Below are 57,647 nucleotides of genomic sequence, written 5' to 3' on the forward strand. Positions count from 1 at the left end.
GACTAGAGCTCTTGCAAGAAGGGTTGGTACTGTCAGATTTAAAGTATATTATAAATAAATCATCAAAATATGGCAGTTTTCCGACAACGTCTGTGCCCCTTTCTTCAACCCTATCTCCAGATTCACATTGTGGGATCATGCACAGAATCCTGAAGCTGCTTCGTGAGGAGCGCATTTGGAGCCATAGCGTGGCTTTCGGGAGCAAGCAGACGAAAACAAGCGCAGCCGTGCCCGGGTGGCGGCAAAAGTGAAAGCAGCTGCAGCATCCCGCAAGTTGCTCGTAAACGCAAGCCCTAGGCCTTTTCACACGAATTCCAAGAGGCTGTTTTCCTAGAGCAGCACATACGCGCTGCGCTAGGCTCGACCTAAAAATGAAAAAAACAAATTTCACCCTAAATTGAATATTGACTTTGTCAATGTGTTTTAGCCTTTTTCTACTGCAGAGAAGCTGCTGTGCAGCAGGACTAAAAGTTAGGAAAAAAGTGCTATGATGCGTCCATGCCCTACAATTTTGTTTTATGGCAGGAAGAGGGAACAAGCAAGAATGAGAGAATAGGGGAGGAGCCAAGATGGCGTCCAGGTCGGACGTGTAGTCCCTCGGCTCCGAGGACCATCTCCTCCTTTGTAACTATCCTGCCGGTGATCCTGCACCAAGGCGGCACATTGCGGAAGCTGATGTCTTCCGACGACCTGCGGCGAAATCCTGAGGCTTGCGCTTCCTTGCAAGTGGGTGAAACGTCCGGCTGCAGTTTGCGGCCCGCAGCAGCCCTGAGGCCGGGACCTCAAGTGGATGTCGAGACCGGCTGCCAGGCGAACAACATCGGGCTTCAGCGACTGTGGGGAACCGCTCGGAACTTTTTACCGAGAAACGGCCGAACTTGCAACATGCGCCCCACTGGACTGCAGGTACAGAGCCAAGCGTGCCTGGCGATTTGACTGTGGAAATCGTACGATTGCAGGAGCCCGGACTGTTGGCTGCCAAGAAACTGCTTGCGCACTTTCCCGCCAACGGCCGGAGGTTCCCGAATTTTCCGCCCCTTCGACATCGAACAGGGCGGCATCTTTAAGGGACAATGCTTATGGCCACATCTCGGTTCTGCCGGCCGTTCCTTTACTACACAGAGATCTGATGCCCCATTGTGCGCAGCCTGGCCCGACTCGGAGTGTCTCTACCGAAGACTGCGGAGGGCATAATGGAGTGCAGCCTTGAGGAGTCTGGGACACAGTGTGGTCGCGGACGTGTGGAGCAGGGGGACATGTTTGGAAGGGAACGTGGAAGTGATCAGGGCTATGGCGATTTATTGGCGGCTGTTGTCTCCCTTCATCACGATATGGTGTACTCTGTTCGAACCCTGGCCAGCAAGGTGGACGATATAGTGTGTGCACTGGGGCGCTTGAAAACGGCTGACTCGCAGGTTCACAGGAACTTTCCTTGCTCCACGTCTGCTGCAACAAGATGGCTGCCTCATGCGACAGTGACGGCTTTGAGACCCCAAGCCCTGAAACGATTCTCGCTGCAGATGGTGTTTGCCCGGGATGACGTGCAAACCGAGGATTGCAATCGCGACGGGAGTGTTCTCCCCACGTCATGCTCCCCATTCCCCGGGGTCCGCTCCAGAAGGGGCTAGACACTGAGACTTTCTTCCCTGGCCCGGTTACGCTCTATAACATGAGGATGGTGTACTTTGTGCCCAGCCTGGGATCACTGGATCTGCTTGTACCTGATACGGTTGAGTGCTTGAATCAAATTGACTCTTTTGGACTACCGTTCACGTCCTCCTGGGTTACCTTGGTAAGCAGTGGCGGAAAAGAGAAAACTGGACAGGGATGAACGCTTCTTATCACAGACTGGCAGTTTCTTCGTTGCTGACTGCGACAGATGGGTGGCGTGCTGATATCTTTGATTGCGCGGTGTGCCGACTTCGTGCTTTTAAATTGTTTTGCTAGTAATGCTTTATGTCACCGGACTTTATACCTTGTGCTAATATCGGACTTACGGGAGGATGAAGCCGGGGGACGGGTGGTGGGCTCCTCCCCGCTTCTCATTACTTTATTGTAGTTATAGATTAGGACCCTTTTCTTACTCTCTATATTTCGGGACTCCTTTTTGTGGGGCGACAGGCACACTGCTAGGGGGGGGGGGGGGGGGGGGGGGTAGGCCGTAGCCAGCTGCAGGGGTGCAGGGTGGGGGGTGGGAGGGTTTTCTTTGTTTATTTCGTTTTTGTTCTATGGGCCTTCTATTCTTTTTCTTTTTCTTCTCGGTTTAGACGTTTTTCTTTATTGTGGCAAGTCGTGGTTCTGGCAATTTTAGTGCATTGTATACTTGTCTCTCCTGATCCTATAAGGCCGGAACCAATGTGTTGTTCTACGATATCCTGATACCGTTTATCCTTCAGAACTAAAATTTGAAAATTAGACCTCAGTACCTCTGTAATAGATCCTTCGCGCATCGCCTTACTGATATGTACTGCATTTGTGAGCCTTCGAGCTTTGTGTTGGGATGTATGTACAACTTCCTATAAGTAAAGGTCTTCCAAAAATAAAAAAAAATAAAAAAAGAATGAGAGAATAGGGTGAGGGAAAGCAACAACATGGGACAGGGTAGAAGGGAAATCGACATACAAAAACATGCACTCTTAGTGAGTGATGCAAGTAAAAGAAAGGTTGTAGCCCAGGCCAGAAACCACCAGCATCGGAAGGACACTTCCATAGAAAGGAGCAGTACTTGGGCCATGCTCCTGGGGAGGGAGAAAAAAAACGAAGAGAAAGTGAATCTGGCATCCGCTGACCGAACAGGAGGCATCAAGTAAGAGTGACAAGGAGCCCAACCAATGGCAAGCCATAGGCTTACTTGGGCTTTCTTTAGGTTAACAATATACCTCTCAAGCAACAGTGCTTGTGTGGTCTCAGGTGAGATCTAAAAATGTAACCACTGAATAGAATTTTAATATAACAGGACGGATCTTCCTAATAGCAAGGTGTACTTGAGAAATCCTTTTTAGTTTTAATCACATCACAGGAAGGTGCAATTGAATTTTAAATGTTGTAACCTTAGTTTAACACTTCATAGTTAGGTTTTTACTCGCAGAACCTACCCCGAATGAATAGATCATGAAGTTTGATTATTGATTAAATCACTCTCCGTTGAGATTGGTCTACTCCCAAGGTAAATGTTTATTGTGCAGAGTAGCATTTCAACACATCATTCTTTTCCCACTTCAGTTAGGACCCAGCCACATGCATACCAGTCTTGACCCAGCTCCAAAAAAACAGTCCAGCCCGAACTGGTAGACCAGTCCAAAGATGGTTTGGAAAGATAGCCAGAGCAAATGCCACTGGTTAGAATTACTGCAAGCATTTCTCCCATCACCTTTAGTGTGTATGATGTACCAGCCTGAGTGGCAAGGGCATGCCCAGACATGGGCTCCGTACACACTGTGCCACTGGAACCAAGCTACACCTGACTGACAAGCCCTATTCAGGTGTAAAATCTACCTTGGGTTACTTGTACTCAGATTCAGGGAGTACGTAGACAGGCAGTTTGGGTTTGACGGTTCCTACTGGAGCAGGGTAAAGACTGATTGCATACTTAAAGTAACAAACATCTTGGGCAAAAGAACGACGCGCTGGAATGCTACCCTAACCGATTACCAATGGTTAGAGGTATTGCAAGCAGTCCTCTCAACATCGTTTGTGTGTTTGATAAAACGCACTGCTACTTCGATTCAAAGGCATACAAAAATCTCCCTTATTTCAATAGTTCCATTTTGCATTTCATGGCCAGCCCACCTTTTTCATTCTAGGATAAAGCACATATAAGTGAATATATTTGCAATATGAAACTAGATGTTTCCCAAATCAGTTAACATAAGGAAGTCCAATTCACGCTTTATGGGCAGTGTAGTTTACCACCACTCTATTCTACTGTGATAAAATTACCCACTTCTGTAAAAGTAGTTTTTATTCACAAAAGGAAATATTACACCCACGTCTAAAACATTTTTGTACAATTTGAAATACCAAAATCGAGTGTCTTCCCATTCGTAAGCAAAATATTTAAACTAAACCATATCATCATATAAAAAGTAATTTGGACTCTTGCAGAAAAAAAAAGGGGAGTGGGGAATCGAAAAAGAAAAACCTTTTGTTTGAAACGTAGAGCAAACATACAACGAAATGCTGTGTTTTCATTACAGTAAGATAATTCCACACAGTGAACAAATCTCAATTAAACACTGTCAACACTGTGGAAAGTGTCCTTCTGCATGTACATGGAAACTGCATCGATTTCAGCATGTGCGATCTAGAATCACAGCAATCCTGTGGCCTTAAGAGTCTCTTAGAGCGGGTCTGTTCCTTAACAGTCTCTTAGAAATGTCTAAAATCAACACCATCATCCTCAGACGCCGTAGTCAGCTGGAATTAAAAAGCAAGCTTCTTCATCAGTAGATAAACACGGGAATCCACCTCAAAACCATGAAGATTGTTGGCATCACCCTGCAGCCTCATCAGCAGCCCACCGTAGGAAACATACGCGGATCTAGAAAAAGAAAAATACAAGATAAGATTGCGAAAAGGAGCCATTCTTTAATAGAACATCAAATTACTTCTCCATCTAGGCAGTGAAAGAAAGCTCACTAATCCTCAAAATGAATAGAAGTATTAAATACAGGATAAGATTGCCTTACTCTGGCCGATTTAGTTCTGCATGCCAATTAATAATACAGGTCTATGCGGTTAGTGGTTTTTTATCCTACACGGACACACGTCTTTGTGGAATTGTTTTGGTTCACATTTTAAGATAAATTTTAATTGTCTGTTCTTCCAGAAATGCCTCACTGTGAGTGGGTGGATCCCAAAACTTGAGAGTAAACATTTACAGCCACTGACCCCATTTAAAGCAAATTATTCCGTTTAGGATCAAACTGCTTTGGAAGTTTTCCTGAATTCTTTTCTTTTCCTCCACAATCTCTGAAGGACTGGTGAGCATCAGGTGCATTTTTATACAACAAATCAGTCACTGTTAAAGGCAATTTCAGTTATGTTTTTAGCAGTCTGACCATCTTGCACCATGCCCTCATGCTCACAATATTTATTTTCCCCTACGTAAAAGCAGAGATGCTCAGTTTGGTAATTTTTTTATCTGTAGGTTTTAAATCCAAAGTCTTTTCCTCCCAAACACCACCCTTCACTTCAAATTATTATGAAGGCCACACCTTATAAGCGCTACCTTCTTTGTTGACGAGAACATTTCTTCATCAAATTATAAAGATAACTCCATGGAGCCCAAATCTTGCAAAGGAGGAGACCTCCACGCTTCTATGGGGTATTTGAACCAAGTATGATATATGAATCAGACACACAAACTGAAAGCAAAGCGTTTTCTGTATTTATCTTACCAAGTAAAGATCCATACATTAGGGCTTGTTTTTAGGGTTTTCATGTTGTCAATCATAGCAGCCAACCCAATATCTAGACAAGCTAACACAATAGGGAAAGATTAAAGAGGGCAGAGATTTTCCTAAATAGCCGCAAATGTGCAAGTGTTTCTAATATGATGCTAATGCCTCCTTTAAATGTTGCTGCTCATGGTGCTAAAACAAACAAACATCCAAGTTCGAGTGCACACTTCTCAGATAAATATATGTGGAAATATACAGGAGGAAATTTCAATTCTCACTAAAAAACAAAACAGACGTGGTAAGATTAGCAAAAACCAGGAGGCATAAATATGATGTAGGATCAGGGGAACAACTTGACAAGACAAAATAAAAAATATTTCTGCAAAGCTTGCTCTTAAGACCTGGATAACTACAAAAAAAGTCTACATAGGACATTAATATGATAGAAGATAACTTGCTTGAAATAGCTTAAAAAGTGATGGGTCAAAAACTGTATTTGTCCATAGAAAACTTATCTGAGAATATGTTGTCCTCTATACAGGAGCGAAGTATGAACATTTGTAACGAAGGAAACAAAAGGCTAGTGTTATGCAGGGTGATCAGATAGAATCAGCCAGCCCACAAACACCATTTCTAAGGAGCACAGAGAAGGCTCCAATAACCTGTCAGGAGGTCTACAGGGAAATAATTTTAGAGACACAAAGGAAAAAGGCGCCATTACTGAAGCATTAGGACTGTTCACCAAGTTTTGATTGTGAGAAATGAAGCTGAAGTCACACCTAGTAGAAAACGTTGAGACATCTTTAGAAAATTTCGAAAGGTTCATGAAATTACACGTTTTACTCAAGGCCACGAAGAATTTGAGAGTACTGATATATTTGTGGCTATCCTTTAAGGAGATGGTTCACGTACACCAATGCAGTGACCAAATAATAACAGATCAACTTATTGTACAATATTATGGTAAGCCCTTTAATGATGGATTGCAGGTGAGAAGGGACCATGTATCACCAAGTCAACAGACTAACCGAAGTAGTGTATGCCTGACTTAGAAAGGTAAGAGGGAATTGTGAAGGGGTTAAGTGTGAGAAACAAATTAAAGAATAAAGCTGTGGAGTGGTGAAATTTGAAAGAGAGCACAACCATTTATAACAAGACAAATGGAAGCATTACCCCCAGCATTACTGATGCTGCAGTACCATGTATTTAGCTGATTTCAGAGGTTGTCTGTCTCGCTGGCAGCCACTGTTGTCCAACTGGAATGTTTTGTGAGTTGATGCTAATATCTATAATCTGTATTTCAATTCAGGACATGTTAGGCTTATGTCAGCAGACCAGGTGAGTTTATGGTGTTGTCTACAAGGATACTTAACACTATTATCATGTCCACATTTTGTGGGGCTCTTTAACACATGTATGTAGGTTAATGCTTGGATTGGATGTATGACGTTACAACGCATGATTTTACCACGCATGCCTTTACAACGCGGTTTTTACAACGCATGCCTTTACAACGCATAGTGCTTTGGGGCGCTGAATAGTGAATAGTTTAATTTAATATTCCAACTCCAGTCCCTGTGGATAGTAGGGAAGGTGTTGGATAGTAAATTAAACCTATTCCCTATCCTAGAGCGCCCCCCAGCGCAATGCGTTGTAATGGTTTGCATTGTAAAAGTAGCGTCGTAAAGGCACTGCGTGGTAAAAGTTGCGTTGTAAAGGATGTTTCCCCTTGTGATATGCAATCTTGGGATACTAGACTTCCACAGTATCTTTACAGAACAAAACTTATAACATGGAACAAATTTCAGTCTAATATTTACTATCATTAAACTCGCCCTTCTCGCACATTTACAATTGCAGAGAAATACTTTATAACCTGCTGACGTGAACAAGTTCTTAAGTTCATGAGCGCATGGCTCCAAAGCAAATATTTTAAGCAGTTGAAGCTTCTTGGAATATTAATGGCAACTTAGTTTTATTCTGCAGGGGCAGGCAGGACCAATGGCCTGGAACTCTCCCATCCTTAGTAAATATCCTAACGCTGATGTCACACACCATCTTAGTACATCATAGCATGGGTGGTTGCTAGTAAAAACAAGCACTGACAGAGCCAATGGGTCTAGCCAGTTTATAAGTCAAAGTACTTGTTTACTGATTGGCAAGTTAGCGTGTGTGTTGTAGTGTTGCTGGGTAAATGTTAGAATGAGGCAACATTTAGAAGGATCAGTGAGTGCACGGGAGAAGATAACATTATTCATTTCCTGTGTATATGCACAAAACTTAAAGTTGAAAGAAAAGCTATACTTAAGAGGCATTTCAACTCCTGGGGAATACGGACCTGTAGATAAGCATTGATAAGATGCCTTCATGCAGAGGACATAGCACTGAATTCAGCTTTTTAAAGTTTTTATTATTAGTAAAAAGGGCATTAGATCAGTACAATTAATTTGCGAAGTCACATTACGGACCTCAGCTTTTGGAAATTTAATAATAGTAAGGCGGCAAGTTAAATCTACAAGATTACTTTGAGATCAATGCGAGATGTAATATAGGATGTATATAAAAGGAAAAGTTGTACTTGAAATTTGCTATATTTAACCCTAAAGATGAAATTGATCATTTTAGTAATATTTACGTTTTATTAACAGTTTTAAATCAAATTTGTATTAGTTATATATTTTTTAGTTATATAGGAATTACTGTTAGCATATGGTGAGGTTTTAATTAATCAAACAATAAAAAGAAATTGAATTGATTAAGTGCACTGATAAGTGGAGGAGTAATTAATGCTGACAGGTTACAGCAATCTAATTGGCTGAGGTGGCAGACAGAGGTAGAGATAATGCGGTGGCAGACAGAGGTAGAGATAATGCTATCGCAACAACCTGTATACCTGATATATCAAGGAAGAGGTGGTGTAGTTGGAAGCGCTCCAATGAGGGTGCTGTTAGGTGTTTAAGAGGGGGATTCCATGATCACTGCTGAAAGAACAGTTTCTGAGAGTGATGTAGGTGTGAAAACAGAAAATCCCCTTTGAAGTCAATGGAGGCATTCTATTTTTCCCAGGGGGAAAATGACTGAAAAGAGGGAGAGACCTGCCAAATGAAGGACAGTTAACAGGCATTAACCTAATAATAGGTCATATCAGTCAAAGACATAGGGTTGGTGTAAAACAGATTATGCAGTACATCTGCCTGGATATCTTTGAAGAGAACAGTTATATGAAAAATATAGAAAATATGTTGCCCTGCCCTTAACAGTGGGTTGTCTGGCTATAAAATAGAAAACTAATATTAACGATGCTGAACATACAAAGGAAATGCTAACAACATCAATGCAATCCCAAACTACGAAGCATCCACTTTAAACTCCATAAAAGGTGCTGTAATTTTTAGGTTTCGCTGGGGGACGGAGCCGTTAGGCTCCGCCTCCAGAGAAATCTGTAGTTTCTAGTATGGGTGACTTTAACACGCCCCTCTGCTTCATTGGCTAGCTCCATAAATGGAGGCTAGCCATTGGAACAGAGAGGCGTCCGTCAATGCCGGACCAGACACGGGGGCGTTCCCGAGATTCTTTGGCTTTGGCGACGTCACGCGACGCCGGGAACGCCCCCGAGTCTGTTCCGGCATTGCCGGCACCTCCCGTGCTGCTCGGGACGGGTCTCCTTATTATGCCCAGGTCTGCAGGTGAGTGACCTTCCCCCTCCCTCCCTTTCTCCCCCTCCCTCCCTCCCTTACTGCTCGATCCCCGCCCGGGGGTTTCTTCAGCCGGCCGGCCAATCCTAGCGCGGCCGGCCGGAAGTGCCCGCCCCCCCGCCGCCCGGGGGAAGAAGGAAGACGGCAGCCCACAAGAAGTATGGCGGCCAGGCTCAGCCATCGGGACTCCATGGGAGGGGGAGAAGCCGCGCCTCCTCCCGGGCTCCTCCAGCAGCATTGGCGGCGGCTCGGGGTGCGTGCTTGAGTTGCTGCCATCCGAGAGCGGAGGAGGGAAGCCCGACTCGCCCAGCATGAGCCACGAGCCCTGTGGGAGGCACTAGGACCCAGGGCCGCATGAAGGACAACAGGTAACCATTATTTTTCAGGACATTCCCCCGAGCCGCAGCCGGTCCCGATGCCGTTGTAACACGGCCTCCGCTCTCCCCCTCCCCTCCCACAGCAGATCCCCGCCTCCCCCTCCCCTCCCACAGCAGATCCCCGCCTCCCGAGCCGGCCGAAAGTGCCAGAATGCAACCGGAGGGTGCGCGCTGAGTCCGCGGTAAATATGCTCCTTAGAATGCGGCTGCCAGTACCACTAAAACAGCAGGCAATCTGGCAGATGATACCGACTCTTCCTATCTTTAATGCTTACTTGTCTTGCTTCGCCTCACTTCATATATCAGTACGGCACTTGCTTCTCTGACACTGTGCTTCATGTTTTGGACAGCACGTTGCAAACAATGCTTGTTTATTTTGTCGGAGTTCATTGACCTTTCTCGTCTTCCTCAGAGGGAACACCGCCCCTGCTGCAGTGGTTCACCTCACTCCTTCGGCACGTTCTTTTCCCATACCGTTTGTCATTGCGCCGGGGCCCGTCGACTTCTCGTTGCTCCAAGAAGTCCAGGTGAGTGCTCTGCCTTTTGATTACCCTTTCCCGCCCCCCTCTCCCCGTGTGTCCGTTCCCGCCCCCCCCTCTCCCGCTGTTGGTGTGCCCGTTCCCGCCCCCCCTCCCGCGGTCTGTGTCTCCGGCCCCTTGTAAATGCTTGTTTATGTTTACGCTCATGCAGAGCGTCCCTTTTGCCTGCTTCCAGACTCCGGCTCTCGTTACTACGAGACTCCACTTCCTATACTGACACCCCACTTTTTAGAACAGTTGCCGCTCTAGTGGTTTCTGAGGGTTGTTTTTTATCACTTCCGCCTGGCATTTTCAGTGTCCATTACCCGGGACACGAGACGCCAGACTAGACTACAGACACACAGCTACGAGAGCCCAGGTAAGTGTTGGGTTCCGTGGGATGGCCGCCCGAGGATTAACCTCAGCCGTGAGGAGAGTTATTGATTTCCCTCCGTTTTACCCACGTCTTGTCTTAGGTCTCCATAGCTTTGGACTTATCCGTCCTATGACCACAAGTCTTCAATCCTACTATTTGTTCTACATACGGTCCATGATCGGTTTAGATTACCCACCGGCCCTGCGGTGAGTATTGAACCTCGATAAATACGGGCATTTGCGTATTTTGTGCCGCACTGTCTTATCCTTTCACAGAATTTTCAGGATCCCTTCACTTAATCGACAGGTATGAAGGGTAACACCCCCTTTCATGTTATTCACGACGCAAGTCTAACCCACATGTTCTGTCTGATTTTTCTGGCTCACTCCTCTCCTTCATTTCAGTCTGTGGCTCTACTCTTTCCTCAAATACTTGTTTGCGGTGCTGATATATGAAACATGGATTGTGCATGGGTAGCTGGTCATTGTGAGGTACCATTTTCTGTTTATACATTTCACTCTTGCATTACGCTCTGAATATCCATTCAGGTTACTTTTGGATTACATGTTTAGAACTCTAGCAATTCCCACACTTGTGTTTGCCAGCATGCTGTTTCAATTTCCAGCACTTCCACATTTATTTTGTTTTTAAGACCTCATCCAAACCTTTTGATAGACAAAATTTTCATCTTTACTTAAACCGTACCAGGCCCATGTGTGTAGCAAGCATATTTGTCTTTCATGTAATGCCCTTTTGTGTTTTTTCTGCATGTCGAACAATGTCACTTGGAAATGGCCTAGTCGGCGCAGGCTTCATCCACCATTATAACTGCATACATGATTTTGATTTCTTGTATATGTGTGGTTTCCCTCCAGACTTTGGCAAACACGTTTTGATAACATTCATAAAGGGTTCTTTATGGCTGAGAGAGAGACAGTAATTTCCTGTTTGTTCTTCGGGCCTCCCCCTTGTGTTTTTCACTTTCGCACAGCTACCCTGCTTGAGGATTACTTGCTCCCCAAAGGCTGCTTCCTGTCGCGTGGATCAAAGTTGCGCACCCGCCCAAAATGCCCACGGTTCCCCCTGAAAACGAAGCATGCAGTGTTTGCTGGCCCGGTGATTGTGCCACTTTGAATGCTGATAGCAATCAGTATGAACTTTCCTATTGCTGATGTAATGATGATGAATGCCGTGACACTGCTGCTTCAGACAGCTCTTCCCTGAGGATGCAAAGAACGTGTTAACACTCACTTCGATTGATGTTTTTCACCTGCTCCTTTCCAAATGTGTCTATCACATGTGCTCCTTGCCCTCTCTCTCCTGTCTTCTCTCACACTCTTGGCTTCACTCTCCATCTACCTCCCCATTTTCTCCTCACTCTCTATCCTTCTCTCTTTATCTTTCCTTTTTGCACACTCTCTCGCTCCTGCCCTCCTTCCTGCTTTCTTCTTCTTTCCTGTCTTCCCTATCCCTTCTCTCACTCTATTCCATCTGCCCTCCTTCTTGCTTTCTCTCTCTTCTGCCTTCTTACTCTCTCCTGCCCTCCGTTTCCAGCTCTCTCTTCTGCTCTCTCTCACCTTCTTGTCCTCCATCCCTCTCTTGTTCTCTCTCCTTTCTGTTTCAATCTCTCTTCCTTTTGCCCTCCCTCTACATCTCACATTCCTGCCTTTCACTCTCCATCTACCTCCCCATTTTCTCCTCACTCTCTATCCTGCACTCCTTAGCTTTTCTTTTCACTCTCTCGCTTCTGCCCTCCTTCCTGCTCTCTTCTTCTTTCGTGTCCTCCCTATCCCTTCTGCCTTCTCTCACTCTATTCCTATTTCTATTTCTATTTAAAATTATTTGTACAGCGCACGTACACCTGCGGTTTCTTGGCGCTAGTAACTGAGAGAGGTCAGAGGAGAAGTCCCGGGCTAGACAAAAGAAGAGGGACTGGGGAATTATTTAAAGGATTTATCGAAAAGATATGTCTTGAGTTGTTTTCGAAATAACAGATATGAGGTGGAGGCTCTGAGATCTGCAGGCAGGGAGTTCCAAAGCGTCGGGGCGAGGGTCGCAAACTTCGAGCCTCCCCATTTCTTTCTTCGGAACCGTGGGACAGTGAGAAGGGATTGAGAAGATGACCTAAGTTCCCTAGATGGAACATAGGGAATGATCTCTGAGGAGATGAAAGCTGGCGCCGTGCCCAGTCGTGCTTGGAAGGTGATAGATGCAAGCTTAAACTGGACACGGGCCCAGACGGGAAGCCAATGTAAAGCTTTCAAGAGAGGAGTGGTATGAGAGGATTTAGGGAGTTTGAACACCAGGCGTGCCGCCTGGTTCTGGATCTGCTGCAAACGCCGAAGACTATATGCAGGGATACCTGCATATAGGGCGTTGCCATAATCCAGGCGGGATACGACCATGGCAAGGGTGATAAGTTTTAGTGCATCAAAGGAAAAGAAACGGGACACCTTACGAATGGTGCGAAGAGCCAAGAAGGAAGAGGAAACCACAGAACTCACCTGGGAGTGAAGGGTAAGTTGTGAGTTGAGCTTGATGCCAAGGGTTTTAACCGAGGTGGAGGGAACGGGTGGGGCACCAAGAGAAGGGGGCCAGAAAATGGGGGACCAGGGGCTGGATGAACCACCCGTCAACACCAGCTCGGTCTTATCTGGGTTGAGCTTAAGATGGTTGTGGTTCATCCAGTCTCGGATATGCATCATGACGGTTTGAAAGTTGGAGATGGAGTCGGGGGAGGAGGAAAGGTTAAACACAAGCTGGAGGTCATCCGCATAATTGAATACGGTGACCTCCATTTGTTGCAATGAAAAGATAAGAGGGGAGATGTAAAGATTGAATAAGAGGGGGGAGAGGGAGGAACCTTGGGGAACCCCGCACTGAACGTCACGGAAGTCTGCGGTGAAGTCACCCAGGCGAACAGCCTGGGTGCGGTCCCTCAGGAAGGAGGATAACCAAACCAGCACGGTACCCCCGATCCCCGCCGCCCTGACACGGGAAAGTAAGATGGAATGATCCACCGTGTCAAAGGCGGCTGAGAGGTCGAGGAGAACCAGGGCCTGAGGTTGGTTGGTGTCCATTCCCTCCCTGAGGTTATCAAGGACCGAAAGCACAACAGACTCCGTGGAGTGTGCGGGGCGGAACCCTCTTCCCTCCTTCTTGCTCTCTTCTACCATCCCTCTCTTTTCTGCCTTCTTACTCCCTCCTGCCCTCCCTTTCCACCTCTCTCTTCTGCTCTTTCACCTTCTTGTCCTCCCTCTCTCTCGTTCTCTCTCCTTCCTGTCCTCTCCTCCTCTAGCCATCCTTCTCCTACCTGCCCTCCCTCTCCTTTCTGCCCTCTCTCACACACTCCTACCTTCCCTCCTGCCCTCCCACTCCTTCTTGCCCTCCCTCTCCTTTCTGCCTCTTTTCCTTCCTGCCCCCTCTTCCTTTTGACCTCTCTTCCTTCTTCCTTCTTACTCCTGCTCTCCTTAACTTCTATATCTATCACTTCTTCTCTTGCACTCAGTCTCCATCTCTCTCCTTCTTGCCCTCTCTCTCCTGTCTTCTCTCACACTCCTGGCTTCACTAACATGCTTTAGGAAATAAAGTGTATTCTAATTCACTGTGCATCTGTAACTAATTGCATTATAAATGCAATCCATATTTCTGTGTAAAGTAAAACACATCAACGTTTTACACATAATTCAAAGAAGTTAGAAAAGACCATTTGTCAAAAGCAATACCAAAAGCTCAAACTTTAACAAAGGCGAAACCATTGCATTGTAAATGCTTGTTTTTGTTGAAGTGGAAAATCCTCCCTTAATCTTAGTGGTTCGAAGGTTAACTGCACCAGACAACGCGAGAGCGTCGTTTTAGCTTTAATAAGTTGAATGGAGCAGGAAAGTTAACAATGATTTTTGTGATTTGATTTCAAAGGTTATTGCTATAAGCTTCACTTCCTAATTTATGCTCCTTGGTTTCTCTTTATGCTCCTTCTCGACCTATGCATCTGGTTCTAGGTGCCTTGGGCCTGTCCCTCATTCTCCTAGTACCTCTTCTAGATTTTGCTTCTTCGTATCTCTGGTTTCCCTCTTGCAAAATCAGCTTCCTGTGCTAGTTAAAACTTGTTCCTAAAAAGCTGACTTTAAAAAAATGAGTTTGTTGTCTACCTGTCACTGATATAATCCTGGGCTGTGGCAACTATTTGTATTGTACAGTTATAGACGGCTTTGAATAAAAGTGCTATAATAAATTAAATAAAAAGAATAAGCAAGACTAGAAACAACCTTCACAATAAATAACAGTTTTTAATATTAGGTATTATGGTCTGAGTACAGACTCCTGTCAGACTGAGCTTCAACATTCCAGGCTTTTCTCTAGTTCCTTATACAGCTGTAGCACCTGAGATATAAAGGTAGAGAGTAGCCTTATCTCAGTCTGACCTTCCTCCCCAGAGATCATTAGAGCTTCTCCAGACTTCAATCCTACTAAACATCTTCAAACAAGCTGAGTTTTCTTTCCGCATCCCTTGGGCCAAGTCTCACTTCACTTGTAGCATCTGATAAATGTTCTCCTTATGCAATATATCTGCTTTGTAATATCTCCGGCATGTTCTTTCACAAGTTTCACTCTGCCTGGAGTACTCTGTGGCAGTCCTTCTTCCCGGAGCATCACTTTACTCGAAAATTTAATTAGGCTTTCTACTGCATTCTTTCTCTGTCACTCGAGTTTGAAGACCCACTTTTTCACCACACTAGGGAAAGCGACTGGAGGCAGTGCTCTCTCTCAATAACAAGAGGCTGTTTACACCGCTCTCTACCACAACCCGACTTAGCCAAGGGGACATCCCTATGCAGAAGCCCAGCTTAAAACACTCAACATTTTTGATAGGCTTATGCATGGTAGGCTTGGAGAAATGGGGAAATGCTGCAATTCTCTACCTCTCACGCCTTGCTTCTGTAAAATGAGCATACAGCCATCACTCGCCTATGCATTGTCCTGGCTGGCTTTTATCCAAGACAGAATAGTCTTCATCCATCCATCCATGGTGGAGCTTGTTTGGGAGTAGACTGCTAAACTACTGGCAAGTAAAGGAACCTCACAAAAGTATTAAAATGCTTTCCTCTACAATGTGTTCAATGAAGCGTTGCATAATCGAACAATTTCTGGAAAGAAATTATACATTTTGGATTTATGGATATGTCTGATATGTGACTGGTATTCCGCAACTCAGCCTTAAATCTCATCCTATTTTTAGTGCATTTTTGAACAGACACAGCTTTTTTAATCCAACAAAAAGCCTGTGATTTCAAAATCAGCTCCACTATGACCCCCTTACCCCCAAAGGCATGGAAAGATTTTATTTAGTGATTGACAAAATTCATGTCACAGCATGATGTCTTCAAAGCAACATTAATTTCAAATGACATCGAGTACATCCAACATTTTGCATCTTTTTTTATGCCTCTGATCTTGAGGTGCTGCTCCCTCAGTGGAATCAGGAGCTTCCAGGAGTCCCTTCTTGAGAGCACAGAATAAAGCCAAAACCGAGGAAGAGGAGCCAGATTTTTAAAACACATCTCCCATGTGCAGAATTTAAAAAGCACTACTTTTGTTAGAAGATGTGTGCACATGTAGGTTTGTGTGATGCCTAACATCGTGTATGTTTTATGCAAACCTTTGTGCTTCCATGCCTAACGCTTGGAATAATATCCGCAGAATGGGATTTAGCTTTTTTCCTAAGAAACAAATTTCCTGAAGCATTGAGATCCACTTTCTATCAGTAACTGTGTGTTATAATGTCACATTAACAAAATACTAATGCCATTGAATTTGTCGCAGATAGTCTGTAACTGCATTGCAGGCTGCTTAATTAATTTTTGTTTGCGCTCTTTTAGAGATGCTTGGTTTCATACACCTTTGGAATCCCCATAAATGTACACGACCCATCTCTCTCTGTTCTACCGTCTCAACGTTCTGCCTTACAAACCCTGCTCTCAATTTCTGCAAATCCTGAGCTCTAATAAAGCTAGCATAAGTTTAATTTTGTGGATTTCCTATTTCTTTTTTAGGTTTTGAGATGTTGCAAGTTAGTACAAGCAGCCCTATAAAAGGGAGAAACTAAGATGGGAGAAGATAAGGATGATGGGACCAGGGTAGAGAAAGAATCTGGGGCATGAAGGACAGCAGAAATAATATGGGGATGTGGAACACAGGGAATTCGGAAATTAGCAACACAGCGCTGCGAGGCAATACGCTGAATGACCAGGATGACACAGCTGAAATGAGAAGCAATACAGGAAAATAATAACAACAGACTGCATGTCAGATGTAGAAGCCTTTACAGAGTCTAGTACTGTTTTGGAATAGTCAAAACTCACAGGCGGGTGGCAGCTTCCGTTGATGTTTCATCACCTTCTATCCTGTACACCTTTCCATACATCACATATTCAAACTGATCAGCCCTGCGAACAAACAAAAAAGGTTTTACAAAGCAGCTGAGAAGACACAATTAATTTGACAACATTCACTAATACCACCCAGGCTAGCAAGTCTGAGCCTTCTTACAGATCTGGATCGAACAAGGACCCTTAAAAGGATTTTTTTTTACCTGAACCCTGAAATAACAGATTAAAGCACAATACGCGGATAAGCAAAGGAAGACCAAATAATTTTCCTAGAAAAAAGGTACTTTAAAAGGCAGATAATAGAAAACATATTTAATCCGTTTTTTTTTAAAATAAATTAAATATACAACTCAAAGGCTGCAATTAAAAACAATTACAATAAGCATCCCAGTTCATTTCCAACCACTGTATATACACCACTTAAGTTTTATTTTAACAAAAGAAAGTGTTCTGTTGCCAATAACCATGTATTGGGGCCTGTATTGTTAAGCTAGACAGTCAAAAAATTCATGTGCGCTGTGACTTGAGCTCCCACAAACGCAAAATATTCTGACTCCCATTAGGTAAACTGATTTTTGGAAGGAAAACATGGCTCAAGCAAAAAAAAGGTTTCCCACCGTTATTAGCAGGCGTTTGACAAATGACCAAAGCAACAATATAGTTAAGAGAATAATAATGCTAACTGTCCAAAGAAATTCATTTACAATAATGAGAAGTTGGGTTTGGTGCTCCCTAAACGCAGAAAAGGCATTCACTGGCTGGGGACCAACCTCCAGCCATTGATGGATGGACTAGAGACATGGTGGAACAGGCAGCTGCAGAGGAATCCCTAATTAGGCTAACTAGACAAATTGATGGACAACCTTCAGGTGTGGGCAGAGATGATCAGATTGTACATATGTGAAGATGTGTTGTATATTGATTCTTCTTGTAATATGGCTGACAGTAGTCTTTAGCCCTTCCTTAGTGTTCTTACCTCCTTAGCTTCCCAGAATACCTGTGAGTGTTCTAATCTGTACCAGAGTGTTCTACCAGTGTCAGTTGATGGTCTGGTCAGCTGGCGAGGTTTTTGTACTCAGCTGTGTCCTACAATAAATCTACATGTAATCAACTAGTAGTATCTTGTCATCTATCTCCATCCTATTTACAACATTTTGGCGACGTTTTCTGCTGACCAGACCAGAGAGGAACCATCCAACACAGCCTGAGCTACACCTCGCGAAAAGAACCCACTGCAGTCCACCTATCTGCTGCCAGTAATATCATCAAAAGAAGTTTTAAACCTGATGAATGAGGAAAATTCAAAGAAAATTAAAGCAAGAAAAGAACTGTGAGTACATTACTCATCTCTGGCAGTACGGCACAGCCTTAACTGTGACAAGAAGTAAGGTGTAAGAAAATAAAAGCGGTGATGTAACCAGAAATCTTTGAAGCGCTGTGGAAAGGAAAGAAACCAGCCGCAAGTTTTTGTAGTGCATCAACATTTTTAGAAACCTGTCTAAAGTAGCAACTAAAGTTGAAATGAACTACATCTCAAATAACCGGCTAAAACCACGAAGAGAAGTAATTGACAATGCTGTGTAACTCCTCTCATGAATGGAAAGGAACCATTAACTTTAAGAAATCGGTTCAAGAAATTTCTCCTCTAATTTGTGTGAGGTTATAAATGAGGTGTTAGACACGAGAAAGACCACAGATTCAAGCGAAGTACTTTTGAATGCAAACCAGCTGCTAAATATAAACAAGTGAATCGGAGTGAATAAACAGTTACATGCTGCCAAAAACGAGTGAATTACACATATAAACGGAGAAAGGAAAACAAGAAGCAATCCTCAAGGTCATCTACCGTGAGTCTTTTGTCCTGCTGTATACCGTTATTCTGCCTCCGTGTTGATCTGTACTTCCCCATGGCCCATTTGAAAATGATGACGTGGTGCTGTTTCCATTAGTCTCAGCTTAGGAGCTGCATGCTCCATTGTGACGTAGTGTGCCTGCGTTATCTCATTTCTCGTTTCCAAGTTGGGGACATCATCACGCATTGTGTGCAGCGTGCAACGTCATCCTGCGTCAAGCAGCCATTTCCGGTGTTCTCATGGCAACAGCTATCGGGAACTCTTCGCAATGCTGCCCAAGTGCGGTGTGTAGAGCTGCTTCAACTCACAACAAGTGAGAACAATGCCGTAGTTTCACTGCGAGCGCTAAGGACCACGGATGTTCTTAACAGGAAGAGGTCAGTTCGCACGTCAATTACATTCATGCTATTTATTCATTGTGAGATGAGGAGCTCTTTCTTACTAGATGGACTAATTCAGCAACAGTCAGGTCAACATGATATACAAAATGCTGTGTAACGCAACCAGAAACGTGACTTAAGCTCTATGATCTAAGTTCAGAACCGAAAGAGGAAAGTTTACCGAGGCACAAGGTTATAATCTCTTTGCATTTGTGTTTATGACCGTAAATGGGTTTACAGTCAATCAATGTTAGACCTTTGACAACAGTGCCATCTTGTGGACTTGTTTAGTATTTTTTTTCTTTGGCTTGTTTTATTAAAACTACGATCAGCGCAGAGAACTTAAGAACTGAATAAGCAATTCTTATTGTTGTTTCGTGAGAGACATTTGAGAACTTAAGGATAATTAAAGAATATCTAACTGTGCACGGAACCTTCCGAGAGCCTACAAGCAGTGCTAAATAAGTCCATAACTGAGCTGAGGAAACAAGGTGGTAGAAGTAAAAGAAACTGATTTGGACCAAGACTGCTTCAAAAAGTAAAATATGGACAATGGTCTAAGTGGGGACAGGGTTGTCCCGGAACATGGAGCGGAATGTCTCAGTACAAAGATTGAGCGCATGGACAGTAAGTCCACAATGGGGACAAAGGTCCCAGGGGAGACTCTAGAAAGTATGTCCACAATGGGGACAAAGGTCCCAGGTGAGAGTCTGGACAGTAAGTCCACAACAGGGACAAAGGTCCCAGGGGAGATCTTGACAGTATGTCCACAATGGGGACAAAGGTCCCAGGTGAGAGTCTGGACAGTAAGTCCACAACGGGGACAAAGGTCCCAGGGGAGACTCTAGACAGTATGTCCACAATGGGGACAAAGGTCCCAGGTGAGAGTCTGGACAGTAAGTCTGCAACGGGGACAAAGGTCCCAGGGGAGACTCTAGACAGTATGTCCACAATGGGGACAAAGGTCCCAGGTGAGAGTCTGGACAGTCAGTCCACAACGGGGACAAAGGTCCCAGGGGAGACTGTAGACAGTATGTCCACAATGGGGACAAAGGTCCCAGGTGAGAGTCTGGACAGAAAGTCCGCAGTGGGGCCAAAATTTCCTGGTCAGATAAAATGTATCTTTTTACATCGCTTGTTATACTGCACTCAGTAATCTATGAATGTGGTATCTTTAAAGCACGAAGGCGTATGTTGAACTGTCTATCTTCAACTTGGAGCGTAAAGTGTTGACGGACAGTAACAGTTTAGAGGGGGTGGACTCTCTCTTCCTGTCTTGCTGGTCAAGGGCTGATTGGAGGGAGTGCACTATCTTTTTCCTGTTTTGTCAGTCTAAGGGGAGTAGGTAGTGGTGATGCCTATTAGTTGTTTTAAGTGTTGTGTCTCACCTCACACTTCACTTTTACACTCTTTGCCCCAAAATGCTCTTTTGCCTTCATGAACTAAAAATTAGTTCTAGTCGTCTTAGACCTTCTTTCTGTTTTCAATTTTATTGTTGCTGTCTCTCATACTTTAAACTTTATTTTCTGTTTGTTTCATTTCTTTTTGTAAAGAAGGAAGATGTGTTGTATATTGATTCTTCTTGTAATATGGCTGGCGAGGTTTTTGTACTCAGCTGTGTCCTACAATAAATCTACATGTAATCAACTAGTAGTATCTCGTCATCTATCTCCATCCTATTTACAACTGAAGACATGAGCCAAAAAAGGGGGTGTATGCTCTGAGGGTTATGCAACATGATGATGGTTGCTTGTAAAGTAAATACCGATAACAAAGGTGAGGACATGTCCATATACACTGTGAAGGACCATGGCCGAGATGTACGAAGTCATTTAGCATTTCTTAACGGCCTGAACTGCTATTTCGGGCCTTTAAATACTAAATGGTCCTTTCAGATGTACAAAGGGCCAAAACCGGTTGCAATTTCTATGCAGCAGAAATCGCACATTTAGACTGGGATTTAAGAATCGTAAAAAGGGATTACCTATTTGAGATTCTTACAGCACATGTACAAAGCATTACCTAAATGCGAATTGGGCATTTAGGTAATGCAATTACCATTGACTTCAAATCGATGGTAACCATATGCAAAATTAAAAAATGCAGGTTTTTATTGAGACATGAAGCACACATATGCCCCTAGGGCATATGTACACTTACATGTGCACTAGGAAATTCGAGGTGCCTCCAGGGGGGCTTTAAGTCCAGAGGCACCCTTGGCTTTGCATTTCTTAAATTGCGATTTCTTATTAGGAAATCACAATTTAGGGAATGCAAACAATTTCCTATTTGGCTGATGGGCCGAAATGCAATGGTAGTTCCTATTTGCAATTCCCCAATAGAGATTCCTAATCTGTAGGAATCACTATTAGGATTTGGAAGTTGCATATCCTTTTGCATTTCTTAAAATAGAGATTCCTACGGAGTCACTATTTAAGAAATGCAAACGGGGAACCTTAGTACATCTGACACAATTTGTGGTCAAGTTAGATCCTGATAGTTACAGTAGTCACTGTCTGGAATGTAATAAGGTAAGTGGAAAATGAAGAATTGCAATTCCCAAATATGCAGAAAGAAATGTCAGGGTTCTGGCATAGGAGGTCCAGGAAGGTGAACATTAGTGGTGGCAAAGAAATACATCGGTGTATTAAGTTAAAAACTGTACAATGGCTTACTGTTTTCTTTCTATTTTTTTCTCATTTTTACGTTTTCTTTATTACGTGTGTTGTACAAATGTCGTTAGTGACCAACTGCACACTGAATAGCCTAATACCAGCCACCTGGTTTAATTGTATTGCAATGTGAATATAGTGGATAGCATACAGCTTGTATGGTGTAAAACAAAAATCAATTAAAAAAAGAATGTACTGCGTATAATGTCATAAAATTAAGGGCATCTGGTGTGAGGTCAAACGTTATATCAAAAAAGAACTGGACTGGGTCACAACAGCTCTTTTCATGTGAGTTGACCCGGTCTTTCTGTAAAACAGCCATCCTCATGCAGCTTCAAATTGGTCATCACAAAGGAAAATATTCAGGTTTTGTACAGCAACAAAATGTTCTTCTCAAGGGTACCTCAAAGTAAATTGTTCAAATCTTAAGGATTGGTTCCTTAGGCACAAGTGCACGATTTACAGGGTGCACCCCATTAAGTTTCATTACTCCCAAACCCTTAGGATTATAGAAGCCTGGCTTGTCCTGCATCTGTGTCTCCCTGCACATAGATCTGGGTATCTTCAGAAACTGGACTGATTTGCTGGACACAAAAGGAATATTTTCAAATCCTTCTGTGTATGCCATAAAGGCATCCAACACTGAGGGCGACCTTTATTAAGTCTCAAGTGCAGAGATACCTTTTCGAAGTCCCACCTCACCAATAAATCAACCAAAGCCATGTAACCTAAAAAGTGACAATACATCATGTTACGTGGAATACCAGTTCAATGAGATGGAACACCCGGAACCATATGGAAAGCCATCTGACTGCCAAAGGCACAAGGCTATACCAACGGAAGAATGTGTGCTGTAGAAACAAAAATGTTATGTTAATTATATTTCTTGAGCTCAACGGTTTCCCGAAGTTGACCTAGCGCTGGCTGCTGCCCTCTAACCAGAGGAAGACATGGAAACTTGTGTACTAAAGAGCTAGGTTTTCAGTCCGTTCCTAAATGCCATGAGATCAGTGGCATTCCTAATATGGAAACGAAGCTCGTTCCAGGCCCTTGCGGCACAGGCGTTGAAACTTCTTTCTCCCCAATTGACTTTTTTGAGGAGGGTATTATTACACTCTTAGCCCCTGATGACCGGAGGACTCTTTTCAGGACATACCATTTAAAATGCCGTTTCAAATATTCCGGCCCTGTTCCTTGAAGGGCTTTAAAATGGTACACAAGGATTTAAATTTTGTCCGTTGTCTAACTGGAAGCCAGTGCAGCCTTTTATTTCCTTGGTAACGGATACAAATAACACTACATATTACATTCAAGGGTTTAGAATCTCAGATTGTGGGTAGAGAGTTAATTGTGTGAAGTTTTGTAAGATTTAGGTTGGTGCTGTGCCCCAGATCACCTAAATTACTATGTTTGTGCTCGTTATGCAGGCCGTCAAGTTAGTGTCGATAGAGGCTGTATGCCAAGGAATGGTAGGATCAGGGGACAAAGTTGATAGCCTTATCTACCTAGGGACAGGTGGATGTGTAACGTGGCCCTAAGAACAAAAAGCTTGCTACTGAAGTCAATTGTGCTCATAGTAAGTTGACTATTAAGAGCCTTTGCCTGTGTGAAATGAAAGATCTGGGTAGATTTTGCCAATGAGCATGCAAGGGACTCTAGCAGCCGGGGGTTATATTATTGTGGGAATATTAGAGCAGGCTATGTGGAGTCAGTTGTACGCCTTGTGCCATAGATGCAGCGGAATATTTTCAGTTTTGGGGGAGTTAAGAATGACCGCTATGAGCGATGACTAACTTCAGATTGCTACTAAACAGAGACTAAATTCATGAGTACTGGGAAGAATGATCGCAAATAAGAAAATATCTGGGTGTCTTTAGCATACATATGGTATAAAAAAACAAAGAATAGGAGGTTCAACAATGGGGTGGTGTATACAGGGAAGCGGCAATAGGACTGAGCTGGAGTGACCTCTAGATGTGGGGATGGGTGTAACTGGAAAGGGCAAAGATTAAGAGAGAGAATGACTTGATTATGGAAACGGGATAGGAACCTGTCCAGCCTAAAACTATATCTCATTACGGTACATTTACTGTAATCAGAGCGCGATTGTTGTGTGGAGATGTAGGTTTTCTGGGGTGGCAATTGTGAGTAGTGTTGGTTTAAGTGGTGTGGTACAGAGCTGTGTGGAGTGTAAAATTGTGAATTGTGCGATGTAGCATGGGTTTTTTAAAGAGTTATTCAGTGTGATGTAGTATTAGTTGACGTGGTATCGGAAAGTGCACATGGTGTGAAATGGTTAGGAATGATGGTGTGATGTGGTTTAGATTGTTGGTGTGATGTGGACATTTATGGTGTGTTTTATTGTGAGGTATGAAATATTGTGGAAAAGAGATATGTGGGTTTGTGAGGATATGGAGAACAGTATTATGTTGAGGTGCCCCTGGGGTTGTGATGTTGGTATGAGAGGTGATATTTTGAGCAACACAGAATGGTACATTCCATCTAGCAATACGTTGTTATATAGTGTGGCATTTTAGGATATCCTGTGGCAGGGTTTATAAGGTTTTATGCAGCACTGAATAAAAAAGTATCTCAGCGCATCACCTGGATGGCCGGTCATCGATCGGGTTGTATTCCCCATCATCAAGAGTACCATCTTCATAAAGAGTACTGGCAATAACTAGCCGAAACTTGTCACCTTAAAAAAAAAAAAAAACAGAAGGTCAGTACTTTGGCAATTGGAGAAAAACATAAGAAGCACTATATACAATACACCTGAACACACACAGACCACAGCTGTTGGAAACCTGCCTTTTCTGCGTGGTCACCACATATTATTCACCTTTTGCTGGACCCTTTGCTGGGTTTAGAACTCTGTACTTAACCCCACTAACCAGTGGTAAAGTGCATGTACTCTTCCTTTCAACACAATCATATTGGTATACTCCTAATTGGTATATTAAATGTACGCATAATCCACTAGTATAATGTGCAAAATATATCCAGTTCCTGTAAGTTAAATGTCACTAGTGGACTGCAGGATTCATTAGGCCATCCACTACAGTGACAGTATAAACCATGGCTTCAGGCATACCCTTTATAGCCCGACTGTAGCTGGGTAGAACAAGCAATTCAACCTATCAAAATAAACCCTCATGACTGGCCAAAACCTGCCTTTGAAATATTAATAAGCTGTCACTACGTAGGAGTTGTAGCCCACAAGGTAGGTTGTATGGTATTTAAAAGTAGAGCATTAAGAAATTTAATGGCAACATCCCCGTAGAGCAGTGTTTCCCAAACTGTGGTCTGCGGACCCCCAAGGGTCAGCGACACATTCCCAGGGTGTCCTCAGGCAGTAATTTCAAAAGGACAACAAAGTTCCTTGTAGAATTAGCAGTTTTCCAGCAACAATAAAAGTGCCAAGATAACGTCAGTGATTAATGTACCTGCTGGAGAGAGATGAGAGTTTTGTCCAGTGGCAGCTTTGACTTATCTAATGAAGCAAATAGGGTTAATATGCCTACTGCAAAGAAGGTGTAGCATGCATTTAAAAAAACAGTTTTTTATGTGCATAGGTCCGTGGTTACTGCTTTTGTCATGGATATTCTTTTGTTACTGTGCAGGTAATAAGTGACAATCGTAATCTAGCACAGTGACCTATAAAATGTCATCAAAGAGTTGCTTGCAAACTGTATGGTACAAGTTAGAAACATGTGTTTTTTCCAAGTCTTTCATTATCCTGATACTGCTAAAAAGGTTAATTTGTGTGGAAATACATTACTACTGTTAAAGTCAAAGTTAACCACTGTATTATGTTCTTAAACCTGAGTTTGTGCTTCTCCAGACCAAGCACTCTTTGAAAATGCCCACCAGTATGAATGACGTGAATCATACACCTTGCAGTCGCATTTGCCTTATGTAAAACTTTCTATACACTGATTTACACGTATGAATCAATGTCTCTATGGGGCAGATTTACAAGGAAAGGGACTGTGTGTGCCGCAAGCCATTTGGCTGCGCCGCACTGAGTAACTTTCAGAGCACAGGGTTGCAACATATTTAAAACAATGTTGCATCTCTGTGCTTCCCCCTGCGGTGGCGCACAAACTGCTGCCATGCACATGCACAGGCACGTTTGCACCATGGTGCAAGATGCCTACATCGTGGGGAGATTGTTTATGTGCAGGAAGGGAACCCTTCCTCCATATAAACAATCAGAAATTGCGTTTTTCAACTTCTAAGCGTGCTGCATTAGCACACATAGAACTTGCAAAATTTCATTGTTTTACTGATTGTTTACGTGCAGGAAGGGACACCTTCCTGTACATAAACAATCACCAGAGGTGATATCCTCTTTATATGCGTGCTGCAGAATGCAACACGCATAGAAAGAGGGAAAAAAAAGTGGAGAAATGGATACATTTCTCCTCCTTGCGCCTCCCTATGCCTTCCCTAGGGAGGCATAGCATTCAGACACATTTCCAGATTTAAGATTTCTAGTAAATTTGTCTGGTTTCATGGGTTTTGCGTGGGAACACCCACAGCATCACCCATGGAACACCTCTTTCACGCAAAGTGCTGTGTGCAAACGGGCCATATTTACAAGACCAGGAAAAGTCATGCAGGGTGGCTTTTCCTGCCTTGGAAATATGAGGCACTAAAATGCGCCACCGGTGCGTCACTTTTTGTGACGCGCACCTGTGGCGCAAGGGGCTTGTAAATCTGCCCCTATATAGGTGTGATGTAAAGTGCTCTGACAGAGATGCTATAAAGCAAATGAAATACATGTGAAAGAGGGGCTATGGAGAGATGAGAGTGGCTGTTGCCAGGCGCTGAGAGCTAGAGTGCTGGGGTAAGGAGAGAGGGGATACAGGACGGACTCTGCAGGGTCGTCTGGGGCATTGACTGGACAGGGGACCGGTTGTGTGATTTGTAGACACAATGGCAGTAGCTCCCACCTCATTGGAATGGCAGGCATGGATTCCACTGATCCGTAGTCTGTGATCGGGAGGAACACAAGAGCCTCTGCCACCCGTGTCCATCTCCCTCCACCAGGGTGTCCGCATGCTCTCCCAGGAACAGACTGCCACCTTCTTTGTTTCTAGTGCAGAGCCCAGTCCAGTCAGGGAGACAGACAGAACAGCTACGGTCGAGGGGCAGCTCAATCTTGACCAGTGCTGGCCATCCTCAGAGCCACGACCAGTGCAATCTCGAGTCGGGTTTGAGTGAACCCAACAAAGTGTGCCGCACTGGCCACTGGACCAGCGACTTCTAGGCACCCTGCAGTGCACTTGCCACCCTAAGGCAAAGTCAGAACCCTTGCTACTCAAGTATGCCGGGGACCACGGGTAGCGCCTGCCAGTAATGTTGAAGTGGCGATGGATAGTAAATTATGAGAAAGCCACGACGGACTGAACCTTAGAATGTGAATAAAGGTGAATCTGCATGTCTAGTTTAGACTGAACAAGGACTTTCAGAACTGAACCCTTCTACCCCGGTATTTTGTTTTCATTGCAGTACTTTAAAGAAACAGATATCACAGGTAGAGAAAGTTGAAGCACTGAGTGAAAAAAACACAGTTACCCATCGCCCTACAAACAACATTAAAAGTACTCGACACGAGTAACACATTCTATACCTTTGTTTACACATATATGCGTCAAGAATCTTACAGTGGCAACACGAGAGGCTATTCTACTGCGATTAGGAAAATGTTAAACCATAAGCAACGAGTCACCCCTTTCACAAATCTATTCAACAATGAAACAGCTCCAGTCTTGTTGCGCAGGATAGTAATAGCACAAGACCACTTGATCTTGGTGATGCGTGTGATCGTACATATCCCTACCTGCAGGCGACGTTTGTGGCGAGTCCGGAACCGGAGCGACGCGTGGCCCACGAAGTTTTCCCTGAGGGCGTCGAAGCTGTCCCCACCTGAGGCTATGTGGCGCTCCTCAGCCCACGAAGGAAGAAGGCACACGAGAAGGACATCCCGGTAAGCAGCGTGAGCGGGAGCTGCGTCAGGCACCGGGTGGAGGAAGAAGGCGAGATCGAGGCCCAGAAACGCCTCAGGAGCCGCGCAGAGCATGCGCAGAAGCAGGGTCCGACGCCCGACTAGGCCTCACACACGCAGAAACTGACAGGAACACGAGCGCAGAGCAGCGCTCTCACCAGCAAGCGGAAAAAAACATCGGCGAAGCCGATTTCAAGTGTGAAGAAGGCCCAGCTGCCCCAGGCACATAACTGGAAGAGAAGAAAAAAAAAAACGAACAATACTAAAACAAAGCATTGGCAAAAGCAACAGAGAGACATCACAGGGACACATTAATGCCAACAAGCACTGGCAAAACCAACAAACAAGCCAACAAGCATTGGCAAAGCATCATTAATCACCTGAAAGACATCACACTAAAGCTAAAAAGGACCGTCAGCACCCACAATGTCTGACCAACCAGGGGAAAACGCAGGAAGAGGCCATCCAAGTAATGCAAATGATGCTGCGCTTCCACCAAATGCAGCAGTGCAGCCTCCACCCCAACAACGCGTGCCAGCGCAGACACCATCCCAACACTCATCACACGCGCAGGTGCAAGCATTACCACCATTCAGTGGACTGGCAGACCCGTCGACGGCGGCACCTAGGTGGGCTATATGGCTAGGGAGACTAAATAACTATTTTATAGCCACCAGGGAAAAAGACAATGAAGTGAAGCGTTCACTACTACTTCACTTTGGTGGCGAAGAAATATACAAAGTATTTGCACACCTCCCGAACACAGGAGAATCGAACAACTACGATGCCGCAGTGCAAGCACTTAATGCACACTTTGATCCTCAACTTAACCCACATTATGAGAGATTCAAATTTAGGCAGTCCAGGCAAAGGGAAGGTGAAAGCATGGATGCATTCCACGCCCGCCTACGTGAACTCGTCAGCACGTGCACAGAGGATGACTCGAATAAAGAAGTCACCGCCCAGCTCATACAAGGGTGCAGGAACAAACCCCTAAGGACGCTGATCCTCCGCCAACCAAACATCACCTTAGAGGAAATCCTCCTACTGGCAAGATCGTATGAGTTGTCAGATGTACGCTCATCAGCAATGGAAGCAGCCTTGAACACCAATGCAAACACCGGAGCGACAATCAAGGAAGAGAGAGTTGATGCGATCAGCAAGTCCAGCCGAGGTGGAAGAGGCAGATGGCCAACCAGAACACAGAGACAACAACAATGTGGCTACTGTGGGCGGGAAGCACATGAGGCAGGGAGTTGCCCAGCACGCGGGAAGACCTGCTCGAACTGCGGGATCCCAAATCATTTCTCCAGCGTATGCCGAGGAAGAGGCCGAGGAAGGGGATCGTTCAGGAAGAAATCATTATCTGGAGCGATCCGCCAGCTAGAAATTGAAGAAGAACAATCACCACGAAGCGTGAAATCAACATATCAAAGACATGACAGGCTCGACGACTCCTCGGACGATGAAGATGGTGAGTGCTATTTCGTCTCGTTCACAAGTGAGCTGAAACAAAGACGGCGGCCGCAACCCAAGTGCAACATACTCATAGATGGGTCCCCGGCAACCGGGGTGATTGACACAGGCGCCACAGTGAATGTCATGGGCATCCAGCACTATAAGGCTTTAGATCCTAAACCGAAACTAGTTCCATCCAAGGTCCGAATATTCACATACGGCGGGAAAGAGCCACTCCCGTTGCGAGGCAAGATGGTGGTACAGGTAAAAGCGGAAGAACACGAAGTCACTGCAACGTTCCACGTGGTGGACAAAGAAGCCGGCCTCCTTGTTGGAAGCCACACGGCCGAAGACCTGCACCTAATTGCATTCGCCAATGCCGTCAAAAGCATCCAAGTTGATGAGTTACTACAGCAATTTCCATCGCTGTTCAAAGGATTAGGCATGATCAAAAGACCGCCAATAAAGTTACATATCGACAAAACGATACAACCCATCGCTCTCAGGCACAGACGAATACCATTTCATCTCAGAACGGCAGTAGAAAAGGAGCTAGAAAACCTGAAAAAACAAGATGTAATAGAAAAAGTCACTGGCCCAACCCCTTGGGTTTCACCAATGGTGATCGCCGAAAAACCCCGTCAGCCTGGGAAAATACGCATCTGCATAGACATGCGCATGCCAAACAAGGCAATCAAACGAGAGAGGCATATCACACTGACGGTCGATGACATTCTAGCTGACCTCAACGGAGCACAATGGTTCTCTAAGCTCGATCTCAATGCTGGATATCATCAACTCCGGTTAGCGGAAGAAAGCCGCTATATCACAACATTTTCCATGCACCTGGGCCTGCGGCGCTACAAACGCCTGAATTTTGGCATCTCGTCAGCTGCCGAGATCTTCCAAAACACTGTCAAAGAGATCTTATCAGGATTGCAAGGCGTACTGAACATTAGCGATGATATCCTCATCCACTCAAAAACAAGTGAGGAACACCATCAGCGATTACGTGCAACACTCAAACGGCTGTCGGAGCATGGAGTCACACTTCATCAGGAAAAGTGCAAATTCTTCCAGAAATCAGTGGAGTTCTTTGGATACATATTCGACAACAACGGAGTAAAGGTGGATCCCCGCAAGTCACACGCCATAAAACATGCGCCAGCCCCATCCACAGCGTCAGAGGTGAGGAGCTTTCTAGGTATGGCACAGTATTGTACGCGATTCATCCCCGGCCTGGCCACCATAGCAGAGCCGCTTCGCAACTTGACGAAGAAGGATGCACCGTGGAAGTGGGGTTCAGAAGAAGAGAAAGCATTCACAAAAATCAAGACAGCTCTGCTAGACACCACAACGCTTGCGTATTTTGACACCACCAGAAAAACGGAGATCCTAGTCGACGCTAGCCCGGTGGGGCTCGGAGCATTACTGACGCAGGAAGCAGAGCCAGGTGTATGGACCCCACTGGCGTTTGCCAGCAAAGCACTAACAGCCACAGAGTCCCGGTACTCACAAATTGAAAGAGAAGCACTGGCAGTAAAATGGGCCTGCAACCACTTTCATTTATACGTGGCGGGATGCCCGTTTCGATTGGTCACCGACCACCAGCCACTGATACCACTGTTCAGAGGAACCGCTCCACATCCACCCCCGAGGATAGAGAGGTGGGCAATTCAAGTACAACAGTATCAAATGGACCTAATTTACAGACCTGGTGAAAAGAACCCAGCCGATTTTCTGTCCCGCCATCCGGCCGCAGATGGAATGGTACCCGAAGAACAAGAGATCCTGTTTGAAGAAGAAATCAATCTCCTGGCTCAGAGCGCATGCCCTCAGGCCATGTCCATTCCAGTGATAATCGAACATTACCTTCAAGACAAAGTGTTACAAAAGGTGGCAAACACCATCCGAACAGGAACATGGAGTGGATTCTTAAAGGACAACAATGACTGGTCAGAGAATGAGCGCTCCAGGTTAGGCCAGATATGGAAAGTTCACAACGAACTAAGCATGGCAAAAAACGGACTGATCCTCAGGGGACGCCGCATAGTATTACCCCTCAGCTTGCAAGAACAAGCCACCATGTTGGCGCATGCAGGACACCAAGGAACGCGGCGGATGAAGAGCCGAATGAGAGAGAAGGTGTGGTTCCCAGAGATGGAGAACAGCATCGACATCCTGGTAAAGAATTGCAGACTGTGCCAACTCACCAGCACTCCTGAAACCCCAGCGCCTGTCATCACAGAGGAACATGCCCCTACACCCTGGTCATGGGTAAGCATGGACTTTGGGAGTTTCCCAGATGGGAGAACAACGGTTGTACTAATAGACTCATTCTCCAAATATCCCATCATGGAGTTAGCTGAATCCACCAGCTTCAGAAATGTTCAGCCCATATTGAGCAAAGTATTCGCCATGTTTGGTCGCCCTCAGATCCTCAAGACGGACAATGGTCCTCCTTTCCAGGGGAGTGAATTTCGCGACTTTATGAGTACACTAGGGATCAAACATCACCGCATAACACCACAGTGGCCGCAAGCCAATGGTGAGGCCGAAAGATTCATGCGAACCATCAACAAGGCATTACGGATAGCAAGTATTGAGGAAAGCGACCCAGAATCAGCACTACAACAGTTCCTGAGAGAATATCGAAGCACGCCGCACAGTACAACACAGAGAACACTGTGGTCGTTGATGTTCGCAGGGAATCGGCAAGACAGTCTCCCGATGACAGAAGGCTGGGCACCAGAACCTTATACGTCCAGTGAGACCCAGCGGAGGTGAAGACTGAACAATGAGCGGATCAACAAAAGGAGGAGAGCACAGAGTAGAGACCTAGCGCCGGGAGATACGGTGTTACTGCGGACACGAAGACCAGGGGGCAAGTTCAGGACACCCTATGAGCCCGAACCATGGGTCATCAAGGACACCAAGGGCACTGCTGTCACTGCACACAGGAATGGAGAGGAGGTGACCCGCAATGTATCCTGGTTTAAACGCATCCCAGCGGAATCAGCAGAAGCTGAAGAAGGCTTTGAAAACCACAATGATGACCAGCCAGCGGGTCAACGTGAAGAACAACCCAGGACAACACCACATGAAGGAGAACCGACTCTACCGGCACCAGTATCACCAGTGCAATCGCCTGTGCGAACAACAACGCCAGCGAGAGGAAGACAGATGTACCATCTCCGGCCTAACCCTAAGCCCAGTCAGAGACTAGCAGAATATATGTGCTACTCGTGAACAATGTGTGAACACAGCAAACAAGAACTAACTTGGGAAGGGATGTAGCGTTCTAGTGGTCCGAGGGTCTCGGCTGAGCCCCGGAACCACTTGCACACAATGTAGCACCTTCAGGCCAGGCGTGGCCTGAAGGCAATAAATAAACGGTAGGAAGTCGCTCGGGACTTCCTGTCCAACCGATCCACTATCTGTGTCAGTGTCCCTTTTATTATTACCCCTCAGCGAGAGCAGGCCCCTACAATGCGCAGCAGGCATCCAAATTGAAGTTTCTGTGTAACGGGTGAAAAGTGTCATTCTGGGGTGTTGCAAACAGTTACAATTTATCGTTTAGCTGGTACACCTACCCGTTGGCAGGAAGGCCACAGATGCATTCGATATGTAGAACATACAATGTGCTCACCCGGGGTGTTGATCTAATTTCCAGTCTTTTCTCATTATCGCAGCTGCCAGTTCCACAAGTAATAGTGGTAAACCGTTGTACAGAGCCCATTCTCCCGACAAACTGTCACAATTTGCAGACACAGAAAATAACATAATTGATGCATTAAAATACTACGAAAAACCCTTGCCTGCAGGTCAGTCAGGCGGCCTATTGCTGTATAAGAACATTTCTCACCACATTATTCAGCCTGCAAATGTAACAGAGTTCCACCAGCTGCTAATTGATTTTAAGAAGCATTTGGCGAGTGTCTGGAATAATAAACCTCTTGCACTTTCTTCTTCATTAAATTTCACATTTCAGTCAGCCGGAGCAGCCTCTCATTTGTCGGCTTGTCAAAGAAGCAGACTTACAACATCTATTCCCCATGGAACTCTGGATTGGGCCTTAAGATCTGTTGACTTCGATGATTCAAATCTGATATTTGTAATCCCTGATGATGTGCAATGAACGGCAATAGTGATGAAGATGGTGCGAGTAACAGCAGCGGGGCGTCCACGTAAGAATATTTTTTGATGATCTTTAAAGCCAGGTATTGCTGTAATTGATACCCTGTTTATGTGACACTTACAGTTAGATAATATCCAAAGTCCATAAAAGGGGCTCTGCATTTGTACTCACTCATCTTAACAGGTCACTCATAAAATGACGGATTATGGCAGAATATCACAAGGAACACTTGCTTCATAGGCCACGTTCTGCTGCTTGATCCCTCATAAGCAGCTCCGTTTTCCCTTATAGTTAGTGTAACAAGTGCCTTGGATGTGCCCTCTACGCTACCAAGATAGATAGGACATCGAAATGGCATGTCCTACAAAATATAGCTGACAACTGGCATCTTATTCATTTTTATTCTCGTCAACTCGAACGGCGCCATCATTAATTTCTCTCTAAATTTTAGTTTTTGGATTTGAGTAAATAATTTGTTCCCAGCGAGTATTTCAATGTTCATTGTCACTTTGAAAGGTTGTTTTTTATACTATGCATAGTTGTCAGTGGCGCATTTTCAGGTTGGTAGGTGACCACACACAACTCTGAACATCAGTTTACATCTATATGTCTGACTGGGAAGTTTCTTTTTTTAGAGCATTGCGTTGTAAAACCTTTATACAAAGTGCTCAGTACATTTTCTGATACATGAAATAACTGCTGGTGCTCTTTTCATCCTGTGTTTCAATTAAACTCAAATTTCATTTTGGAACTCAATTAGACCAAACCTCACAGTACGTTAGGCTAACGGTACCTTTTACTCATGTCTCGTTGGTTTATTAGGGTTGATTGCATTACCTTCTGAAGATGTGGCTATAAATAACTTTTTTAAGAACAGCAAAGGGAATCCTCATCATTTATCTCAATTGATGTCCATTTCGCTGATCTCCCATTCGACTGGAATGTGAAGCTGTTTGAGAAAGCGCCAATTAAGGCAATGTAGGGAAAAAGCCTTATTTAGGTACTTCTACTGATATTTCTTGCCGCACCTGTGATCCTTTCCTGCCATTATGACCTCTGATAGTGGGGGCTGCTAAATCTAGGTCAAGAGCAAACAAGCAGAGGCTAAACACTTATACGGTCCCAAAAGCGAGACCTATGGGTTATGCCAATGCTTGTTCTTGATGTGTGCAGTGCTCTTTTGAACTTAAATTAAGTCGGCAGTAAAATTATACGATATTGTGAAAAGAAACCCGACAACCAATATTGATGATGTCGTATTATTCCACGTCTGCGACTTAAGTTTCAGAGTTGTTGAAAACAATATCTTTCATAGATGGGCCAGAGTACATACTAAAGAAAAATAAATCTGAGACGATACCCTTGAATGAATATTGTTTTCAGGTCCAAACCGAAGGCAGAAGGCTTTGACAATATCCATCCTGTACCAACTAAAGCTCGAGAACTATCAGAAAACGGAATATGTATTCTGGTTTAGAAAAGACCCAAGATAGAAATAAACATTGGTAATCTCAAAACATTGCATAGAGGAGAAGAGGGAAAGTAGTTAAAATGATAATCCCCCCTGTGCTTTAGCACACCCTCAGGGATATCATGCATTAGACAAATCCAAATCTAATACAGTATATTAGTAAACAGTACAATATGCTTCCTTTTCTCTTCTCCGATATTTCAATAAATGTATCACAATTTATTGGAACAGGGAAAAGCTTGAGATGAGTCTTAAAACACATATATGGAAGGCAAACTGTTAGTGTCCGTGATGACATTTCATACATAAATATCAATTCCAACATGTTCTAAGCAGTGGTTTCCCCTACAAATAAGATACTGCACCTCACCAATTTTAACATGACTGAAAGATGACATGCAATCTGGTCACTGCGCTAGTTAATTATATTGCATATTGAGATAACACACATTAAAAGCTTTGTGGAGAACAGAACTTTAGTCGTAAGATGACTCTTTCACTCTAACTCCCTGACGAAAACTGCAACAGCAATACAGTCCTCTACATCGGCTGCTCTAACCCAATCCAGAGCAGTTTTCTGGACTATAGTCAATCTTCAGAAAACCCATATACTAGATATACAGGACTGGTGGCACTGCAAAGTGGCTTCTGGTACTTCATATGTGTGCTTTCCTACTAAATATGCATTCGTCCATTGATTCTGAGGTGTCGTCAGACACCAAATACACGAACTTTGCTGCAAAAATATTTCAATTACACTAGGTCTAGAGAAACCTTGGCAGTAATAGTACCTAACAAAAGTAAAGTTAAAATAGACAACCAAATTAAAACGAAGTCATGTTAAGTAGCGAATCCAATGCGTAAATGTTTTCTGTGTGTGTGTGGGGGGTGTGGGGGGGGGGGGGGGGGGGTGGGGGTCATCCATCAAGATAAAATCAAGGTGAGTATGCAAAACTTAGGGTTGGAATAGGACTATCCAGTACCCACAGCTGTAAACCCAAGCAGCCAGCTCCACATTCTAAGAGGACAATAAGCATCTTACGAATTGTTTTATGACATCCTTGCTAAGCATATCAAGTTCAAATTGAAATGTTAGTGGCTGTGTAAACTACTGTTAACAGCTAACCCTTCTGCATTCATAGTCAGCCCCAATTACATGTTTACCATCGCAACTCATTAGGATGCAGAGAGGAACATAGGGAAAGAAGAACACACATTGTAGTTAACAAATGAAGGAGATATAACAGTCAATGAACTCACCAAGGTCCACTGGATATATTTGTATGTTCACATCCAAAATAAGGTCCATCTTAAATGACTCACTCTCACAATGTAGACGGGAAACTGAGGGGGAAAGGGGACACTGTTACACAGATGTTTTCACTAAGGTTAGTACTCTCAGTTACACTGAACACCTAAGCATTAGTCTCTAAAGGATTTGAGATGAACCCCCCCCCCCCCCCCCCGTACACCAAAACAAACGGTTCTACTGGGACCAGCTAGTATGACTATATATTTTACAAAAACAGAAATTGCATCCAAGTGGACGTGGGATCATTTTCTCCTCTTGGCCAGAATCAGCAAATTGACTGGTTGTGGCAGAACAATGTCAGATAATTGCGGATCATGGAAGATGTCCAGATCCTGCTATGCACAGCAGAAGGCTGGGTTCTGGGGGCACAGCATGGATGCGGCTTAAAACGGAGGCCTCTATGCAGAATGGTAAGACAGAGCTGTGAGTGTATCGGTGGGTATGATAGGTAAAGAGCACTAAACTTGTGTGAATGGCTTGGATGAAAGCTTCCTGAGTATAACTGAAGTCATCTAGACACTACTGGGAATTGTCGGGGTCATGTCTGGCCATGCTGGGTTTAGCAATGTCACAGGCAATAAGCTATTGCAGCAAAACTATGGTGAGAGCCCACTTGCCACCACCGAAATGGGCATAGGAAGTTTGCACACCTGCGAAAGACCAGCCCCTGCTCTCAAACTAAGATGGCCAGCCTAGTAGATTCTGGGGTTCAGTGGCATTGAGCATCTTTTGTAATATCACTGATGTCAAGTGTAAGGTGAAGTATGGTGTCAGATGTAAAGTCATGGGAAGCATGGCAGGAATATATGTGTATGTTTGGGAGGAGGGTTTCAGTGTTAGCATAAAGGCCTGTCAATCAAACTTTTTAATGGAATGCATGTACAAATATAAATTGTTGAAGAGGAATGAAGCAGAACTGGTCATAACTCATAAGTGCAGTGGTTAACTGTGACCACTGCAAAGACACCTACATACTGATGCTATGACAGTGACACTAACAAAAATTAGTTATAAAGCCATACCACTGTCTTCTTCTGTTGTATAAGAAAGGGGAATATGTAGTATCCTGTTCATGTTAATGTTATGCCATTTTCACCACCTGCACAGCCAGTGTGCTGCATGGAATGTTGGAGTGATGATGCGTATTGGAATGTTGGGTGCCTGTGAGGTGAAGTGTGACGGTTGAGAATGAGCTGAGCAAGAGGCACTCTGCTCTTGGTGGGGCTGCTTCACAAGAACTCCCCTCCCCGAATCTAACTGACTAAGCTACTCCCCTGGTTGCTGTGTCGTGGTATTGAATGAATAAAGTAAACTTATTACAAAGTCAGCTGACAGCAAAGACTTTACAAAGGACATTAGAACTGTAACAGGAGTAGCAATATAGAGAATCCGCAAAGAGCTGGACAACAAAACAAGCAGGGTGTCAAGGATACACAGCAGACTATATCTGGAGAGTATAGGGCGAGACAATCTTATTAGCGTAGTACCGAGAAAAACAGTAGGGGTGGGACACTCGGGAAGGGCTTTTCGGAGGGCCGATCATGCTTTGGGAAATAATAAAGCAGTCTCTCGTCGTAGCAGATTAGTTAGCGGGATGAGTAATTGCAGGTTAAACTGACCCACCTCGGTCGAACTTCCTTCCTTCCGGGTCTATATCCTTCACATCAAAGATATCTTCAAACAATATCCCCGCCATGGTTCCTCGCCGTTAGGGGGGCTCTGCAGCCAATGCTGCTTCCCTTCCCGGTACAATCCGTCTAGCACTCGTACAACGTGCCAAAGGCGCACCATTCTGTTTCCGGGTCAGAGCCCTTGAAACACGCTGTGAGCTTTGCCTGACTCTAAGATGGCAGTTGCCTTTGACAGCGCTGGGCAAAACTGCACTGTCTGGTTATACGTATTTTGCAAAACCCGAGCTTCTTGAAATAGACCAAGGAGTGGCGTGAGACTTCGAGGTTTCCCCGCAATGTAACTGTGAGCTGAGGTGTGGGAGGGCGAGGATGGGAGTACTGGTGGAGAAGAAAGAACTTCCGGTCTGCTACAGCACATTGCCTGACATTAACATGGCAGCTGTCAAAGAAGCGGACCGGCCCATTATGTAGTATTTCCGGAGTAAAATAGACCGAAGTACAGATTTATTTAAAAATGTTTTTGTCTATCCAATCGAGAAATTCGAGATCTGCCCCTTCTTTGATGTATTTATACGTGAAATAGGAGCAGAAGAAACCGGTCTCAATTTTATTTGAAGTTTGTGTATAATATTGATTCAGCAAATGTATAACGTAGAGACGTAAACACTACCCTACGTTTTTCTGAATAAAATTAAATATAGAAGGTAGATATAATGACAAAAGTCAGGCACATACATGTCTACATTTTGAAACCAGAGAGAGGGAGACTTTTTTCATCTTGCCCATTGTCATACAGTGTTGCAAAGGCACTTCAAGAAGGAGATCCCCACCATAAAGCCTTTTTTGCTAAAAAAAAATCGGGTCTCTTGGCACATATCGATAAACAAAACCACATGGGCAGACATGCCAACCCTCCCGATTCAGACGTGAGACTACCGATTTCGAAGCTAGTCTCTCGCCTCCCGATTCCTGCAAGCAAAAACCCGATTCCTCGAGGTTTCAGCTGACAGGGCTTGGCATTGTGTAAAGTGCCAAGTCTTCCAGCAATAGTCAGAGCGGGGATGCAGGGGCTCTAGAAGGGGTGAAAAACTAACAAAGCGTAATTAACAAGGGAATGGTCCCTGTGAAGTATTGGTGGGGGGGGTCTGTGTGTGTGCACAAAAAGCTGTTTTAGCCTGGGCTGTCACACGGGTGGGGGGAGCATGCACTGCCAGCAGCCTGCCAGGCCAGTGCACAACACTTGCATCACCCTCTCTCTGCCTGCCATTGCGCTCCATGCTTCTGAAAGGTATGAAAAAAGCGTGCATTTGTGTTTCAAATGTCCAATCCTGCAGGAGCACACTTCCAAAGCCCATACATGCCAGTTACCCCATTCAAGGCCCCATTCTCCCGATTTTTTTTTTCTTTATCTCCCTCTTTGCTCTTCTGAAATGTTGGCATGTATGCACATGGGTAATGTCCTAACCACTGCCCTAAAATAGCTGCAACGCATTTTAAATCCTTTCTTTTGCAAGGACTTTAACTAAATCTTTTCTCATAAGGCACAAGGGTGCTGGGTGCCTCTAGGCACTTTGTTATTGGAAGATTTAAGAACAGGATAGACAGCGTTTGACTGTCAAAACCTGTCTAAAATGAGATGAACCGCATCAGCCGCTGACTATGTGCTGAGTCCACCCCACCCGCGAACTGCAGATGTGACCATGCTGCACAGACTTTTGTTTCCCTTATGTCTTGACCAGTCGTTCTATCCATTTGCTAGGTCCATGGTCCTTGAATTGCACTTCCCACGCTCTTCTCTCTCTCTCCTTTCCAAGTCTCTTGTTCCCTTTCTCTTTGTTCCTTCTTCACTCCCTTATTTCTTTAATTTTCCTCCCATTCTACCTGTGCTTTTTCGAATTACGGTCTCTATCTCTTCTTTCTTTTCCCCTCCCGTCATGACACTGCATGTGCCTATATGAAGCTGGCATTTGTAATATATTTGCCATGCGATCTGTCTCATGTTTTTCCAAAACATTATGCTCCTCATCAGAAAGTTTAAAATTCAGCTTTAGAACAGCCGTTTGAGAGCAAGAAGATGCTTTAACTTACTCTGCATCCTCCACCCTAAAGTTTATTTGGCAACTAGGGGCTATTGTTACTGGAGCAGCGTAATTTTGACTTCACTTTTACACGTCACAAATGCAAAACCAAAATGTGAACTTAGCACATGTTTCGTGTGTGGCCTAACAACATTAACACAGATTTACCCTTGACATCATTATTGAAGTGCATTCACTGTGTAGAGAATGTCTACATAACACTGTGTGCCTTAACCGTATTAAATAAGGTATTTTTGGGAAACTTGATAAATAAACCATCCTCACATATATATATATAGTATGTGCTTACTTTAGAAATGATAATGGTTTTATTTGATATGTGCACTAATGTTTCATTTATCTTTCATATAAAATATAGTTTTTAGCCATACTTACACATTCTTATTAAACGTTTACTGTATGCCACATGCAGTATGAATCTGATGTGCTGACAAGTTATATTAATTTGTGATTTAATATTCTAAAATTTCCCTCACAAGGTCTGTTTTCACTCTGCGTAAAATACTGTTTTCCATTTCTGCTTGTATGAATTCATCCCTGATGGTGCGTTCGCACACATTGTTAGTTTGGGAATAGATACAACACTTTATTACCGATAGAGAAAGAGCCTGAGAAGAACAACTGAAGAGTTCCCTTCAGGAATATTACAACATGGCTTGGATGATCAAGGACAATGTTGTTCCCATGTTCAGTGTGGGAGATTTCGTAAATGTTGCAGCTTACACCTTAAAAATGTAAAAGGACAATGGAAAATCTGATAATGTGAACCAAGGGGCGGTACCTAAGTGATTTTGGTGCAAATAATTTGAGTCTACACTGTCTGATGTTAGAGCCTCTTTTCCGTGTACTTTAAGAGGTTTAGACCTCTATGCTTATTCCCTTTGACTCTTGCAGAGTGTGGCTTAGGCAAATGCTCAAAATTCCCCAGACCCAAGAAGACTTTTGACCAAGCTTCTGCAACACTTACACCTTCTCTCATTTCCCACACTTTCCTGTATTTCCCTATTTTTCTGCAGTTCCTTGATTTTGAGATCATATAGGTTCCAAACACATTTACTTAGTTTGGACTTTAACTTAGATGATTCTAGATTAAACTCCTGTTAAGAAGAGAAGATGAGGAACTCTTATCTGAGCACAAGATCTTATTATTAGTCTTTTTGTATAGCTGTGACTGAACTTCTTGTTTGACTGATACTGGTATGTCTAAACTTCTTTAAGGTAGGATTTCCCAGTTGTTATTCTGTATCTTTATAGCATGGGGCTGAAATTCATGTACCCATAACTTGTTTGCTAACTTGTAATAAACATTCTTAACTATAGTTACTGATTCCTGGTCCTTATTGTGTAGCCAAATGGTTTACACTGTTAATTGAAATAGATTGATGTAATGTTAACTCCCATCACCTCTCAGTCTGGAAAGAAAAGATCCATTGGAGGACGAATGGTAAGAGGGTTGGTCCAAAGGGCTGTATCACTGCTCAATGTCTACACCAGACAATTGTGTCTCACTGTGCTTGGACATGCACCGCCTGGCCCTTCTCAGTATTGTTATGTGAGATGTGGTCCTTGGAGTCTAAGTGACATTTCCTGTTGGTGTGCCAAATGTGGCGCATGGCAATGTTGAGGAGAACCGGTGGGGCCCAGTAGGTCAGCACTCTGCAGCTCCAGAGGGTCGGAGAGGTATTGGGGGCTTTAGGGGGCTTTAGGGGGAGTGGAAAATAGTGCCTAGTATAGTTGGCAGTCGAGGATGCATGGTGGGATACCCAGGGAGGCATATGTTGGAAGGACAAGGGTTTGGCGACAAGGTTTATGAAACATATGCATGTACCAGCTAGGACTGATGTTACTCCCAGGGGGACGATCCATCTGTTAGCCAATGGCTCATCTGCCCTAGGTCGAGGACACTCAGCACTTACCATACCATACTCTTCACCGCTCCATGCCACATTGAACTCCAGAGTGCATGCTCAGTTAGCCTCTACTCTAAGTTAACAAGTCAGTGCTGAGAGGGTGGCTCCAAGAGGGGAAATCCAGCCATTTTACAGAGTGAATAGAGATATAGATCAGTGAGGGGTACAACATGATAAATCACTATGGCATGAGAACTGGTGATGTCTGCAGCAGCCTCAAGAAACAGCCTGGTTGATTGTTAAAGCTAGGGCAGTGAACCAGACAGGTTCAGCATCACAGTCTGAGACTGAATGCAGTTTGTGTGACAATCTGGTGTGTTTACGGGGATGCAAGAGAAATTCTGAAATGCGTTTGCATAACCAGAGATGCTTGGAAGAGCTGTTCTTCACTTCGTAGTATTACCAGTTGTTACCAAGTTTATTCCTTTATCTTGTGCAAGCTACATTTCTGAGGTAAAGAACAACTAACAAAATAATACCAAGTCCGCCAATCAGACAGTCCCATCAAGTGTAGCCTATCCCTTTCCCTCTTCTTTGCTGCTCAGTTAAATACACATTATGGATTGTATTGATAGCTCCTAATGGGATTATCTCAGAGACTTTTGTAGTGTTCACTTTCTTGCCCTAAACAGGAGCGCAACGCTTGCATGTCTGGCAGTAGCCCAGCAGGCCCTGCCTTGGAAAACCCCAAAGTCTCAGTGCGTAAACAGAGGCTAGTAGGTGGCGCTGTGGTGCCAAGAGGTAGCCTTTCTCAGCGAATGCCCTTTTTTTTGTGTCAGGTGCCTGTAGCTTAAACTTCTCACCTGTCACACCGCTTACGAGAAACTTCCCACTCCAGTGACCGTGACTGACTGGGATCCTGCGAGCATCTCCACTCGCCATACATTGCTCAGAGATAAGGCTTCAACCCTGGGATATTTATACACAGGCTTCTTCTTGAGTACCTGTGAGTGGGAGCCCAGGGTGTCTATGGGTTCAGTAATAACTGCATTTTTCACACTAATTTCTAACTAGGTGTTTTTGGCCCTCTTTTACATTATGGAGTCCATTAAGGATCTCAAATACTCACTTTTCTATGCCGGGGGAGAAGAAGAATGACCTCCTCTGGGGCAAAGACTTCCTAGGGAGGTGCAGAGTTTCATTGGTGTTCTCAGAAGCACTTAGGATGTTAGTGACCAATTAATGAGACTGACCATGAGATTTCCAATTCCTATGTGGGAATACCACCATCAAAACACAAGACCTGGTATAGGTATAGAGTAGGATGGTCAATGCCGCACAAAGGGAACCAGGAAGCGTGACGCACAGCAACTGGAAGGCTTCAATAAAATGTGCTAAGTGTTTCATAAGAATGCACATGTGCTCAGACACGTTCTCGGGAGTGGTACTCGTCTGAAAATTGTTGACATGGTCACGCCAAACAATGAATCCAACATGAATTCCCCAAAATCAGGGGAAGGTGGTAATTATGAGGATGACTTCTTCTCAGACAGGGAGACATCACTCCACCCCTGCGGGCTGTTATTTTTGTGTTATTATCATTAGTCATTAGATATTCTTTGTGTGTTCTGTTTTGAATAAAGTAAAGTGTTCGCTTACATGATGAGTACTGGAATGTGGACCTCTGATAAAGCAAAGTTCTTGGACCTCTGATAAAGCAAAGTTATGTGCTATGGATCAGTTGCTAGTGGTACTGCGCTGCAGGAATACATCCTATTTGTCACCATTTTGAAGTTTTTCACTTTTTTGCTAGGGACTCAGAAGGTAGGTGGTGCCTCAATCAGACATATTTGAATGAAAGAATCTATACCACCTTTGATCTTCAGACTGCATTTTGGAGCAGAAGGTGGCACACTATGTCACAAAAAATCATACAACCTCTCAAAAAGGAGGTTAGAGCAAAATTGAAGGCAGAATGCTCCAGACCCCTTTTGGAGGGCAACGTGACTGCAACTCCAGATACGGACCCTCAAATTTGTATTTTTCCCCAAATATGTAGAAGGTCCTAAAAGCAAGCAATTGATTGTTCATGGAGGCCCTGTCAGGGCAAGCTGCCTGACGTGGAGATGCTGCCATGAAGATCTTGGAGGCCAAAGTCTTGGGCAAACCCTTTCTGCTGAGGTGCTGTTAGGTTGGGGGCAAAGGGTGGTCTGCATGCTTGTCAATGCTAATTGTGCCCTATCTGCAAAGAGACATAGGTTCTGCCTGAGTAAGATTGACCCAGTTTATTATTCAATCAATCAAGGATTTGCGAAGTGGGTTAAATCACCTGTGAGTGTCTCAAGGCGCTGGCGCTACTAACTACTTCATGGAGATCTGTTTATTCGAACAGCCAGGTCTTGAGGTTATGGGACCTATTGGCTTCAGAAGCAGACACTGTTGCTAAGGACACTTTATTTGGGAAGCCTTTTGTAAAGCAACTATGAAAATTCATCTTCACCTTCTTAGGCCTAAACAAGACCCAGTCATCTATCAAAAAATACTTTTTATGGGAATGTCTGTCCTGGGCCCTGAAGATGCAAGGGCCGGTCCTCCAGACGAACATTCCAATAAGCCTCTTTACGAGGAAGAAAGAACAATGGCTGGTACGATGGGAACCAGTTAGAGACATACTTCTCCTCAAGATAATCTGGCAGGGGCAACAGGCATAACCTCAGAGGCGGAGCTAACAAACCAGGATGAATAGAGGGAGATCATATTTGGCCCATGGCTACTGAAGACAACTGAAGGGTTTCACATTGACTTTTATGGTTCTCTAATGCAAACCTCTTGTCCCAACCTCTGAGGATTTCTGTTCAGGAAATGGATTTAATGACAGGAACAAAACTGGAGGCTAAAGGAGCGAACTTCAAATCAGTTCTCTACTAAAGAGGTTTCTAGAATAACATTGTTGTGGTGGAGAAAAATTACAAAGGATTTAGACCAGTAATAAATCAGAATTTTTCCATGACTGGCTCATCTATCAACACTTCATAATGGAGATGTGTCATCTCCTAGGAGACGGCCTACCCCGAACTACTTGATGATCAGGCTCAACTTGAAATATGTTTATCTAATGCTTCCCATTTACGCTCTTCACCGGAGACTCCAGCAATTTATTTGGAGTGACCAGGTGAGCAAATCCTTGGCGCTTCTGTTCTGTCTGTCATCGGTGCTGTGGTGCTTTACGAAGTTGCTACATCCGGTGGTGGAATTTCTGAGATGAAGCAGATTCAGGCTAATAATCCATCTGGATGATATCGTTTTGATGGATAAATGCAGACATAATCACAATTCAACATGACAACTGTTACTGTCTTACTACCGGAATTGGGCTTTGTGATAAGTCAAGAGAAGTCAGACCTGATACAGAGTCAATCAATGTGCTTTGAGGGCTTCTTGATAGACTTAGTGAACGTCTCTCTGGTTCTTCCCAAGAAATAGAAACTATCGAAGATCAAAAAGGAACTAAGACAGCCATGAGAACAGAGAAGGTTTCTCTCAGGCAACTTGCCAGAATAGTGTGTCTGCTGTCATCACCAATTCAATAAACAACAATGTGATGGACGGCGTGCTTGAATTATCCCAGTCTTTGGCAATCGCTGTGGGCCACATTCGTTTTTCACCCACCATCCCATTCTAGACAAAGGCACAGCTTATTTTAATCAGTACTGACCCTGCTTCTCATTGGAATAGTAATTGTCAAACTGCTAGGTGAGGCCCCCTCCAGAAGGGATCGCAAGGAACCCCAGACTGGTTTCTCCCCAGCTGGTGCTCATCAGTAGGGTGTAGTTTGAGTGCGATGGTACAGTGACCCCTGGCTGGGAATACCCAATGCACTTGGGGCTTCAATTCCAATAAACAACAATGTGATGAACGAAATGGTTGAATTATTCTCAGCCTCCTGCAATCGCTCTGAGCCAAATTCCAGTCCATCGCTTTTTGGCCAAAGTGCCACTGGTCACTGTTCCACTAGGTGAGGCCTACCTTGGGTTGTTTGTGTTCTGGTTCAGAGAGGACCTGGCTTAGCAGTTTGTGATGGACTCATATCCGAACAGGACGTTTGGAAATTGGGTTACTGATTGGCAATGTGTGCGTCATGGTCAAGCAGCAACCACAGTCCTAGTCAGTGTAAGGCACAAGCAAGCCCCAAATTAACCGGTGCTCAAATCCCTAGTAGCTTGCACAGAGCAGTCAGGCTTAACTTAGAGGCAATGTGTAAAGTATTTATGCAAAAGTTCAAACAGTAAAACAGTGACAACACCATACAAAAATATACCACACCAGGTTAGAAACATCGAGCAGAATATAATAAATGAAACAAGTCCAAAATGATGAAAATTCAGTTGGTAGAACGTGAGTTATGAATTTTGAAAGGATAAATTGCAATGTAGTGCCTACAAGTAGAAAGCTTCAACCATGGCTATCTGGACACACTGGACCGGGTCAAAGATCAGGCTGACCATGATGGAGTAAGGGTTGGATACAGTCCCAGTCTAGTTCTGGGGAAGTTTTCCCTTCTCAGGTTTTGTGCCAAGAGTCTCGTTCACATTGGATAGGGTGGCTGCTAGCAAGGAGAGCATTGTGGGTGGTGGTGGGTGTACGGCGAAGTGCAGACCGGTTGTCAAAGACAGGCAGGCTGGAGCTTCACGTTAGCAGTCCCCCGCTGGCTGTCAATGCTGCTGTGTGAAGAGACAGGCTGCGGCGGCTCACACTGATTTTCGAAGCGAGCGGCACAGTTCCAGTGAGAGCAGGCCTGCTCACTGAACCAAAGAGCCCAAAAGCTTGATTTCAAGAGTTCCAGAGCCACACCAAGGATCCAGGACTTCTGAGGCTCCACTTGAGGGTTCAGCACCTCGCTGGAGCTGTTGGGGAACTTTTATGTCCCTGAGACTCAGATCAGGAGGCCAGCAGATTAGCCATTTAAATCACTTGGGGATCCTGGGTACCAGATGAAGTTGCAGATCCTGTTCTTCTTCCCCAGACAAGAGGGCAGTAGGCAGCAGGTCAGCACAGAAGGGCACCAGTTCCTTTAGAACAGAGGTCCAGTAGAGTGGCAGTCCTTGTAGCAGCACAGTAGTATTTTCTGGCAGAGTATCCACAGGTCCAGAAGTGTACTGAGGAGTTGGTGTCTGATGTCCAGTATTTACACCCAGTTGTCCCTTTGAAGTGGGGAGAAGCTTCTAGCGGTATGCCTTTGAAGTGTACAAATGTCCCTACTTCCCCGCCCAGGGTAACTACAGGGGTATGCAGCCCTTTGTGTGGAGGCATGACATAGCCTATTCAGGTGTAATTGAGGCTTAGCCTAGCTCCTCCCTCTCTTACTGCCAGTGATCGCCCACTCAGTCACACCTAAGCTCCCATTGTGCGTGGCTGTCTCGGAGGAATTCACAAAGCCCACCTGACAACTTCACTCAGTCATGTGGCTAGAGGCAGGCTGCAGGCACCAAATGGCTAAGGCAAGAAAATGGCAACTTTGTAAAAGTGGCATTTTCAGAAGTGTAATTTAAAATCCAGCTTCACCATCAGTTAGGATTTAAAATTAGTATTCAAGAGACACCAAACATGAACGCGTTTTCTCTTCCCATTTGTAATTATACTTATTTTTTTTTTTTTTTAAATCTGTTTTATTGATACAGTTTGTAATTATACTTATACAATGTAATAAGGCAACTCCAATGTTATCCTATGAAAGAGAACACATTAAATCCTTTTTAATTACCATGGCATGTAAAACTTAAATGTACAAGTCCTGCTTTCTAAATCCACTGCACCCTGCTCTTGGGACTGTCCAGGGCCTACGTTAGGGGTGACATATATTAAAAAGGAATGTTTGGGCCTGGGAAAAGGCTTATTTTGCAAGGTTGAAATGGCAGTTTAAACTGCACACACCAGCTCTATAATGGCAGGCCTGCAATATGTTTAAAAGTGGTTGGCACAGTCAGTGCTGCAGGCCCACTAGTAGCATTCAATTTACAGGTTCTGGGCACTCATAGTACCACTTTACTAAGTACGTATTACTAAATTAAATATGCCAATTGGGTATGAGCCAATATTACCATGTTTAGAGGAGAGGGTACGTGCACTTTAGCAATGGTTAGCCGTGGTTAAGAGCCATAATGCCTGCAAAAACAAGGCCAGAAAAAATAGCGGAGGAAGGCAAAAAGTTGAGGAAAAGATCACCCTATGGCAGACAGGTCTAACAACCAGCAACTGGAAATTGAATTGGGTGATCTTTGAAGTCCTGATGACATGCCACAGGGCCCTCTTTTTGTCCAGGTTGAACAACCAATTGCCAGTATTCTTCATTTGAAGGCTGAACCCAGAAGCCACTGCACTGTATGACTTCCTACAGGGTTGGTTCTTAGGTCAGAAATATGCCTTTTCCCCCTTCAGCTTTGGTAGCCGAAGTGACAGCTCACATAAGGCGATAAAGAGCAAATTCGATTCTAGTGACTCCTATTTGGAGATCACAAGTGTGGTTTCCAATACTAATAGAACTATAGTGGGAACTTCCAATTGCTCTGCTAATAATTCCTGACAGCTTAGTAGACTGATGGGGACATCCTCACACACTAGTGGTACCTGGACATCTCAGACTGATGACCTAGAGGATTTCAGGCAAAGATGGATGAATGATGAACTTTCAGAATTCACATAAGGTTGCATCAGACAAGCACTGGCCTCAGGCAGGCATCGTTAAGAGTTATTGGTCAGCATGGAGAAGATGGCATGGTTGGTGTACTGAGAGACACCTGGATCAAATGCAAGTAACCACTGTCCATATCTTGAATGTCCTCTTGAAGAAGGCCAAGACAGGCGTGGTCTACAGGACTGTAAACACATTGAAATTGGCCATCTCTGTGGGTCATAGACCCATAAACAAGACAGCAGTGGCAGAACACCCTTCTGTGTGTATATAAATGAAAATAATAAGATTATCCAATCTTCCTGAACCCAGGTTTCTGGCCTTTATGATAGTGAAATAGTCCTTAAGTTATTTCTCTCTTGGCAAGTGCCTCTGGCATTTCTCTGGGTTAAGGGACTACTTTCATTTTTTCTTTTTGTTCTCATAAATTTGTATTACAGAGAACAAATGTATTCTGTTGGCACACTTTATAATACAGTATTATATTCACTAGATTGTAATTCATAACCTTACAGCCATCTCTTTACAGAATGTCCAACTGGTAAGTCTCTACAAGAACCATATTAGCTGTTTAGTCCTCACTGAGTGAGCTATCAGATAGGTCTTCCATATTGTCCATAATAGGAGCCAGGTCTGCTTAAGGCACTTTCTTTCTAGAATGTAAATTATCTGGTTGGTTATGAATTAACAATTTGTGTACTCGCTAAATCACCCCCTCCTGCTGACTACTCTAAAATAATTCAGTACACTGTATTTGCAACAACATATTTAAGCTGTGATTTAATTGGTCAAGAAAGGACGCATTTGAATATACTTAAATATACCCATAGGTGGAATTTCATATAATTCTGTAAAGTCTGTAAAGGAATTAAATTGATACTCCTCAAAAAGCTGTCCTACAGTTTGAGGGTGAGTTCCTAGCCATTTATCGTAAGCGTAAAAACGAGAAAAGCCTGAAAAGTCTGGATTGTTCAAGGAAAGCCAGATACCTAATTATGGGGGGAATGCTACTCTTGCTTTTTATGTTTTTCCACATAATAGAAAATAGAAAAAAAAGGCTGAAACACAGTCCACTTAAAACAAGAGGGGTCTATAAAGCCAGTCTGCGGACCTAGCTCAGACTATAGTGGCCACAAATACCATGGGCCTCATTCCGATTAGACACAGAAAGTCTCCGACCACAGGTCGGAGGCTTTGTGAGCCTCATTGCGGGTTTCACTTTCGACCGTCGCATTATGATGCAGGCGGTCAGAAGTGAAACCAGCTGGTCATTCCGGCTGGATTCCGATGGGCTCAAGGAGCCTATTGGCCAGGCGGAGACCGGCCCGTAATCCCTATGGACGGCGTTTCCATCGTAGGAATTACGATACTCGGTTTCCGACAGGCATTACATGCTGGGCTTTCCGACATGGAAAACCTGTCAGAAAGGGAGTTTGGGGTCCCCTAACAGGGCTTCCTTCACCCTAGGGCCTCTAGTTGGGGCCGAGTGGGCACCTATGCCCCCCCTGTTTATCCCAGACAGTGTGTCCGGGACCTTGAGGTCCCTACCACGCGGTGCAGGGATGAACAGATTCTCCCATTTTTCTATGGGAGCGTATGCTACGGTCAGTTTATGGCTGCAGCACAGGCTCCCATAGAGAAATGGGAGTACGCAACCACAATATGTGTGGTCGTATTGTGATTGCTGTGTCAGGACCGCGACTGTGTCGGTCTGATGCAACTCCGACCGACATAGTAATCGAGCCCCATGTGTCCCGAAACACCATAACTAGAGATAAGTAGTCTGAAAATGCTGCCCAATAGTAAAAATTTAAGATTGGAGGAGCCCAACCCCCCTCTGTCCAGTGGCAACTGCAGAAGACATAGGTTCGTATTGCAATACAGCAGATAGGGGAATCTTAGGTGACACAGGCCATGCCCCCTGATCACAACAATGAGGCCCAAGAACGCTCCAGAATCAGGTGTCCAAATTGGATTGAAAAAGACAGGTATTAGAGCCTTACTTCTCAATAATGTGTATAGAGAATATGCAGTAGATGGGCAGTGAGTTTTAAGGCACTGAAGAAGACTGTTGACACTCAGAGCTCGTATTCTGGCTGAAACATGTTATTAAAATAAATGGATAGATGAACCTTTTCCTTTTATCTGATATTGATGCGTGCTGCATTCTTTCAATTCAATACCCCGGGTACTTGTGAATAAAGGGATCCGCGAGGGTATACCCTGAGGTATTTTTACTTTCCAACAAATCCCTGCTTTAGCACAAAAGAAACGTATCCAAGAACTCCGCGAATGAGGACAATTAACACACAAAAGACTTCAGTCTAGGTTTATTCCTCTGCTTAAGCTTCTTATGTTCTTGAAACATATCAGAGTTCTAGAGGTGAGTTCCAAATATGCATTTGAAAGTTCATAATCAAACCACTTATTACCGTCACACAAAATGTGACACTCTTCCAGTCGTAGCTTTATAACCAACATAACTTTGCACTCTGGGACTTAGTGTAAAACTGGTGTTCTAACCATTGGTTCCATTTTTTTCTGCACAAAGTATTCCTCTCACTGACTCATTGCAGTATGGGTATTGTGTTTATACCCACGTGCTTCGACTGCAAACTGAATCTTCTCTATGCAATGAAAATTATGGGAGCCCAGGAAAACATGATATAAGAAGAAATGTTGACTTTACCAGGATCACACAATTTGGAGTGCATTGTGCAGAGTTAACTTATGCCATGTCTTGGCTGGGGAACACTTGTGCCTGTGTGGGCAGTTGTGCTCGTGGGGTAGATATGGGTATAGATTTGATCAATTGCAACTGATTTACCCTCTTGTTGGTGAGTTTTTATATTTGCATGTCATTCACCATTCCCCTCCTTGTTTTTCACTTTCTTTCTTGCTCTTTGACATCAATTAGGAGTTGGTTGGAGCATAATTCCCAGGCTTGATTCCATTCTGTCTGATCACAACTCGCCCAGAGGGCCCACACCTGGAGTTTTTATGCTGAGGAATGCTGGAACCAGTTTTGCCAGCTAGAAATGCTGGCCAGTAAAGGCATTTTTGGATTTTGGAATGAGCTGCATTTCAGCCTAGACCCATTCAGCACCCCTGCCTGAACCTTCAGTAAAGACACAAGTGAAGGAGGGAAGGAAGTCAAATGCTTCTTTCTGCCAGGTAACATCTTCCCATTTACCCTTCACCCCACCCTCTTTCATCCCCAACTCCATAAAGTAGGCACAAATGTATGACGTTACAACTCATACATTTACAACGCATGCCTTTACAACACAGTTATTACATTGCTACATCCTTTACAATGCATACATTTACTTCGCATACCACTACAACAAAGTTTTTAAAACTACATTTGCAACGCATTCCATTACATCACATTATACCTTTACAACACATACCATTACAACGCATACCATTATATTGCATTTAAGGTAAGTATTGGGTGGTGTAGGGGTAAAAATTACTATTCTAACTCCAGAAAACTCCAAAACTAGCATTGGGCTCGAGGGGCTGCGGTGTAAAATGGTCACGTGACAAGACCCATCTGTGGAACTTGAACTAAGTGGATAATTGAGCCTAATGAAAGGGAGCTGACCAGGGAGGAGTTCTGCTGAATAATCGTTGCTATTAAGGTGGAATATTCAGATTGTGTGTATCAAGGGTATTTATCCAACATTTGATTCAAAACTATGGCCGGGAAGTTGTCAAGAATTGTTAGATTGGCTGCCAAATCCCTTCTCTGTGGCATCACATCTGTGCTCTCAAAGTTGGTTTTCCCTTATCGGAGAATAGGAGAACAACCAGGTAATATCCTCTGCCTTCCTCTGGATTATACTATCAAGATTGTCACTATGTTTAGAATTCTCAACAGCCTTGCCAACAAATTTCTTGCTGTCATAGGGTTTTGATAAAAAAGATCCTATCCTGACCGCCCAGAATCAGTAAACACACACACACACGCGCACGCGCGCACACACACACACACACACACACACACAAAACACACCTGGAATTTTAGAAAAACTAATATTTATTGTGTACTAATGTAATAAAAACCATAAGTATTAACATTTATAATATAATTAATCAATAATAGAGCGTTCATGACTATCAGCAATGTAAATTATTGTAAATTCTGAAGACTGTTCATCACACATCCCTAATTGCTTAATCTAAAAACTTCCAGTCTGCTTTGCAGCATTGTACTATTATGGTATTTATCGTAGATTCATATAGTGCTCCCTTCAGACCTGTTCCATGGAGTAAGATCTTCAGTTAAATGGCCCAGCAAACAGCAGTGGGGACCCACTCATTTGGAATCCCGTTTAGCATCATCCATCCAAGCACACTGCTTTCCTTTGGAAGCACTAGTATATAGTACTTCTAGAATCTAGTTAGGACTCAAGCCAGTGCCTCTAGCAAGGACCTTCTGCAAAAATAGTTTTACCTTCTAACCATAGCTGCTGAAAGGAAGGACAGAAAATTCCCCTTCAGCTGAAGCAGCAGAAATCGGAAGGATGATGTCAAAATTCGACATACAAATTAAGACAGAAGACTGCTTGTCTGTGGGAATAGAGCAGGACCTAAATTGAAGGTCTAATATTAAGTGCACATATGCAACACACAAACACCAACTCAAACATGGAAACCTATTGACTCATGTTAATGCCTGTAATAAATATTAGCACCGTCATAACACTTACATGCAACAGAGCATATAGAAGAGTGATACTTGTGACACTGCATCTTGTGTGCTAAATTGTCACTTTATAATTAGGATAGCCACCATCTTGCATACAAAAAGGAACACGGTTCATAAATGAATGTTCTTAATTAGGATTATGTTTTTTACAAACATGTAGTGCTAGTGTGTATTAAGTGTGATAAGTCTACATTAGGTGTATAAAAATTGCAAAAAATAAAATATAGTAGGCTTTGCCAGAGCAAATGATTTCAAGCCCCCGTTAATATCGAAAAGTGATCCAATATTGAAGTTAGAAATTAAAATGGTGGGTGTAAAAAACCCATATTCCCTAGTAACTGATGCTAAAGTGTAGTGAAGAGCTCTTAATATTCCTATACTTCATTTAGTTAGGATGTGTGGCTCTCCTATTATAATAGCAATAGTTTGCCTAGTCCATTACTGAGTACGCTGTTTGAGGTTACTTAGTTACTGGTGCTGCACATGCGATTAACTTTTGTAATAGTGAGATTATATTCATCAAAGTTTGCATACAAAACTTGTTAGGTGTATGCCACTGTTGTTTTGGCGGTGGTGCAAAACCTTCATAATCAGTTTTGATATGTTCAATTTCAGTCACAGTGTAAATCTAAGCAGTAGTATGTTTTTGAAAGAAGGACTTGGTAATACCCACTCATTAAAGCTGTAAGAAGTTCGGAGATGGTAGGTTTCAGTGTACCTAAGAGCAGTGGAACAGTGAAATGACACTCTGCATGCATAATAGCCTGGTTGCATGTGAATGAATGGGCTGCTACATTACCTCTACGTCCCTCGTCCTCGTCCCAGTCATAACTCATGAGGTATCCCACAAGACAGGAAATAAAACAGGAAACACTTTTAGGCTCCACCCCCCCTCCTGCCAGGTGGTATAATACTCCCAACCACTAGAAGCACATCCTGTTTTGTTTCCTGTTGGTGGTTTACTTGATGGGAGACGCTTGGGTGAGTGCCGGGCACTTACCTACTTCCGTAGACTGTCCTGGGATTCTGTGGAGTGGGGCTGCTAGGCTTCCCTGTCTCCTCCTGGGCTCGGGAGGCCTGTGTTGAGTGGCTCCGCGGGTCTCCCTGTTCTTGATGCCCGGTTCTTTTTAGGTCTCGCTATTCGATGCGCATGCGCATCGAGCTTGCGAGACTATGGGGGCTTAAACAGTCTTTAACCAACTTGCAAGGAATCGTGGCGATTCCTTGCAGTGCCCGTGAAATTTAAGCTCAATGCGCATGTGCATTGAGCTTAAAAGCGCGTGCACATGCCCCCAGCCGCCTGCCTTGCCCACTCTCTCTCTCACAGCCTCCCCCAGCTCCGCCCCCTCACTTCTTGGTTGCACGGCTGCTAGGCCGTGCCTCCCCTACTCTCCTCCCCCCTCCTCCTCCTACTCTCCTCCCCCCTCCTCCTCCTACTCTCCTCCCCTGCCTGCCGTGTCGCACCTCTCCCCGCTCCGCCCCCTCCCCTGCCCGCCGTGTCGCAGAACACAGAAGCTTGCCTGTTAATTCACTTGTTGAACTTGCATCTATTCCAACAACAACGAAACTTGGATATTGGCATCAGTATACTAGAAGGCATTAAGGCAGCAGATAAGTCTTGAAAGCGGCTGTAGCCAAGCCATTATTACATTTCAGTTTAAGTGCTCTCTCCCTGTTACGCAAACTAACCAAAGAATTATAGAGTACGAAGCTGCTGCCTGATCACAACACTGGCACTTCCTTTGTTACAAATTAAGCACTAGTAGGGTGGCTGTCACTCCGTGTTTGCAGCTATACACTAATAGAATTAGCAGTGTAGCTCCACTTTAGGTCATATTTATTTTTGGTGTGTATAACAATATGTCCACAATCACAGGCTATTAAGCACAAGCAGACATTAAAACCTAGTTTCCAAACTCGTTCATTGGCAGTTTTCCCCTTTAAACAACATCGCCTCCCCCATTTGAACACCTTATGTGCTCTGTGTACGTCTCCTTCGCCCTCCCCCCACTCACCCTCTCTTCCCACCCTCGCCCTCTCTTCCCACCCTCACCCTATCTCTAATTTTACTTTTAACTTCTCTCTGACCCCTCGTCTCCTCTTCCCGTGCCCCTCGTGCATGTCTGCCTCGCCGCCCCGCTCCAGGCGCTCATGTCTCCCTCGACTCCTCCTTTCTACCCTCCTCCCTCTTTCCTTCTGTTTCCCGGCATCTTTTCTCGCACGCATCTCTCTAACCCCCCCCCCCCATCTTCCGTTTTTAATTTGCGTAACAGAGAGCACATAAACCGAATTTTAATAGTAATTTGGCTACAGCCACTTCAGAGCGGCTGTAGCCAAGTCATTATTAAATTTCAGTTTATGTGCGCTCTCCCTGTTACGCAAACTAACAACTAACAAAAGAATTATAGAGTATGAAGCTGCTGTCTGATCACAACACCGGCACTTCCTTTGTTACAAATTAAGCACTAGTACGGCGGCTGTCAATGCGTGTTTGCAGCTATACACAAATAAAATTAGTAGCGTAGCTCCACTTTAGGTCATATTCACTTTTGGTGTGTATAAGAATATGTCCACAATCACAGGCTATTAAGCACAATCGGACATTAAAACCTCGTTTCCAAACTCGTTCATTGGCAGTTTTCACCTTTAAACAACATCGCCTCCCCCATTTGAACACCTTATGTGCTCTGTGTACGTCTCCTTCGCCCTCCCCCCACTCACCCTCTCTTCCCACCCTCACCCTATCTCTAATTTTACTTTTAACTTCTCTCTGACCCCTCGTCTCCTCTTCCCGTGCCCCTCGTGCATGTCTGCCTCGCCGCCCCGCTCCAGGCGCTCATGTCTCCCTCGACTCCTCCTTTCTACCCTCCTCCCTCTTTCCTTCTGTTTCCCGGCATCTTTTCTCGCACGCATCTCTCTAACCGCCCCCCCCCCCCCCATCTTCCGTTTTTAATTTGCGTAACAGAGAGAACATAAACCGAATTTTACTAGTAATTTGGCTACAGCCACTTGAAAGTGGCTGTAGCCAAGTCATTATTAAATTTCAGTTTATGTGCGCTCTCCCTGTTACGCAAACTAACAAAAGAATTATAGAGTATGAAGCTGCTGCCTGATCACAACACCGGCACTTCCTTTGTTACAAATTAAGCACTAGTACGGCGGCTGTCACTGCGTGTTTGCAGCTATACACAAATAAAATTAGTAGCGTAGCTCCACTTTAGGTCATATTTATTTTTGGTGTGTATAAGAATACGTCCACAATCACAGGCTATTAAGCACAATCAGACATTAAAATCTAGTTTTCAAACTCGTTCATTGGCAGTTTTCCCCTTTAAACAACATCACCTCCCCCATTTGAACACCTTATGTGCTCTGTGTTAGGAAGGCTAAAAAAAAAAACACGCTGTGTAAAGCTGATGCCTGCTGAGAGCCCAGGCAAGAAGCCGGGGTGCTTTTCAAGAATCCATCTAATAATGTTACGTATGTCACCCTTTCTTTTCAACAGAATTTGTTTGAACCTGTTTCCCACAGCTCCCACCAGGGCGCATAGTCTCTTTCTTTCTTTCTCTCTGTCTCTCCTACTCTCTTTCTCTCTCTCCCCCTCTCTCCCCCTCTCTCTCTCACTCTTCCCCTTTCTATCTCTCTCTTTCTCTACCTCCCTCTCTCTCTCTTTATCTCTCCTCACACTTTCTGTCTCTCCCGCTCTCTTTCTCTTTGGCTCTCTCTCCCCCTCTCTGGCTCTCTCTACTCCCCTCTCTCGCTCTCCCTCCCCACTCTCTTTCTCAGTCTTTCCCTTTCTCTCCCTCCCTCTCTCTCTTTATCTCTCCTCACTCTCTTTCTGTCTCTCTCCAATCTCTTTCTCTCTCTCCCACTCTCTCTTCCCCCTCCTTCTATTTCCCTCCCTCCCTTTATACCTCTCCTCTCACTCCCCCCTTTCTCTCTCTCTCTCTCTCTTTCTCGCGCTCTCCTTTCTCATCTGTTGATCGTCCACCCCCACACACAACCCCTTAAACACATCCCCACACACACACACAACCCCACACACAGAAACCCCCCTGCACACACCCCCACACACAGACCCCACACACAGAACCCTCACACCCCCCCCACACACACAACCCCACACACACACAACCCCCCCCCCACACACACAACCCCACACACACACAACCCCCCCACACACACAACCCCACACACACACAACCCCCTCCACATACATCCCCCCACACACACAACCCCCCCACACAACCATCTATCGATCTATCTATCACCCTCACTCTATCTATCTATCGCCCTCACTCTATCGCCCTCCCTTCAACAACTGGTTCAAATATGTTCTCTCAATGTTTCAAGCTTTATTACAAATGTCACAAAAAGATGTTCTGTTCTTGTTTTTTTAACGGCCTACACCCAGTGACTGCAACACTTTTAATGTTGGGCCAGGCTACATATTTTCCCAAGTTTACTGACAACGTGGCCTCTGTTTACAGCAGATGCTTGGCCACAGTTACTTCCAACACTTTGCACTGGCACTTCTTGTCCTACAGCTAAATTCAAACTGTTCTGAACTAGAGTCTCATAATTTTCAAAATTTTGCAGTAAAACGAT

General features: G+C 44.3%; 1 protein-coding gene across 2 annotated transcripts; it reads right to left on the minus strand.

Annotated features, from left to right (window-relative positions):
• Positions 1–3,932: 3,932 nt before the first annotated feature.
• On the minus strand, positions 3,933–37,921 carry POLR2H (RNA polymerase II, I and III subunit H). 2 transcript variants are annotated; one of them, XM_086944946.1, is made up of 5 exons: positions 37,678–37,921; positions 36,003–36,086; positions 24,267–24,360; positions 16,731–16,814; positions 3,933–4,540 (listed from the first exon to the last, which is right to left on the minus strand). In XM_086944946.1, exons 1-5 carry the CDS (start codon positions 37,748–37,750, stop codon positions 4,423–4,425), a joined length of 453 nt encoding a protein of 150 aa, XP_086801072.1. In that variant the 5' UTR covers positions 37,751–37,921; the 3' UTR covers positions 3,933–4,422. The 2 variants fall into 2 exon arrangements, with proteins under 2 accessions (XP_086801072.1, XP_086801073.1); XM_086944947.1 differs by having other exon boundaries at positions 37,674–37,812.
• Between the last annotated feature and the right edge of the window lie 19,726 nt (positions 37,922–57,647).

Source organism: Lissotriton vulgaris, chromosome 11 (assembly GCF_964263255.1).
Source record: "Lissotriton vulgaris chromosome 11, aLisVul1.2, whole genome shotgun sequence".
Lineage (NCBI taxonomy): Eukaryota > Metazoa > Chordata > Amphibia > Caudata > Salamandridae > Lissotriton > Lissotriton vulgaris.

Bases quoted from the DNA above. Each gene is read 5' to 3' on its own strand.
- POLR2H (XM_086944946.1), bottom strand. From the start codon at position 37,750: ATGGCGGGGATATTGTTTGAAGATATCTTTGATGTGAAGGATATAGAC. The intron at 36,087-37,677 runs GTGGGTCAGTTT...TTTCCCCCTCAG, and splicing joins AGGAAGGAAGTTCGACCGAG to TTTCCCGTCTACATTGTGAG. The intron at 16,815-24,266 runs GTGATGCGCTGA...GTTTGTTCGCAG, and splicing joins ATCGATGACCGGCCATCCAG to GGCTGATCAGTTTGAATATG.